At 39.8% G+C, this 57,447-nt stretch overlaps 1 protein-coding gene across 2 annotated transcripts; it reads right to left on the bottom strand.

The window, feature by feature from the left end:
* Window positions 1–700: 700 nt before the first annotated feature.
* Window positions 701–53,515, bottom strand: nup107 (nucleoporin 107). 2 transcript variants are annotated; one of them, XM_060839786.1, is made up of 28 exons: window positions 53,399–53,515; window positions 52,016–52,110; window positions 47,161–47,244; window positions 46,595–46,692; window positions 45,386–45,536; window positions 42,140–42,243; window positions 40,418–40,545; window positions 37,001–37,049; window positions 33,986–34,057; window positions 30,920–31,008; window positions 30,156–30,231; window positions 29,746–29,859; window positions 29,552–29,642; window positions 29,380–29,456; window positions 26,673–26,732; window positions 26,391–26,536; window positions 26,236–26,284; window positions 22,849–22,918; window positions 22,585–22,703; window positions 22,059–22,097; window positions 20,487–20,637; window positions 17,998–18,110; window positions 17,518–17,620; window positions 14,831–14,991; window positions 14,285–14,410; window positions 14,093–14,206; window positions 10,915–11,082; window positions 701–1,130 (listed from the first exon to the last, which is right to left on the bottom strand). In XM_060839786.1, the coding sequence occupies exons 1-28, from the start codon at window positions 53,422–53,424 to the stop codon at window positions 1,023–1,025; spliced, it is 2,781 nt and encodes a 926-aa protein (XP_060695769.1). In that variant the 5' UTR covers window positions 53,425–53,515; the 3' UTR covers window positions 701–1,022. The 2 variants fall into 2 exon arrangements, with proteins under 2 accessions (XP_060695769.1, XP_060695770.1); XM_060839787.1 differs by having other exon boundaries at window positions 47,161–47,241.
* Window positions 53,516–57,447: the final 3,932 nt, after the last annotated feature.

The raw sequence follows: 57,447 nt of genomic DNA, 5'->3' as shown, positions 1-57,447 counted from the left end.
GACATATGGTCACTGGTCTTGAAAGGCTAACTGTGCTTCTCTAACCACAAATGCTGTTGAACCTGTTGAGCTTCTCCAGCACTTAGTTTCTGTTGCTAAATACTGAGTTCACTTATTTGTTATCTTGAGTTTAGTACCAAAAGGCCACCCAGATTTTGATGCAATGGCACACAAAAAGTTGGGAAGGCTGGGATGCCTATGAGTAAATCAAGGAAAGTCTAAATAATCTAAACACATGGATAAAAATTAAAACATAAGATCAAAGGGCAGACAACAGAACAGCTACAAATGGATTTTTTTTTTTAATTTGTGCAGTTGTTATCTTTTCACTTAGGCTATGAGGTTGCTGCATTCTCCAATCAGAAGCTGGTATTTATTAGTACAGAACAGATTGTGACGTCAATCTCAAGTAGAACTGCTGTTGAGTTCAGGAGTCTGCAGGCCTGGTTAATGACTACTACTACTTAAACACTACATATCACGACTAAAAACAAATGGTGGAAACCATAACACAAATTTTGTTGTTCAGAAACCAAAGTGCTACCACACATCATGTGCTTCATCAGAAAGTGTTTGGACAATGACATTAATTTAAAATTTAGATAATCAGAAAGCAGAGTAATGGTGCACTTAATAGAATGACCAAATTGTTCCTTGCTGATTTGTCAGCATGTTCAATGCAAGGGATGCATGTGGTCTGTAGTATTCATGGAATAATTTTAATGACAGAAGAATAGTAGGGTTAATTTCATTAGCACAACATTTAGAAACTTTTCAACTTATTGGCATGTAACAATTATAAAATAGAAGCAATCAGACGACAATACTTCGAATAAGGTGGAAAAAGATTTTCGTATGAAATATTACATACATTTTCAACAAGATTGAATATCTAAATATTATCAATTGTCTGATCATTGAACTTTAATCTTCCAAAAGAGGAAGGAGTGTAAAAGAATCTGCAAATTGCTAATACTTATTTTTGGACAGAATCAAAGTCTCTTGCAACCCTTGAATATTCACTAGGATTGTAATTCATATCCTAAGGGATCAAGATTCTGATCCAACAGCATGAGTGAAGACTCTCTCAGCAAATGCAAGAAGTTTGCAAGTTCCTCTTTCGAAAATACCTGTTATATAGAAAAACAAAAGAAAGCTTAAATTAAAACTCTATAGCAGTTTTATACAATACTTGATATATCGCATTTCACCCTTCAACATTTGCAGCAGGAGCAGTGACAGCCAGGACCAGTGAGCTGCCAAGAAGGTAAATTTCCCTTTTCAAGACTTACCTCATGAATAGGCAGAGCGAAGGCTCAACAGGAGTACACGTGGACACGGGGATGGCTAAGAACTGATATATTATAGGGAGGTAATCACACCTAAGCTACAGAATAAAAGTAGCTGGATGACAGAAGAGGGAAAGGGAACAGACGACAGTGCAGGGACCCTGTGACCATTCCTCTCAACAAGCATACTGTTTTGATACTGTTGTCGGGGGAACAACTATAGGGGAAAGCCACAGCAGCCAGGTTTCTAGAACGGAACCTGGATCTGTGGCTCAGAAGGGAAGGTGGGGTGAAGAATAGGAGAGCGATAATGATAGGAGATTCAATCATGAGAGGAACAGACACGAGACTCTGGATGATGTATTGTCTCCCGGGTGCCAGGGTCAAGGATGTCCCGGATCGAGTGACGGGGGGGGGGGGGGAGGATATCAGCAACAGTGATATAGGCAGGGAAAGGAAGGAGGACCTGAAAAGAGAATATAGGGAGTTATGTTGAAGCTAGAAGGCAGGATGAGTAGAGTAGTAATCTCAGGATTGCTACTGGTGCCATGTGCTCTTGAGGCTAGGAATAGAAAGTGACTGTAGCTGCAGGGCTGGTGTAGGAGGGAGGACTTCAGATGTGAATCATTGGGATATCTTTTGGTGAAGGTGGGACCTGTATCAAAGGACAGGCTGGACCTCAACACCAATATCCAGGGTGGGAGGTTTGCTACAGCTCCTCAGGAGGGTTTAAATCAGAATGGCAAGGGAGCTATGAATCAAATGATGGAGTAGGTAGTGAACAGCCAGATACGGCATGCAGAGAATCTGTGAGGAGAGATGGGCACTAGATAGGGCAAAGGTACAGTCAGTATGATGGGCTGAACTGTGTTTATTTTAATGCAAGAAGTATCAGGAAGAAGGGTGACAAACTCAGAGCAAGGATCAGTACTTGGAACGATGATGTTGTGGCCATTAAGGAGACTTGGATATCTCAGGGGTAGGAATGGTTATTGGATACTGCAAAAGATTTTTTTTAAGATGGTGGGGGTGGAGGAATGACATTGCTAATCAGGAATAGTACCACAGCTGCTCTAAGAGAAATTGTCAAGGGGGGTTTGTCTACAGAATCAGTATGGGTGGACGTCAGAAACAGGAAAGGAGCAGTCACTTTATTGGGAATTTTCTGTAGATCCCCCAATAGCAACAGAGAGACAGAGCAACAAGTTGGGAGGCAGATTGTCAGAAGATGCAGAAGTAACAGGGTCGTTGTCATGGGTGACTTTAACTTCCCGAATATTGATTGGATGGAGCAGTTTTTGGCAGGTGTGTCCAGGAAGAGTTCCTGACACAATATGTAGATAGGGGCTAGATTAGAGTGGTGCTAGAAAAGACAGCAGGCCAAGCATAATCCAAGGAGCAGCCCTTTCCTGAAGAGCTTTTGCCCAAAACGTAACTCCTGCTCCTTGGATGCTGCCTGACCTGCTGTGTTTTTCCAGCACCACTCTAATCTGGACTCTGATTTCAGCATATGCAGTTCTCACTTTTGCCCACTACATGTAGATAGGCCAAGTAGAGGGGAAGTCATATTGGATTTGGTGCTTGGTAATGTATCAGGCCAGGTGTCAGATCTCTCAGTGGGAGAGCATTTTAACGTGAGTGATCACAACTCCATGACTTTTACTATATTCATTGAGAAGGATAGGAGCAGACGATATGAGAAAGTATTTAATTAGGGGAGGGGGAATTACAATACTATTAGGCAGGAACTGGGGTGCCTAAATTGGAAACAGATGTTCTCAGGTAAATGCACAACAGAAATGTGGAGGCTGTTTAGGAAGCACTTGATGATAATATTGGATAGATTTGCCCCACTGAGGTAAGAAAGGGATGGTAGGTTGAAAGAGTCTTGGGTGATAAGGGATGTGGAACATCTATTTAAGAGGAAAAAGGAAGCTTACTTAAGGTTGAGAAGACAAGGAATAGACAAGGCTCTAGAAGGTTACAAGGTAGCTGGGAAGGAACTGAAGTATGAACTTAGGCGAGCTAGAAGGAGACGTGAAAAAGCTTTAAGTGGGTAGGATTCAAGAAAACTCTAAGGTCTTCTATACTTAGATGAGGAAGATGAGGATGGCCAGAGTGAGGGATCGGTCAATCAGGGATAGTGGAGGGAACTTGCATCTGGAGTTTGAGGAAGTAGGGGAGGTCCTTAATGAATACTTTGCTTCAGTATTCACTACTGAGAGGGACCTTTCCGAGGACAGCGTAAAACAGACTAATATGCCAATATGACGTTAAGGAGAATGTGCTGAAACCTTTGAAAAGATGATCCATGGGACAGACGGGATATACCCTGGATTACTACAGGAAGCGAGGGAAGAGATTGGTGTGTTGTTGGTGGTGATCTTTGTGCCCTCACTGTCCAGATAATTGGAGGGTGACAAATTAGTGGGCGGCACGGTGGCACAGTGGTTAGCACTGCTGCCTCACAGAGCCAGAGACTAAGGTTCAATTCCCGCCTCAGGCGACTGACTGTGTGGAGTTTGCACATTCTCACAGTGTCTCTGTGGGTTTCCTCTGGGTGCTCCAGTTTCCTCCCACAGTCCAAAAATGTGCAGGTTAGGTGAACTGGCCATGCTAAATTGGCCGTAGTGTTAGGTGAAGGGATAAATATGGAGGAATGGGTCTGGGTGGGTTGCGCTTCGGCAGGTCGGTGTGAACTTGTTGGGTCGAAGGGCCTATTTCCACACTGTAAGTAATCTTATCTTAAAAAATGTTATTCCCTCTTTCAAGAAAGGGAATAGGGATAGTCCTGGGAATTACGTCAGTAGTGGGCAAACTATTGCAGAGGATTCTGAGACACAGAATTTATGATTACTTGGAAAACCATAGTTTGATCAGAGATAGTCTGAGGCAGGTCATGCCTCACAAACCTTATTGAATTCTTTGAGAATGTGACAAAACACGTTGATGAAGGTCGAGCAGTGATGTGCTATACGTGAATTTTAGCAAGGCATTTGATAAGGTTCCCCGTGGGAGGCTCATTCAGAAAGTAAGGAGGCATGGGATACAGGGAAATCTGTCTGTCTGGATACAGAATTGGCTGACCCATAGAAGACTCAGGCTGGTGGTTGATGAAAAGTATTCAGCCTGGAACTTGGTGTCCTGTGGTGTAACTCATGGAATGGTTCTGGGACCTCTGTTCTTTGTGATTTCTTTGAATGTAGCAAAAATAGCCTTTAGTAGGGTGATATGCTCTTCTGGTCAGATGTGGGAGTGAGAGAGAAAGAAAGAGAGAGAAAGAGAGAGGGGGAGAGCGAGGGGGGGAACGAGAGTGAGATATAGAGGCAATGAGAAATTTACAAGTACAAGGGGGTGTGACGGAGTTACAGAAAGGGAAAAAAGTCGCAGATACAGTCACATAGGTGGGTTAACTCCAGGAAAGGTAAAGGGTAGACAGGTAGTGCAGGAGTCTTCTGTGGCTATCCCCATGTCAAACAAGTATGCTGTTCTGGAAAATGTAGGGGTGATGAATTCTCAGGGGAATGTAGTGCAAACAGCCAAGTTTCAGGTATCAAGACTGGCTCTAGCGCAATGAGGGGAAAGGGACCAGCAGGTCATAGTGCAGATTGGAACCAATGACTTAGGAAGGGAAAAGGTTGAGATTCTGAAGGGAGAATATAGAAAGTTAGGTAGGAATTTAAAAAGGTGGTCCTCAAGAGTAGTAATATCTGGATTACTCCCAGTGCTACAAGCTACAGAGGGCAGGATGAGGAGGTTGGAGCAGATGAATGCATGGCTGAGGAGCTGGTGTATGGGAGAGGGATTCACATTTTTGGATCATTGCAAGTTCTTTAAGGGTAGAAGGACGGATTGCAGCTAAATTGGAAGGGGACTAATATGCTGGCAGGGAGATTCACGAGAGCTGCTTGGGAGGATTTAACCGAGGAGGGTGCGGTGTGGGTGGGAGGAATGGGGACCCAGGGAGATAGGGAGCAAAGAGATCAATCGAAGACTGGTATAGTTGAGTAAAGAAGCGAGTCAAACAGTCAGGGTAGGTAGGAACAAAGCAGGGAACAAGGTAGGACTGAAATTAAACTGCATTCATTTAAATGCAAGAGGCCTAACAGGGAAGGCAGATGAACTCAGGGTATGGTTAGGAACATGGGACTGGGATATCATGGCAATTATAGAAAAAAGGCTCAGGGATGGACAGGACTGGCAGTTTAATGTTCCAGGATACAAATGCTACATGAAGGAAAGAAAGGGAGGCAAGAGAAGAGGGGGAATGGCATTCTTGATAAGGGATAGCATTATAGTGTGCTGAGGGAGGACATTCACAGAAATTCGTCCAGGGAAGTTATTTGGGTGGAACTGAGAAATAAGAAAGGGATGATCTCCTTACTGAGATTGTATTACAGACCCCCTAATAGTCAGACGGAAATTGAGAAACAAATTTGTACGGAGATTTCAGTTATCTGTAAGAATAATAAGGTGATTATGGTATGGGATTTTAACTTTCCAAACATAAACTGGGACTGCCATAGTGTTAAGGGTTTAGATGGAGAGGAATTTGTTAAATGTGTACAAGAACATTTTCTGATTCAGTATGTGGATGTACCTACTACAGATGCAAAACTTGACCTACTCTTGGGAAGTAAGGCAGGGCAGGTGACTGAGGTGTCAATGGGGGAGCACTTTGGGGCCAGCGACCATAATTGTTTTAAAATAGTGATGGAAAAGGATAGCCCAGACCTAAAAGTTGAAGTTCTAAATTGGACAAAGGTCAATTTTGACAGTATTAGGCAAAAACTTCCAAAAGTTGACTGGGGGCAGATGTTCATAGGTAAAGAGACGGCTGGAAAATGGGAAGCCTTCAGAAATGAGAATCCAGAAACATATTCCTGTTAGGGTGACACAAAAAGCTGGTAGGTGTAGGGAATGCTGGATAACTAAAGAAATTGAGGGTTTGTGTAAGAAAAAGAAGGATGCATATCTCAGATATAGAAAGGATAGATCGAGTGAATCCTTAGAAGCATATAAAGGCAGTTGGAGTATACTTAAGAGCAAAATCAGGAGGGCAAAAAGGGGATATGAGATAGCTTTGGCAAATAGAATTAAGGGGAATCCAAACACTTTTTTATAAATACATTCATGAAAAAAAGGGTAACTAGGGAGAGAATATGGCCCTTCAAAGATCAGCAAGGCGGCCTTTGTGTGGAACCACAGGAGATGGGGGAAAATACTAAACGAGTATTTTGCATCAGTGTTTACTGTAGAAAAGGATATGGAGGATACAGAATGTAAGGAAATAGATGATGACATCTTGAAAAATGTCCATATTACAGAGGAGGAAGTGCTGGATGTCTTGAAACGCATAAAAGTGGATAAATCCCCAGAACCTGATCAGGTGTACCCAAGAACTCTGTGGGAAGCTAGAGAAGTGATTGCTGAGCCCCCTGCTGAAATATTTGTATCATCGATAGTCACAGGTGAGGTGCCGGAAGACTAGAGGTTGGCTAACTTGGTACCATTATTTAAGAAAGGTGTAAGGAGAAGCCAGGGAACTATAGACCGGTGAGTCTGATGTCGGTGGTGGGCAAGTTGTTGGAGGGAAAGGCAAGGACTGTTAGGGATAGTCAGCATGTCTTTGTGCATGGGAAATCATGTCCCACAAACTTGATTGAGTTTTCTGAAAAAGTAACAAAGATGATTGATGAGGGCAGAACAGTGGTTGTGATCTTTTTGGAGGCGTTCAACAAGGTTCCCCAAGGTCAGACCTCATGGAATACAGGGAGAACTAGCCATTTGGATACAGAACAGGCTCAAAGGTAGAAGACACAGGGTGGTGGAGGAGGATTTTCAGACTGGAGGCCTGTGACCAGTGGAGTGCCACAAGGATCAGTGCTGGGTCCATTACTTTTCATCATTTATATAAATAATTTGGCTGTGAGCATAAGAGGTATGGTTAGTAAGTTTGCAGATGACACCAAAATTGTAGGTACAGTGGACAGCGAAGGAGGTTACCTCAGATTACAACAGGATCTTGATCAGATGGGAAATGGGCTGAGGAGTGGCAGATGGAGTTTAATTCAGATAAATACGATGTGCTACATTTTGGGAAAGTAAATCTTACCATTACGTGTATACGTCCTGCTAAGATCCTGGGAGTGTTGCTGAACAAAGAGATCTTGGGGTGCAGGTTCGTAGCTCCTTGAACATAGAGTCGCAGATAGATAGGATACTGGAGGAGGAGTTTGGTGTGCTTTCCTTTTTGGTCAAAGTATTGAGTACAGGAGTTGAGAGGTCATGTTGTTGCTGTACGGGACATTGATTAGGCCACTTTTGGAATATTGTGTGTAATTCTGGCCTTCTTCCTCTCAGAAAGATGTGAAACTTTGAAGGGTTCAGAAAAGAATGTTGCCAGGGATGGAGGGTTTGAGCTATAGGGAGAGGCTGAACAGGCTGGGGTTGTTTTCCCTGGAGCATCGGAGGCTGAGGCTGACATTATAGAGATTTATAAAATCATGAGGGGCTTAGATAGGATAAATAGACAAAGTCTTTTCCCTGGGCTGGTAGGGGAGGGCGAGGAGGAGAGTCCAGAACCAGAGAGCATAGGTTTAGGGTGGGGGGGGTGGGAGCGGAGATATAAAAGAGACCTTAGGGCAACATTTTCACACAGAGGGTGGTACATGTATGGAATGAGCTGCCAGAGGAAGTGGTGGAGGCTAGTACAATTGCAACATTTAAAAGGCATCTGAATGTGTAAATGAATAGGAAGGGTTTGGAGGGATATGGGCCAGGTGGGACTAGACTAGATATCTGGTCGGCATAAACGAGTTAGACCAAAGGGTCTGTTTCCGTCCTGTATGTCTCTATGACTCTGATTTGGACGTGGAGATGGAAGGGTGGGTTAGTAAGTTTGCCAATGACAGGAAGGTTGGAGTAGTGGTTAGTGTGGAGGGCTGTTGTAGATTGCAACAGGACATTGACAGGATGCAGAACTGGGTTGATAAGTGGCAGACATAATAAAACCTGGAAAAGTGTGAAGTCACTTACTTTGGAAGGTGGAATTTGAATGCAGAACACAGGGTTAAAAACACGACTTCTCACAGTGTGGAGGAGCAGAGGAATCTTGGGGCCATGTTCACAGATCCCTCAAAGTTGCCACCCAGGTTCATAGGGTTGGTTAAGAAGGCGTATCGTGTGTTAGCTTTCATTAGCAGGGGGATTGAGTTTAGGAGCCGCAAAGTTACGCTGCATCTCGACAGAACCCTGGTTAGACCACACTTAAAATATTGTGTTCAGTTCTAGTCATATCATTATAGTAAAGATGCGCAAGTTTTAGAGAGGGTGCAGAGGAGATTTACAAGGATGCTGCCTGGACTGGAGGGCATGTCTTATGGAAAAAAGGTTGAGGGAGCTAGGGCTTTTCTCATTGGAGCAAAGAAGGATGAGAGGTGATTTGATAGAGATGTACAAAATGTTGAGAGGCATAGATAGGGTGGATAGCCAGAGACTTTTTCCCATGATGGAAATGTCTATCATGAGAAGGCTAATTTTAAGGTAACTGGAGGAAGGTTTAGGGGAGATGTCAGAGGTTCTTTACTCAGAGAATGGTGGGTGTGTGGAATGCACTGCCAGCAGTGGTTGTAGAGTCAGACACATTAGGGGCATTTAAGCGACTCATGGATATGCACATGGAAGATAGTACAATGAAGGAGATGTAGGTTAGTCTGATCTCAGAGTAGGATAAAAGGCTGGCACAACAACAAGGGCCAAAGGGCCTGAACTGATCCATGTTAACATAAAATCATTGCTTCATATTTTACAATCAATAGCAAGGATTCCTAAACTAACTCTTCGCAAGTTCACTTCCTTTGAACTAGTGATTGTGGAGTTATGTTACCCTTAAGAACTTACTTTTACATTTTTAGCTTCCCTCCTGACATTCATCATGATGGAGATAGGGGGAAATTGGATTAGTTCTTCATGGGAATTCTCCTGTGTTTCTCTTTTGTATACCTATGGAAAATGTTGTCCCAACAATGATTGGAATTTGTTGTCTGGGGAACTGTGAGCACAGGCCTTCATTATACTAGGTGGTGCCAATTTTACATACGCAAGAATGAATGATTTGCAGAGGAGTAAAATTTGCTCAGTACAGGTAGACAACTCTTCATCCAAAATCGCGAAATTCGAAAAGTTCCAAAATCCAAAGGTTTTTTTTGTCAAGTTTTTTTCTCATGAACAAGGTTATTTAGCATGCAAACAGTTAACCTAAGTCGACACCCACTTGATGCATGTCACTCAGATGTGACTTACTGGGGGGGGGGGGGGGCGTGGCCCAGCTATGGCAAGCCTCAATTCTGTCACAAGGCCCATTTTACTGACTGAGTCTGCTCCTTCAGTCAGATTTTTAAAAATTTCACCAAACTGTCACTTATTCTGAAATTCGAAAAATTCTGAATTCTGAAAATCTGCAGGTCCCGAGCATTTCAGATAAAGAATTGTGCACCTGTACCATAAAACAGTAACTTTATAGATTACATGCCGTATCATGCATCATAAATATTAATCTGTAGAAATTATTCTCGATAAATTATTTAAAACACTGACTCAGATTTAACTGGAATGTTGTGCCCAATTCTTGGTGTCAAGGTGTGATAACTTTTGAGGAAGGGCAGAAAGTATTTATAAGAATGGTTTCAGGGATGAGCAACTTAAATCATCATGTGGATGGACTGAAAAAGCTAGAGCTGTTTTCTCTGAAAGGAAGGTTGAAGGAAAGTTGGGTAGAGACGTTTTCAAAACTTTGACGATTCTGGACAAAGTCAAGCAAGATATATTTTTGATTGTCAGAAGAGTCAAGAACCAAGGAACACCAATTTAAGGAGAATTGCAAAGGTTTGGCAAGATGACAAAAAAAACTTGAATGTTGCAAATGGATAGGATCCTGAATATTTGGGAAGGCAAATTAATCATGGCTTTTAAAAGCAAGTTGGATAAATATATGAAGAGGATAAAAACTACATGGGGGGGTGGGGAGGAAAGAGACAATGGAGTGCAACTAGCTGAGTCCTTCTTAGACAAAGCTAGGATAAACACAAAAGAGAGATCTCCTTTTCCGTAAACATTCCACGATACTACAGCAACGGACTAGCTTAAGTGAAAAGCAGTTTCTGCAAAAATCAGCATTAGTTAACTCACAAAAATAGCAGTTTGACTTTTCCAAAAATCAGCAGCACAATAACTAGAAATTTGAGTCAATTCTTCACGTTACGATAATGATCACTTTTTTGACAAGAGTCTTTTCAAAAGCTTAGAGTGCAATTGTAAACACACATTTAAGCAGGTCTGCATATTCATCGAAGTCATGAATAGTAATGCATTAAATCCATTTGATCTCTGCAAGAAATATTTCAAAAGCTTTTAGGTCTCCTGAACATTTTTTTTTACATGTCATGGAGAAGCAATAGATCTTTACCTTGATCTGAATTGCATATTTAAATATCATGACCGATAGAAGTTTACTGAAGTCCTACTTTTAGAACACTCAAACAATTTAATAATTTATTATGGAATTTTATAAATAAAACTAAGCAAAAGGTACTAAATTGGTCACAATGTATAGTACCCAACTTACTTGATAAAGCTTATGTTGCTCTGATGCAACAATATCAGCCAATTTTAAGCAGTGCTGGTACTGTTTAGTGCTGTGTAGTACTGTGTGAAGCAAGAAACACATCATTGGTAGGCAGAGCTGGCGCAATAAATTCAACTGGTGACTGCGCTCAGCATCTTCTTCAGCATCCTAAGGAACATTAAATCCTTCAATTAACTTTAGAAATTTTGTTGCTCCAAATCGACTACATTTCATTAGAATACTGTGTGAAATGGAGCTGTTTTTGCTCCTTTTGTACTGAAAATTTTGCTAAATCATTAAAGCCAAGAATCAATTTTTAAAAAGTTGAAGGAAGTACAAACATTTCAATAAGTAAATGAAACATTACTATTTCACTTGCAATAAGAGCAGAGGAACAACATGTAGATGACCATTTAGTTCTTCAAGCATGCGCCACTATTCATTACAAACATGGCTGACCTTCACAGTCTGAATTCTACTTTGCTATTCACACCTGTATTCTTCAGAAATTGAAGACTTACCACAAACTTGACCATCCATAACCCTGTTAGTGACAATTCTAAACATCTTTATCCCTCAGAATTAATACATTTATGAACTCTATTTTAGATTCACCCACCAAAGGAAATAGCCTCTGTTTATCCTGTGAAGTCCCTTCACGATCTTTGTTTCAATTAGATCCTCTCTTACTCGTCTAAAATTTAGTCAGTACAGATATAATTTACTTATAATATCTTCAAGAGAAGCAATTACTTACTTTGAAACTATATGACAAATCTATGTATTTGTTTAGAATTAAGTATTATTGCAGTTCTGTAATCAGTCATTTTAACTACGTAGCTCTATTTTATGTATTTCACCACTTCAGCTTGAACAATGATTATGTTAAATTGCCCATAGTGTTAGGTCCATTAGTCAGAGGGAAATGGATCTGGATGGGTTACTCTTCAGAGGGTCAGTGTGGACTTGTTGGGCTGAAGGGCCCGTTTCCACACTGTAGGGAATCTAATCAACCTGGACATCAGGAGTCACATTATGAGGAGAAATTATACAAATTAGGCCTGTTTAGATGGTTAAGGGGTGATTTGATCAAAGTCTTCAAGATATTAACAGTGAAAGGCAGGGTAGATAAAGATAACTATTTCCATTTATTGGACATTTTATAACTAGGAGTCATAGTCTGAGAATTATGGCCAGACTGTTTGACATTAGAAAGCACTTCTACACACAAAGTGTGGTAAATGTTCACACCTCTCTTCCTCAAACAGCAGTGGATACTGGACAGTTCATTTTAAATCTGACACAGATAAATCTTTGATAAGTAACGGTATAGGGACATAGGCCAAATGCAGGTATTTGGAATTAGGCCACAGGTCAGCCATGATCTGATTGAATGGCTGAACAAGTTTGAGTGGGTGAATGGCCACTCCTGTTCCTACGATCCAGTGCAATCAGAGTGCCTAATATGTCAGTGCCTGAGACACTTGAGGACTTGTATAATAGTTTCATACTTAAAAATTTCAGGTAGCAGCCTGGTGTTCCTGAAATGAACTACAAAGCTGTTGATCCAGAGGACCACTCAGTTACTGCATCTGTAGTTCCCTATTTAATGATTCTTTTCTCCCACAAGCGTGGTGGTGACATATGTTGAGTTATTGTTGGGACACAATAACTCTGCTCTGCCATTCACAATGATCATAGCTGACGATCAGCTCAATACCTTGTTCCAACTTTCTCCCCATACCTTTCAACCCTTTAGCCCCAAGAATAAGATCAAACTCCTTGAAAACATGCATTATTTTGGCCTCATCCCCTTTCTGCGGCAGAGAATTCCATGGGCTCACCATTTTCTCAGTGAAGAAATTTCTTCTCAGACCTGAATAGCCTACCGTGAATCCCTAAATTGATCTGCCATCTTTGTTCCTAATTCTAACTTCCCTTGTTTCTAACTGCATTTGACTTCACTAATCTTTTTCTCTTCCCATACCTACAGAAACTTTTAGAATCACTTCTATGTTCCCTGCAAGCTTAGCAACTATGAATAGGAATTAAGTTTTATTGTCATGGGTACTCAAGTATTGGGATACAGCAATACAGTGAAAAATGTCTGAAGTCGCTACTTATTGGAAGAAATGTACAGCAGAAGTGCAAATACTTCAGAAGCATAACACTGCTGCCTCACAGCACCAGAGACCCGGGTTCAATTCCTACCTCAGGCGACTGACTGTGTGGAGTTTGCTCATTCTCCCCGTGTCTGCGTGGGTTTCCTCCGGGTGCTCCGATTTCCTCCCACAGTCCAAAAATGTGCAGGTTAGGTAAATTGGCCATGCTAAATTGCCCGTAGTGTTAGGTGAAGGGATAAATGTAGGGAAATGGGTCTGGGTGGGTTGTGCTTCGGCGGGTCGGTGTGGACTTGTTGGGTCGAAGGGCCTGTTTCCACACAGTCAGTAATCTAATCCAATCAAACACCTGATTCGCACCATTCTCTGAAGCGTGACTGTACTATCAAACTCTAAATATCATTTCTCAGGTTATTTCTGATGGAGACCTTTAAATTAACTGGCAGTTGAAACTTAGCATTTCCCCCTTCACTTCACTTGGGGAGTTCTGGTACGGAGTACTTCTGAATGGTGTGTTTCTCTCAAAACTGGATTCCATTATTTCGAAATCAGTCCTAGGTTAGGCTTCTACCAGTAATGCTACTACACAGAGAATGCGTAGGTAGCCAGAGAAAACATGCTTTCAAAATATTCTACCAAAGCCATATAACATTGTCAACTACAATGAAAACCAAACTTGCATACATTAATGACCGATATCGATTTCTGATTTGAAGTACAAAATAATAGCTCTATAGGGCAAGACAGGATTAAGTTGCAACCTGTCGATTTGACTGCTCCTTATTCTAACTCAATTAATTTTCATCTATTATTTGCATGTCAAAATTCAAAGTTATGCAGAAATCAGCTATTACAACCTAGAATTCTGGTGAATTACTGATTTGCTATATGCAAAATTAACTATGAAAAAAATGAATGTAATAAAAATCACTGATTATTAAATAGAACCTTAAAGACACCTGAAAGCTTAGATGAAAAAAAACCTTATTTCCTTTTGACTTCTACTAATTAAAAATATTCATAATTTTTGGTTAATAAACATTCCATTTCGAGTTTACCTCTCTGATGTCAATCAACCATCCTCCATTCACAAAAAGCAAGACATTACAGATCTTCTCTTTTACTTCTTTGGTGAGAATTTCCAATTCATCACTCCAGTTCTTATAATCACTCTGTTTGGAAAAGGAAATAATCAACACCAAATACAGGGAAAACACATTGCAACAGCTGAAATTGTATTTTTTTTTAACCTGAAATTGCTTCTGTTTGTGTTCATGAGCCACTGTCTCTGTGAAACTTGCACCTGCAGAAATGGTAGGTTCCTGAGGTGTTGACTGCATGCATTTAAACCACTTGTTGAACATCTCATGAGCTTCCTGGAGAAGAGCACAAGTTATAAAATTTAGCATGTTGAAACAGAATATAGAAAAGACTACACCCTCTTTAACATGGGTGAAAAAGATGAAACAGGAATTTTCACAGGTGAGAGACCATTGAAGCCTTACATTTGAAAAATAGCTGACATGTATTCATAAACTTCAATTACAGAAGAAAGTAGGAAGAAATTTTGATCAGAGTACAAAACCTCCCAGCAGATTCTATTTTGAAATCATAAATTTAATCTTTAATTAAATATTCATATAACTCCAATTTATGATCAAACTTTTCTCTGTTACAAACTGTAGCAACAATGCTACATTGAGAACATGAAACTGGGAGTCCATTAATCTAAATTATATACCTGTTCCAATTGCACTGACCAGCTTGAACTGTGAAATTTCCTATTGTAACCTTACCAGATAAGCCCTTATGCACAAATGTTCCCGGATAGCATTTTCTTCCTCTGCTGGAGGCATGAAATCCATTCCATATTCTTCCCAGCTCGCGTACACTTCAGCTATAGAGTCTTGTGGAATTTTACTGAACACTTCTTTTGCAGCTTCATGTTTTTTTGAAGCTGGAAATAAAATTAAAGCATGTAAGTTACAAAACACAGGTAGTATTCAAGAATTGCTTATTTCACTACAGATGAAAAGAATTAGTTGTGTCTCTCTGTATCCATATCTACAAGCTATGATAAGTAAGAGCTCCTCAGCCTCTACAACAATTTTCTCAGACTATTTTAAAAATATATTGCATATAAAATAGAATAATAGTGAACCCGAAACAATATTTTCAGTTATGAACAAATCATAGCAAACCTCACAAAGTATACTTTTACAGGTAACAAACAACAGCTGGAACGAGAACTAGAAAGGGTGGATATGGATTAATTTAAGGGACATCAGAGGCTGCAATAACCAGAAGACAATGCTTAATATTCTAAAGATATAAAATGAGCTGACAGAATTTACCATTCAAACCACTTATTGTTGTGAAGTTGAAGGTGTGTGTTGTACCTTTAAGAGAGAGTGAAAGCTGTTTTGCACTGAGTGCTTGCAGGCACCTGTCATGTGACTGACTAGCAGTCTCACAGTGTACTGGAAAATTGAAAATATGTCAGATTTGGCTGTGAAACAAATACCAGAGTTTTGGTAGGTGTTTTGACAACCACTCAACTTGAACCAATCAGTTTAAATTATGACCCAGGATACTAAAAATCAATCTATTTTGAACTTATTGTTTTGCCAACATCAAACCAATGAGACAATCAATGCTGGGGGTATAAAGAAGCAGACATTTTGACAATTAGACCGTGAAACCAACTGCAAATCGACAGAGTAACTGCCAGCAAAACACACTCTATCAAAGGTACCTTTTTTCATATGAAACATCTTTGCAGCAAAAGACCAAAGACAACCCAGATAAATCTTCAACCAGAGGGACACCGACACTAATGACAGCCACTGTTTGGTTTTGAAATTAAGTTGATGTAATTTGAATGAGGGCTTTTATTGGAACAGTATATTGTTGTAGAGTTGGAAGCAGATAACAAACATTTAAAAGAAAGGAGGCTTAAGAGTTGTAAATAGTTGTTGTTTGATGTTCATTTTTAGAGTTAAAGAATAAATTGATTTTTTTTCTCTGTCACTCATACTTTAACAGATTATGGGGTGAGGTGAGCTCTTCTGGATGTTTGGTTTAATTAGGAGAAGGGTTCACCGCTGTGTCATAACATTATGGAGAAACAATTCAAAAGTATTGAAAGGTGATTTTAGTAATATTAATACTTGGTCAATATTGCTGAAAAAGAAAGTGAGGCCTGCAGATGTTGCAGATCAGAGTTGAGAATGTGGTGCCCTTCATCAGGAATGATGCAAGGGCTTATGCCTGAAATGTCAATTTTACTGCTCTTCAGATGCTGCCTGATCTACTGTGTTTTTCCAGCACCACACACTCAATACTGCTGAAGTACTAACACTAACATTATGTATGCAGTTATATTTCAAGGTAGTTAACAATTTAATTAATCAAAGGATTGCTACCATCAAAAACAAAAGTGCAAATGTGGGATATAAAATATCCCACATCTATAATACAGAAACTGACAAGCATGAGAAAGTCATGGAGAAGAAACAAATCAAAAGCAAACTATAGTCAACAGTCAGTATTCTTGAGTAAAAAGTGAGGTCTGCAGATGCTGGAGATCACAGTTGAAAATGTGTTGCTGGTTAAAGCACAGCAGGTCAGGCAGCATCCAAGGAATAGGAAATTCGACGTTTCGGGCACAAGCCCTTCATCAGATAGGATACATATCATAACCAGAGAACAAGAAAAATCTTTCAACTATAGTAATGCACTAATTTTTTTTTCATCCATCTATATTTAACTTGTTCAACCCTACAATTGAAGAACACAGAATTTTACAAATAAGAAGGGGCTATACAGCAACCCCTTTCAATATAATTGAAAAGATGCACAGAATTCCTGCAGAAACATCACCAAAGATCAGGCCATTATTCAGCTTACAACTTTGGGAAAAGGAGAAAGGGTGAGAGATCAGAGTAGGTTTGATTCATTTTAATGAGGGTGAGCGAGAAGATTTTAGAAGGAACACGTTTGCTAATTCATGCTCCACATTTAGTATATTTAAGTACAGGGGTCTGACTGAATGCCAACACCAAGCTATGCTGTAATAATTCAGCCTGTGACTAATAAAGTCTAGTTGCATACCAATATCAAAAAAAATGGATCTTACAATTTAAATAACATTCTGGTGGGGTGTGTGTGACTTGTTACTGCATCTGCTTTCACTAATTTGGAAGGTAGCACACTATCAACTTGTGATAAGGTGAGTTCCTCTCATCAGCCATACTGGAAGGCTAGTTACTGCCTGCAAAATGGGTACGGCACAGCTGAACTTATAAGCCTGAGAATATGTATGGCTATTTATTATCAAGTTATGCCCATCTAATAAACCAGACAATAGAAATTGTCTCAATTGCATTTATCATGAAAACAAAATCCACAACTAAAGAAAATTAAATAATTACAATGTTTGAATTTTTAAAATCTGCATACAAGGAAAAATAAAACCACATACCCAAGAATTTCCTCATTATGGCATTGCTCTGTTTCAGTGCCTCTGCTCTTTGTGTAGGATCAAACACCAACCACTCGATTACATTAATCTTCATATGATCTTCCTGCAAAAGTTAATTTTTATTTGACTCAGCATGTACAATTCAAAATAATACAATTTGGTTCTGTTAAAATGTTTTCTTTAATGCTAATTTGCATTAAAATCAACCCAAAATCTCTAAAGCAACATATTTCAAAAATGAACATATCATCAACAGTGGGAATCCGCCACCAAATGAATCAATCGCAATAGTACAATGATACAAAATAGGAGACATTCGGAAAATTAATTAATACTTTTGCAAAGTAATGCAAGTACATGACTGCACAGTGGGGGTATATGGGCGTGCATGCATGTGCATGTGTGTCAATGAACAGAAGTGTCTTTTACCATTAATCATCATTTAAGGTCACAGCAGTTCTACACAAAAAAGATACTCACTTTTGTAGTTGCAGTATCCAGAGATGGTGATAGATCATGATGAGTAAATTCGTCGACATCCTTTTTCCGGATGTTTTCTACAACACACTTGGTCACAGCTGGTACATCAAGGCCTACAAGATATTTTAGAAAGACATTGCATTAAAAATAATCATAAAGGAAGGTGTTACAAACAAGATTACTTATTTCTTAAAACAAAAGCCATATTAGGGTCTGTACTGAGGTAACCTTCTTCACTGTCCACTACACCTCCACTTTTGGTGATATTCACATTTGCAGATTAACATGGTGGGCTAAATCATGGCCATTTTGAAAACAGCAATGCTTTGCATGTTTCAATTCAGAAACAAACTCTTGCTGATTCCCCAAAACACTCCCTTATTTAGTATTTTTATACTGATGAGGACTTTCTTGAAATGATGTAGTAAACCATGCCAAAATTTACAGCAACTATATTGAGTATTCTTGACAAGTCAAACTTGACATTAAACAGCATAGATAACAGACTCCAAGGGAAAGGCAAAGCTTACACCATATTCAGGTTTTATCCTTGACTTGCTGAGTCAGGTAGTCATTTATTCAAGCTATTATTCAGAATTCAAAACAATTTATGCTGAGACTTCATTGCTGTATTTCAGAAGTATCATGTTTCACAATAAACGTTAAAACAAAGTCCATTTTTGTGCCCTCAGGACAAATACGATCTGGAGAACAGTAGGGGTTCTCTTGTTATCCTGGACAACATCCATTCCTCAAATGCCACCAAAAACAGATTCATTTCATTCATCACATTACTGTTGGTGACATATTACTATACACAAATTGGTTACTAGATATTCCTAAATCACAGTCGAAAAGTGTGGTGCTGGAAAAGCACAACCAGTCAAGACAGCATTGGAGGAGCAGGATAGTCAACATTTCGAGTTTCTGGCGACTGACTCAACATGGACACCAACTCCCACAGCTACCTAGACTACACCTCCTCCCACCCTACCTCCTGTAAAAACACTATTCCTTAATCCCACCTTTTCCTGCTCTGCCGCATCTGCTCCAAGGAGGACCAATTCCACCATAGAACATCCCAGATGGTCTCCTTCTTCAAGAACCACAATTTCTTCTCCCAAGTGGTCAACAATGCCCCAGCGCATTTCCTCTACTTTCCGCACCTGCGCCCTTGAACCCGACCCCTCCATTCGCAACAAGTGTCTAATCTCCTGAAAACTCCGAGCCCCAGAGGAAATCAATTAACCAAATAGTCAATCATCCAAACAAAATAGTGCCACCCAACTGGTTCGGCTAATCAAGGTTCCTCTGTATTTCCCTCCTCACCCCTATCTGTGTCCCGCAGAGGCCATTCCCTCCGCGACTCCCTTATTAGGTCCACGCCCCCCCACGAAACCATCCTGCACTCCCGGCACCTTCCTCTGCTACCGTAGGAATTGCAAAACCTGCACCCACACCTCAGCCCTCAACTCTGTCCAAGGGCCCAAGCAACCTTCCATATCCAACAGAGATTTACCTGTACTTCCACATGTCATCTACTCTGTCCGTTGCTCTCGATGTGGTCGCTCTACATTAGGCAGACAGGACGCCAACTTGAGGAATGTTTCAGAGAACTCCCCTCCCACTCCACAAAGGACATGCAAGTCCTGGGCCTCCTCCACTGTCAACTCTAAACACCCGATGCCTGGAGGAAGGAGCCTCATCTTTCGCCATGGGAACCTCCAACCATAAAGGTTCAGTGCCAATTTCACTAGTTTCCCCTTTTCCCTCCACTAACCTTATCCCAGTTCCAACCTGGTACCGCCCTCTTGACCTGTCCTATCTGTCCATCTTCCTTCCCACCTATCTGCCTCACCCTCTTCTCTGGCCTATCACCATCACTCCCATCTTCATCTGCTTATTGAATTCTCAGCTACCTTCCACTCCAGCACACACACCCCCCCCCCCCCCCCCCCCCCCCCCCACCCCAAATCATTTAGCTACCCCCCCAAAACCTCCACTACTATTTGTCTCAGTCCCCTTGGGTCACTCCTAATTCCTGATGAAGAGCTCATGCTCGAAACATTAACTATCCTGCTCTTCAGATGCTGCCCGACCGGATGTGCATTTCCAGTGCCACACTTTTTGACTCTGATCTCCAGCATCTACAGTCCTTACTTTCTCCATTCCTAAATCACAGTACTGTCCATATTAAGTGAAGGTCTTAAGTAAATGAAAAGTGCTAGTTGATTTAAGCTGACATAAATGCAAAGAATGTTTAAGATTTTGTTAAAAGAGATTGATTTCTGAAGGTCAAACTCAACTCCTATGAATACATCGTACTGGGTCAGCTTCAGTTGGTAATGTACTTTGGGTATTAGATTTTCAAAAAGAAGAAAACAAAAAGAGTTCATTCAAAAGGCTCACTTGTTATTTTGGGATTCAGAAAGCATCCTTTTTAATGTGAAGCAAACATTATGGTATAACATATGAGTTTCTCTCCTTACCGGCTTCTCTTGCCAGATCTAGACAAAGTCTCCGTTGCGAAGTCTCTGTGACAGTTTCCAAAAATGTGGAATATTGAGTGACAGCCAGCTCCGGAGGCAAATGGCTGACATAAAATGCTATTAAATTCGTGTGGTTAGCTTGGATTAGAAGCTGGAAAAGATAACATTCAAAGCTAACAATGTTTGAGGGTACACTTCATTGAACTGCAATAAAAGAAAGTTAAATTATTTCTATGGTTTAAGAAGGCACATGATTGCATATACCGAGGCAGGAATCTGAACAATTGTATCAAATTAATCCTTGTAAATTACAACAGTGAAATAGTAATCCAGTAGAAATTCTTATACCTTTTATAAATTGAAAGAAAAAAAATTACACTTAAATTAAACTGCTAGGCCAAGCCATTTATGATATAAACATGTCTCAATCTATCAGTAAGACAAGATGGTATAGGAGCAGAATTAGGCTATTTTCCCATTCAAGTACACTCCACTATTCGATCATGACAGATATATTTCTCAACCCAAATCTCCAGCCTATGCCCAAGAACCTCAGTGTTAAAATACATTCAATGACTTGGCTTCCACAGCGTTCTGTAGGAATGAATCTTATAGAATCACCACCCTTTGGCTGAAGAAATTCGTCATCTCAGTTCCAGAAGGTTGCACCTTGGCTGCGCCCTCTGACTATTCTGGAAATTTCAATGAGATCTCTCTCATCCTTCTAAACCTATTGAGCACAGAACTAGAGTCCTCAACAACTCCTTGTATGACAAGTTCTTCATTCCTGGGAGCATTCTTGTAAGCCTCCTCTGCACTGGCTTGAACGTCAGCACATCTTTCCTTAAATATGAGCCCAAAGGTGCTCATCATATTCCAAATACAGTGACCAGAGCCTTATAAAGTCTCACCAGTACATCTCTGCTATTGCATTCTAGCTCTCTGAAAACAAATGCTAGCAGTGCATTTGTTTTCTTCACTGCCAACTCAACCTACATGTTAATTTTTAAGAGAATTCTGAAATCAACTCTCAACTTCCTTTGTGCTTCAGATTTCCAAAGCCTTTTACCATTTAGAAAGTGATCTATGCCTCTATTTTTCATACCAAAAAGCATAATCTCACACTTTCCTTCATTGTATTCATTTGTCACTGCGTTGCCAACTCTCCTAGCCTGTCCAAATCTTTCTACAGCTTCCCAGAGTCCTCAACACTACGTATCCTTCCATCTATCTTTGAGCCATGTGAAAAGTTAGCAAAAATGCCTTCAGTTTCTTTGTCCAGATAGTTAATGATTAATGAGAAGAATTCTAATCCCAAGAATGACCTCTGTGGAACTCCACTATTTACCAGCTGCCATTCTGAAAACAACCCCTTCTCACTAGTACCTGCCTTCCACCAGTCATCTAATCCTCTATCCACGCCAGTACCATACCCCTAACACCATGAGCCTTGATCTGATTTAGCAGCCTCCTCTGCAGTATTTCGTCAAAAAGCATCAATACAAAAACGTGATGTATTATTTTGTTTATTTAAAAAGATAATTTTTAGAAAATGAAAACGTATTATCTTACCTCTATATAAGTCTTTAGTATGTCAGTACAAACATCCTCCTGAAAAAAGTAAATCATCATTTAATAAATAATTTGTAGCAGATTTTAACTTGTCTGGTCGAAAAACAGACAGGTGAAAGGGGCAGTTTCCACTTCAATCTGGACTTTACAGAAGAAAAGTGCTTCTCTTTAATGTTGATCCAGATTTGTTTTAGGATAACAGCTACATTTACAGCTCTTTCACTCAAGTCAAGAAATGAGAAAGTCAATCGCAGTCCAGTCATTTTCTAGGAAGAAATTAATTCTCTCAGGAGCAATTTCATCCACTCTTGCGATAGGCTGTTTGATGAAAAACCAAGTAGTGGCATTTACTGTCTGTTTAGCAGACAATTAATCAGATGAAATTAATCTAAAATTTGGTTCTAATCTTCAAAGAATTTGTAATCCGAAGTAAACTGAAATGTTGTTTTAAGTTTATGAATGCACTGCACTCATGGATTTGAATTTTCTGCATATGGCAACATTCAGTTGCAATGAACAGGTTTACCTTTGTCTGTAGGCCCAAACTCCAGAAAAACAAGACAAGGTGGGTCATGAATCGAAGGAGGTGTGCTGGGAGGAGTGATCTGCATTTTTCTAGCCAATCCTGAAATTCATCCATTAAACCTATTATTCATAAACAAAAAAACTATTGCATCAGATAGACAAGACAGTTTTTTTTCCCCCAGAATTTACAGAAAATATGCCAGAATCTTGCAGTGCACATACTTGTTTACTTACATTCAATTTAATTAAAAGAAAAAAATCTTACCATCAATGTCTCCCAAGATTATGAATTTCTGAATTATATGATAATGAGCTTTATTCTCTTCCAACACTTGCTGCAAATATTAAACAAACAGTTTTAATGGCATAAATATTGAATAATGCCTAAATACCTCAATCAGGTCTCCTATCAGACTTCTCCCCTCCAAAAGAAAAGAGACCCAAGCTATTCAGTTTTTCTTCATAACTGAAATGCTCCAGCCCAGGCAATATCCTGGTGAATCTGGTCTGCCTTTCTGTAATGCAATTGTTCAGTTTTATAAACATGGTGACCAGAACTGCACATAGCAATCCACCTGTGGTTTATAGCATAACCTACCTGCTCTAATATTACATGCCTTGATTAATAAAGGCATGCACCCTATATGCCTGATCCGCCACCCTACTAACTGCCCTGTTGCTTTCAAGGATCTATAGACATGCACACCCAAGTCCCTCGGAGCCTCAGTACTCTTTTGCCGCATTAAATTACACTTCTTAAATTCCATCTGTGTCTGCTCTACCCAAATGAACATTCTGCTAATTTTGTCATGCAGTCAAAGGCTTTTCTCCTTGCTGTTTACCACACCATTCTTTGGTCATCTGTGAACTCACTGGTCAAACTTCCTGTATTCATGTCTATATTAACTGCAAAGAACCCAGCAGCAAATCATGAAGTGTTTCACTGGACACAGGTTTCCATTCACAAAATGCACCTTTGACCATAACAATTAGATCCAATCTGGCAAACTGCCTTGGATCTCATCGACTCTTACCTCTTTGCCCAGTCTCCCATGTGACTTCTTGTCAAAAGGCTTACTGAATTCCAAATAAACTGCATTAGCCTTATCTACACATCTTGTTCCTTCTTCAAAAATTCAATTAACGTGGTTAGACATGATCATCTCCTCATAGATTGTCAGATTGAGATAAAATATTTGAGGGAGATGTTACAGTTCTCCCTGGATTGATTTATTTATGTCAGTCAATAAGAGTTTCATGGGCATTAGTGCAACTGTCTAATGTCAAGCAATACATACATAATTATGTATGCATTGTTTGACCCTAGACATAAGACCAAAAGACACAGGAGTGGAAGTAAGGCCATTCGGCCCATCAAGTCCACTCCGCCACTCAATCATGGCTGATGGGCATTTCAACTCCACTTACCAGCATTCTCCCTGTAGCCCTTAATTCCTTGTGACATCAAGAATTTATCAATCTCTGCCTGGAAAACATTTAGCATCCCGGCCTCCACTGCACTCTGCGGCAATGCATTCCACAGGCCCACCAATCTCTGGCTGAAGAAATGTCTCCGCATTTCTGTTCTGAATTGACCCCCTCTAATTCTAAGGCTGTGTCCACGGGTCCTAATCTCCTCGCCTAACGGAAACAATTTCCTAGCGTCCACCCTTTCCAAGCCATGTATTATCTTGTAAGTTTCTATTAAATCTCCCCTTAATCTTCTAAACTCCAATGAATACAATCCCAGGATCCTCAGCCGTTCCTCGTATGTTAGACCAACCATTCCAGGGATCATCCGTGTGAATCTCCGCTGGACACGCTCCAGTGCTAGTATGTCCTTCCTGAGGTGTGGGGACCAAAACTGGACACAGTACTCCAAATGGGGCCTAGCCAGAGCTTTATAAAGTCTCAGTAGCACAACAGTGCTTTTATATTCCAACCCTCTTGAGATAAATGACAGTTGCACTATTGCCAGTAAATTCTTATTGACCAATAAAAATAAACCAATCCAGGGAGAACAACATCATCTCCCTCAAATATTCTATCTCAACCCAGTCTGGGAATAAGCAATAGTTTATTACAGGAGAAACAATTCCCAGTTATAACATTGAGACACTCCCTGGAGAAATAGCATGTAGATCTGGCCCTGATAAGAGTAGTTTGAGAGGCTTCTTGTACAATATCAGTATGAATGCCGATAGCATTATCCTCAGTGACGTTTTAAAAATTTGATCATGGCATGTGGACGCTGTTGACATCAACATTTCGTGGCGATTTGGAAGTGGCGTGTTGTTTCCATGCAACTGCTGCCTTTCTTCTAGATGGTAGAGGTCCTGAGTTTAGAAGGTACTGTTAGAGAACCTAAGAAAGTGGAAACCTAAAAATTCCCCTCCTATGAATATTAAAAAAGGAAACCTAAGTAAAAGATGAATACTTTGATGTGAGATGACACTATATGTTTTTCATTTGTATTTAACAAAGATATTAAGCCTTAGTGTATACCAATGCTTAAAACACACACACACCTGTTCACTCCATTTGTTTTTGCACAATCTTCCTTTTCTAACATTTTTTAAACTGCTTTCCTTTACAATTTTAGAAGTAGCCACAAACAACATCAGCTCCATCTTTATATTTACAAAATTGGGTTTTATGTTTCCTTTCAAAGACAGGTTTCTACTGTCAAAAGGCCATCACCAAAACATATGGTCTCATATAGAGCTAATAAAAATGTATTCAGCAGGATTACATTATGTTTAGATTGAGAGTCCTCAGACATGAATGAGCAAGCCCAACTATCACATTTTAAAAGATCACTGTCAAAGGAAATTGCAAGTGCTTTCTAATGATCCTAGTGAGGTTTCACTTCATAAGGTGGTTCAACTTATTTTTCCTTTAAGTCTTACTAAGCAATTCAAACCCACATAGGACCTTCTCTCCAACTTCTACTAACAATCAGCTGTTGGCAGCCACTAGGCCAATCTCTATTTTTCATTCGGGGTTTTGTTTGGAGAAACTGGAGAGCAAATGTATAGCCACTAGCCCACATTATGGCGCAACTGAAATAGCACCAACCATTGCTCAATGACTCAATACTCCATGTCATGTCATGTTACACCATCATGTAACCCTTGCTGTCTTCTAAATAAAGTCAAAATTTTGATCCTCATTCTCAAATTGTGACACACTTTATTACTGCAATCTTAACTTCAATATTCTGTAACACTACTCTTTACTTAAATCTGAATTACATTTGCCTGCTTTCATTTCAAGAGGTAGAAATACCTGCCGTAGTCCAACACTTTATAGTTTCTTTACCCGTCTCTCCACCTTTGTAAAAAGCCTCTTCTAAACCTTTCTTTTCAACAAGTTTTCAAACATCCCAAATTCCTCTTCTCAGTCAACTTTCTTATGATATTTTTCTTTAGATAGAAAAACTTTCAGATATTAAGTTGCACATAAACAAAGTAAAGGAAAACCTGAAGGGCACATTAACCTCAGACTTCACAAAGAAAAACAATTTGATTAAAATTTACCCGAACAGTGCATGGAAAATAAATACTTAGCTGCTGAAATTTCCAAACCAGAAGTAATATTTTAGAACATTTGATTCAGGAAAATAACATTTCATATCAATGTTTTCTCTTACTTTTTTGTCTGTTGCCTGCAGCTCTTCAAATATTGCCTCTAAAGTCCAACTGAAAACGTACAAGACAGGATTCACATTTATTTGATCTGAAGAAACTTCATTCAAAGCATTTCATTTGTTTTGCAAAGTCCAATAAAAAATGAGTTTAAACTTACTTTGCTTCAGTACATTCTTTAGGCAATTCTTCTAATTCACTAACAGGAGTACTCAACGCACGGATTTCTTGTTCGACAAGATTATCCACCATAACCCTGAAGTATGCCCAAACACAGTCTTCCCAAGTATCACACACCGAAAGGAGCTACAATATATAACAAAATCATTGCAACAGTGTAGAACAGACTATTTCGACATTTAAGGTAAGGATGTTACTCTGTAAGGATTCTTTTAAGAATTGGGATCGTAAGAAGGAGATGATGAAATTTTGCTTATGTTACCTGCTTAAGATTTCCACTTAAAGCTGCATAGATTGCTCGTTCATATCTGTTAAACTGCTCCTATAAAACCAAATTCAGAAATTGAAAGCTATATAGTAAAAACATTATGAGTGAATTGCTTAAACATTTATGGCCTTCATTAATATAGATTTTAATGCAAAAATCCCTTTTTATAAAATGATCCTCAAAAAGAAAAATTTTCAAAGCAACTAAAGTTAACATTATAAAGGAAGAAAAATATACATTAATTGAAATAAACAGAACAAAAAAATTACTGTCAAAATAAACAAACACTCTATTTTAAGGCTTCAAGAAGTTTGCTTCATCACCTTTAGTGGAATTGAAGGGGTGCATAGGAACATGGCAGCACGGGAGCAGGAGTAGCTATTCAGCCCATCAATCGTACCCCGCTGTTTATTGCGTAGATGGCTAATTGAACGGCTTTGTGTCTTTTACCCACGTTACCCCTGTGGACCTTTGCACCATTGATGGTTGGGAATTTGTTGACCTCTGTTTTAGATGTGCTCAGGAATTGGGCACACAATGCTCTCTGACATTGAGTGGAAGAATTTTCTCCTCATTTTGGCCCTAAATGAAGATCTTGCTATTTTTAAAATATAAGAGGAAGTGTTGGAGGCAGATACAATCACTACATTTAAAAGGCATCCAGACAGGTATATGAATAGGAAGAGTTTAGAGGCATATAGGCCAAATGCTGGCAAATGGGACTATACCAGTTTAGGATATTTGGTCAGCATGGACGAGTTGGATAGAAGGGTCTGTTTCCATGCTGTATAATTTTATGTCTATTCATTCAGGTTTGTATAACTACAGCAAGTTAGAGGCTACATTACACAGCTTGCTCATTTTTCTCCCATAAATTAATTAATACAGCTATTGGCTTATTATGGATAGAATGACTAACAAGCAAGTTGAATGGACAGAGATGAAAAATATTTCAGACACACAAAAACATGACCATAATACAATATATACTCATGGTTACTGCTGCACAATACCAACATGAGAGCATGCTGCTTGCAGCATATTGCAGGAGGGAACAATTATACTTCCCGTGTGACAATATGAATTACTGATCAACAGTACAGCCGTAGCACAACACACTTTCAAAAACAAACTATTTAACATTACCATTTAAATATGGTTACAACTGTTTTTGTTTGTAAATAATTACTAACACCTTAGTGTTTTGCAATAATTAACAAATCTGTCACAGTCAATACAGCACAATCCTCAGCTGAGATTATTCAAATTTGTCAGCAACCCCAACAAACCTTTTCTACAATTTTCACTAAATTTTCTCTATCACAGCTCACAATGTAGTCCTTTAGATTGGTGAATCCACACACAGACTGATTAACCGCTTTACAGAACACCAGCGCTGTCCATAAGAAAGACTCCGATGTTCCAGTTCTGTGGTACTTAGAGTCATAGAGTTCTCTATCACAGAAACAGACCCTTTGGTTCAATATGTCCATGCAAACTAGTTATTCTAAACTAATGTAGTCTGATTTGCCAGCATTTGGCCCACATTGCTTTAAATATTTCCTATTCATATACACATCCAGATGCTTTTTAAATGTTATAATCGCACTCGAATCCACCACCTCTTCTGGCAGCTCATTCCATATATGCACCACGCTGTGTGAAAAAGTTGCCCAAATCCCTTTTATAGCTTTCCTATCTTACCTTAAACCTTAGCCCTCTAATCTTGGACTCCCCTACCCTGAGAGAAAGACCATGGCGATTCACCCTGTCCAATTTAATTAAATCATCTTGCTCCCTTATCAACATTTACATTGCAAACCTGTTGCAGTGTTTCAGTGAAGCTCAGCACAAGCTTAGATTAGGCACTTTACAGCCCTCAGGATTCAACGATGAGTTGAACAACTTCAGATCATGAACACTCTCTATTTTGGTCTATCATGTTTAGTTTGTGTCCTATTGACTTTCAGCAAAGCTCATTTATTGTTTCCCAGTCAAGCCTACTATTAACACCTATTTTACATTTCAATCTCCCTTTTACCATGATTAGTACTCCCTTTGTCATTTACATTGAGTATCCTCATAATATATTCATTTTCTCCCCTTCCTGTTAGTCAACAGGATAAATCAAACACTATTTTCTAGCCCTTTTCTGTTCCAGAGTGTCTTTGGATACAAAATATTAACTCTTTCTCACTCTCCGCAGATGCTACGAGAATTGTTGGGCCTCTTCAGTATTTTTATTTCAGATGCTCAGCATCTGCACTACTGTGCTTTTAATTTTCTCTATTGATCTGTACAAGGAATTAGGAATTAAATTATAGAAGAGGAATTGGTCAGTTTAGATCAATTGGTTTCTGATGATCATAAGCTAGATTAATGTCATGTTAATGCTGAACAAAGCAGAGTGGGTCCAAAGATATAGAGTAGTTTTATGAGTTGCCCAATTAACATTTCATTTTTACAGAAAATTTCATTATTTCAAGTGGAAATGCTGTCCAATACCTTGTGTCTTATAATCTGCAAATCAAAATTAAACTTACTGCAAAGTTTTAAATTTCCATGCAGAAAAACCTTGATTATGTTACTGCATTTCTGAAAAGCAACTAAATGTTTTGTATACAGTTGGATGTTCAATGCTCATAAACAGATCGTAAAAGAGTTCTTTTACATCCATGTTTTTAATACTGTAGTAGCTTACATCTTCAGCCATCCTCCAGCAACAAGCCTTCCAAACACTTCTGTTTGGGTTCCCTTCTACAGGTTCAAGAACTGTTCCTGAAATCAGATCAAACAGGAATTTCAACAATTCAGACACCGTTTCTTATTGATTTGAATAGCTAATAGACATTAGTCCAGAATACTATACTCACCGCCATTAAGATTTGGGTCATGGTATAATTTCCAGCCTTCCAGAGTTGCAGCTCTCCAAGCCTGACCACAACGTTTGCACAATCTCTGAGCCTGAGGGATATTAAATAATATTTACTGAGTGCATAGATTTCTCATAATCACTGTATGTGTTTGTATTTAAGAAGTGTATGCCAAAATAAAAGAACTGTTTTACCTCATCAGTCATCCCAGCTCGTATAAGAGCAAAGAGATATTTCATAAATCTAGCATCATCTTCCCTATCCAAATCTGCAAGAGGCATTTTCTGTCTGATGGGAGCATCTGGATCCTTGGAGAAAGTGGGCAGAAAGGTTTAGTTAGAATTGTGCTTTTACATCCGTCACCATGAACTTCAAACACAGGTGCACTAGAGGTGATTAGTTTTAATATATTTCCCAATGCTTTGATCACCACAAAGCCAGAATGACTCAAAACTCATCAGAAAATTTTGTTCCGCTAATGATACAAGTCTATTTAACAAGATAAGCAAAGTGTTAATCAGAATTAAAATGTTAATCAGAATTAATTTTTTCCACTAAATACATTAGGGTCAATTTCAACTAAAACAGAACAAAACTGTATTACCAGCTCAGTCACAAGTTGCCTTGAAAATCCAGCAATGCCCGATCGCTGTTGTGTTAACACGTGTAGTGTATTTTCCCTACAAATGGGATTTAGGAAACATACAGTAAGCATTATGAGAATTCATGTATTTATCACCTTAAAAGCTTTTTAAGCATACACTGCTTTCCTTAATTGGAAGGCTCAAAACTGGTTATTCTCTAAGGTGATCCACATTCCCACAGCCACTGATGTCCATCGACCTATGAATAATCACTTCAGCCAAACACATCCTTCCCATCTATATAATCCAAGAAACAAAGATCTAGCCTGTCCAATGACTGGCATGTACTTGAACCAGAACATTATTGAAATAATCTTGAATCCATGTGACTAAACAGAGGAAAAAGAAACTAGTAAAACTTTAGACAAGGCAGATGCAGCTAAATCTTAGCAAGAAAGAGATTAACCTGCTGCTGAAAATGTTTCATTATACGATGTTCTCCTAGGCTTATGGGGAGCAAGAACATTGGCATGGACCTGACAGGCTAAATGGTCCACGTCTATGCTGTAAATATGATACAAGGTTCCGACTGCTAGCTATCATGGGAAACATGTTTGCAACTGTCAAACATCATAAGTTAATACTGAAATAACAAAAAGGAAGAGAGCTACACAAATCCAATTAACAATCAAAATGAAACAAAGATTTAAACTTTCTAACCATCTAACTTCCATCCTGTTCTTTAGGTCTCACCTACCCTCAAAATAAAACCTCTGGTTCTTACCAGTACACAGATTTTGCATAAAATTCAATGTTCTCTGCAAAATTTCCAGCTTCTTCTTTGGCAATACTCTCTAGCCAATCTACAACGATCTATGAAGTTAAAACAAAAAAATGTTACCGTGCTTTTTAATGAAAGTAAATTCTTCATTTGCTGGGTATTGGACAAACACCTGAACAAAACCTGATCAAAAATCATGATTAGTCACTTGGCAATACAGAACTTGCATATGGTGAACAAAGGGATATGCTGTCAAACCTTTTCATTTTGATTCACCACAGCAGACACATAAATACCAAACTTAAAGAGAACAACAAGTTATACTGCACAAGAGAAAGGATGCCAATTGGTTGGTCGTACTTGTTCCCATTGAAATTAGGTATACTAGCATTTGTCTTGGTAAGTGAAAGACTATCAATTGTTACATTCTTGGAAGGGGATAACATTCCCAATTTTACAAAAAGCCAAGAAACCGCTCATGCTTAAAATTAGAAAGAAAATCTGAAATTGCTGGAAAACCTCAGCAGGTCTGACAGCATCTGTGGAAAAAAAGCACAATTAAAGCTTCGGGTCCAGCAACCCTTCTTCCGAATTGATTGTAGTTAGCAACAAGTTGGTATATACACAGAGGATGGGGTGTGGGCAGTAAACGATAAGTAGGGATAGGTGTATCTCCAGCTACTGTTTACTCCTTCCCCCAACCACTGTCCTCAGCGTACATACTAACATTTTCCTAGCTACAAACAGTTCTGGAGAAGGATCACTGGATCTGAAACCAATAATAAAGAGAAGCAAATAAAACTGGAGTAATATGTTGATAAATGTTATGTATGCTAAGACAATGTGAATCTTCATTGGAATTTTACTACAGATAACTTGTAGATGGTTGTATTTTCCAATTCTCCACTGGAAAATCATAACATGCGACATGCTGATTTATAGCTAAGTGTTGAGTGGATAATTCATCTCAGCCTCCTCCAGAAGTTCCCAACATCATGGATGCTAGACTTTAGCTAATTCCATTCACTCTGTTATATCAAGAAAGAGTTAGATGCACTGGACACTGCAAAGGCAATGGGCCCTGACAACATTCCAGCAATAGTACTGAAGATGTGTTTCAGAAAGTGCTGCACACCTAACCACGCTGTTCCAGCAGTTATAATATTGACATCTATTAATATGGAATGTTGTCCATCTATGTCCTGTGCACAAAAAGCAACACAAACCCAACCAAGCCAATTACCATCAATGTGCTATCAAGCGGCATTTGTTTAGCAATAACCTGCGCACTGACACAGTTTGGGTTCTGCCAGGGCCACTCGGCTGTCAATCTCATTATAGCCTTGGTTCAAAGGGCTGAATTCAAACTGTGGGGGAAGAGCGCAATTGACCAGAGTATAGCATCAAGGTACCCTCGCAAAACTAGAGTCTGTGGTAATCAGGGCAAAGAAATCTCCACTGGTTGGAGTCTTAGCTAGCACAAGGATAAATGATTGAGCTTGTTGGAGGTCAGTCATCTCGGTTCTAGGACATCTCTGCAGGGGTTCCTCAGGATAGTGTCTTAGGTCAAAACATCTGCAGCTGCTTCATCAAAAACATTCCTTTTATCGTAAAGGCCAGAAGTGGGGAGTGTTCAGAACCATTCTTGACTTTTCAGGTACCGAGCAGTCCCTTCCAAATGCAGCAAAAATTGGACCTTATCCAGGTTAGGGCTGACATTCAGTAACACCTGTGTATCACCATGAATAAATGTTGGCCCAGCCAGCAAAACACACTCCAATGAATGAACTCTTTTTTTCCTAATAAAAGTCACAGAACCTCTCCATACACAGCTGTACGACTTAGTGACTTTAAGCAGGTGGCTTGCAACTATTGGTCAATGAATTCCTGACCACAGCTGGAATACTGCCGACAGTTTTGGCATCTTTATCTAAGGAAAGACATATTGGCATTGGATGCAGTCTAGAGAAGGTTCACTGAAGCTGATCATGGGTAAGGAGGGATTGCCTTATGAGGAAATGTTGAACAGGTTTGACCTGTATGGATTGGAATTTCAAAGAATAACAGGTGACCTTACTGAAACATACAATACGTTTTAAAGTGCCAGTTGCAAAAAATGTCATTGACTTTATAAAATGCTTAGCTCAGAAATAATATCAGGCAGATTCCAAAGTAAACAGACTAAGGGTGAAAACTGGATTGCCAATATTGTCTCAATAATGACTCCCACAATAATGAACTGGGAATCAAACTCATATCACGTAGATAGGAAATTGCCCATTTTGAGGGGTCTCTGGGGAAAGACTAAATCTTCAAGAAAATACTGCAGGTTTCTGTTCTTACCAATGGCTGTGCACTAGCCATCATTTTAGATCTGGAGGAACAGTGCAGCATAGACTTGTTCTCCAAAGCGTGCAACAAATCAGTCTTAAAAGGAAAACTGAAGCCATATACAGGACACTCGCTTATTAAAGAAAATCTTCGATAGATAGTCCAATTCTCAAGCGCACCAACACGGCAATCAAAGGAGGTTCCACAAGGCTCGGAGTCCTGGGAATAGCTTGTGTGGGAATGCTGTACCTATTGCAACCAAATAGAAAATGGTGCAGCATCTTTCAAAAGTAAGTATAAATCAGAGGCAGAGAGAAAACACATCGACAAAATTCAAGCCAGCAAGCAATGCAATTACCTGCATTATTCCCAGCTGATTTGCAGCAGAATATTCAGGACAATGACCAGCATTAGCAGTTGCTGTTTTCTTTAGCAAGAGATAATGTAGAAAGCGCACAGAAATCCCAGTATGTATAGTATGTATAATACAAAGGACTCATGCCATAGTTTCCTGTGACCTGGACATCACAGCTGCACCATTACTCACATGCAAGTATACAGACACATTTTACTTAGATTGATAACATACTCCAATCCCCAATCACTTCCTTAACTATTTTCATAATTTAATGCAAAATACTTTCATATCTTGCAAAAAAATCCCCAAATTATACCATAATCTTTTCAGATATACACAAGCCATACAACATTCCTGGTTTGTAAATAACACAGGAGTACCTGACATTGTCGTATCAGTGAGTCACGTTGGAAAAGCATTTCTACAATGGTCTTTTCAGTGGCATTTGGGGCCTGCAATAAAAAATGTTTTATGAAATGTAAATTAGTTCATTTTTTAAATATTCTGAACATTCTCCCTACTGGGTTATTCTACCTACAACACAACTGCATATTTCCCCAGGAGTCTCAATTACTACAGGATAAGACATTTGATTGCCTTCATATGAGGATTTAAAAGTAGTCAATGAAAAGATCATGCACCATTTATAAAACAACTGATGAATAAATCTTCCACTACTGAACATTTTCTTCATTCTGATAGAGCTTCCTTTAACTTTAACTTCCTGAGATGAAAAAAGTTTTATATAGTGAACTTGTATTTATTTAGTACCAGCAAATGTTAATACAGGAAGCTCATGTTTCAATTGAGTGTTTTTAAAGATTTTTCATAAATTAAGCTATGAGCAATAATCTGTAAATCTGCACAACTTAAAATATATTTCATAAAAAGTTTAACAATTTAGGATAAGTAGAAGTAAAGACTTCTAACCAGATGTAAACAATTATTTATTTGTAATAAATAGTCATTCTTAGTAAATACAGAAATCCACTCCACGCATCCTGTTAGACAGGATCTAAAAATACCGGTTATTGGAGAATTTTGTACCCTTTGATAAAATCTAAATTTGTGAGGACTCCAGAAATAGCAGAGCTGGATAGTATGCTGGAGCATACTACCCCAGCAAGGCATGTCAAACTGTATTCATTTTGCTGAATGAGATCCTGCACCTAGTCTGTATTGGTGAGATGGCTACTGTCATATCTGTACAATACTTTTAGGTATGTTTTGTGACTGCCTCAAATTAAAATTGGATTAAATTTCATAACATAAAGAAGGGTTCTCTTTCTGTGCATTTTAAATGGTACATCTCAGCAGCTCTTGGGCTGCCATGGTTCACAGCAAGGAACACGTTAAATAAAACTATCACTTCTCAAATGCCTCATTTTATGCCACTGTACAATAAAAGTTGCAAGTTGAAACTTACATGGGGCATAATCTTCTTAATTTCTCATGCATTTGCTAAGAATGAACCTGAAAGGAGCAGCTGAGAAAAGCCATCACACAGATATGGCCACGAAAATAATTTAAACAGGTGAGGTTCAGCAAGGGAAAACAAAAACTCAGGTGGATGTTGGTTGAAGGTCTCCAATAATGCCATCTCATCCTCTAATAAGCAGATCGCTCACAGAGATCATAAAGTCAAGCTCGTGAGTCTCAAGTTTTATGGTTTGCCTATGCTACCTTTTTTTAATATTAGTACAGTGGAACCGCTATTATCTAAACAAGATGGGCGGGCACTATTTCGGTCGGGTAATCGATTAAATGCCATTCCTCTGGGGCTCAGTTTTTTTTTTAAGTCTGCTCCCCATTCAGGAGGCGAGGCAGCAGCACACCACGCGCGAGCCCCCACCACTGCTGCCCCCTCCCGCCCAACATCGCCCCGATGCATCACCGCGCCCTCCCGCCCAACATCGCCCCGATGCATCACCGCGCCCTCCCGCCCAACATCGCCCCGATGCATCACCGCGCCCTCCCGCCCAACATCGCCCCGATGCATCACCGCGCCCTCCCGCCCAACATCGTCCAGATCCATCACCACTCCCCCGCCCAATATCGTCCAGATCCATCACCATGCCCCCCCCGCTCAACATTGCCCTGATCCAACACCTCGCCCCCACCCCGTCCACTGCCTGCCCCAACCCCATCCAATCCCGCACCCGCCTGCCCTCAACCCTATCCCTACCTGCCCCATGTTGGAAGGTTGGATCTGGGATAAGGTGGGGGAGGCGAAATGTGGAAACTGGTGAATCCACATTGATGCCATAGGGTTGGAGGGTCCCAAGGTGGAAGATGATGCATTCTTCCTCCAGGCATCAGGTGGTTAGGGAGTGGCGATGGAAGAGGCCCAGGACCTGCATGCCCTTGGCAGAGTGAGGGGGGCAGTTTAAGTGTTTGGCCATGGGATGGTGGGGTGGGTTGGTTGGTGCGGGTGTCCCAAAGATGTTATCTGAAGCAGTCTGCGAGTAGGTGTCGTGTCTCCCCAGTATAGAGGAGACCACTTTGGGAACAACAGATACATTAAATACAGTGGAAGTGCAGGTGAAACTTTGATAGATGTGGAAGGCACTTTTGGGGTCTTGGATGGAGGTGAGGGGGGAGGTGTGGGCACAGGTTTTGCAATTTCGGCGGTTGCAGGGGAAGATGTCGGGAGGGGAGGGTGGATTGGTGGGGGGCTTGGATCTGAAGAGGGAGTCGTAGAGGGAACAGTCTTTACAGAAGGTGGATAGGGGTGGAGAAGGAAATATATCTCGGGTAGTGGGGTCCGTTTGCAGGTGGCGGAAATGGTGGTGGAGGATGATGCGATGATGAACAATCTCTTTCAATTTTCTTCATTGTTTAAATGTCCAAGCCATGCACAAACAAGCCAAAGAACTACAGATGCTAGAAATCAATCGCAGAAATTGCTAAAAGGTATGACAATATTTCAGTTGGGGGTGGGGGGGGGGTGGGGGGGGGGTGGGGGGAAGCTGCTCATAAATTACCTTTACGGTAACTTCATCATTGCTACCTGATCAAGCATCCATACAGGTTAGGGGAAACCTGATTGATTGCAACCCAAACCTTCTCATGAAGGCAGAGCATTAGTTGGCTTGTTAAGTTACCATACAGGAATGGCTGTGCATAACCATTTTAAGAGCCTGGTTACTTAAATTAATAAGCCATGCAAACCAAAACAATATCAGAATTAAGAATCACCAGTAACCTGATCTCTGCGCAGGCAGAGATCAGAAGTCAAGTCTATAATTTTATCATTTCCTTGCGCTGTCCTTTTTGTAAGTTATTGCATGGAAGGAATGGGTAAACCAAAAAAATAACTGACTTCTTTACAATCAATATGTTTTGTTGGTCAATTATGAATATTTTCATTACATATTTCAACTAGTCATACTTACAGCTACTTCAAACATCATGCCTTCTTCCACACTGGATTCAATTCTGTCCCTGGAAACGATATAGCAAACAAAATCAGTTAGGGAAAATACAGCTCTTTTCTTTTTAAAAAGTGTAGCAACTTCTTACAAACACTATACATCATTGAACACTAAAATTACTTCCATGTATTGCTAATCTAGCCCAGAAGATAAAAGTAAAAGCAATCAAGAATGTGTGGACTTGAGTCATATTATTCCACCATTCCTTTTAGGATTTTCTTATCCTGTATGCTCACTGCTTATATTTTCTCTAACATCTTCTGCTCTCTTTACAGAAGTCAAAGTCTTCTTAGAGAATGGAAACAGATGTAGCCCATGAACTTGCCACTAAACTGCTCATCTTTAAGTATACTGCACTGCATTCATATACAGATTTTTTTTTTAAAAAATCAACCTGTTCAAATGTGTGATGACACACCTGAAGCTGATGGGATCTGAACCCAGCGCTTCCAGCTCAGAAGTAGGGACACTATCATTGTGCCATAAGAGCTGCCAATTTGCATTTATATAGTGCCTTACACAATCTTAATATCTCAGAGGCATTAACAGCCAGTTAAGTATTTTTGAAGTATACTTAGTGACTTGAAGCAGGAAACAAATCAGTCAATTTGCACATGACAAACAGCAATGAAAAATATCTGCTTTTTGTAACATTAATTTAAGGAGAAACACTGGTCAGGACAACAGGGATACTCCCCGACTCTTCTACAAAACAGTGTCATTGGATATTTTACATGCACCCAAAGTGAAAGACAAGTTTCTCAGTCAAATGTCTCAGCTATACCGTGGTAACCTAGATTATTATCCTCAATCCTGGAGTAGACCAGAATTCTCAATTACCGAGTCAGAGACAAGAGTACTACTAAATGAGCAACATCAGTAATAAAAATCTAAGACAACTCAAAAGTAAAAGGTAAAGTTGCCATAGTGTTACTAGACTATAGGACCGCTCTCTGATTAGAGAGAGATGGTGGTTTTAACCAGAGGGTCATCACGTCTCAAGTGGGGATAGATGACGAGAAGGAAAGTCATTCATGGTAACTCCAGTGGGAATTAAACCCAAACTGTTGGATCACAAACCAGTCGTTCAGCCAACTGAGCTAACTCACACCCTCCACAGCAAATGGCAGCAATCGTTTACTTTTACATTTTCCTCCATAATAATAATCACTATACTGCAGAAATATTCGCTGTAAAGACACTACACAATTTAAGTTTTCTTTTGTTATTTCATGAAAATATCTGCTTATAAATTATGTAGGTCAATGAAAACAGATTTTTGGTTCCATCAATGTTGTTCCAGTGAAATTTATAGGACAATTTTCCAATCAGTAGAAGCTGATAATGGGAAATGGGTCAGAGGAACATAACAGTAACTTTTAAAAAATATAATGGTTGCTCACAATTAAACACCAAAACGTTTGTCAATTTAAGTGCAGGCATGTAGTATAGCTCGGATATGGTAACATTTCATTCATCAGTCAAACTGCTTCTGCCAATTTATAAACTTGATGAAGCAATGTCAGTGTTGGACTGAGGTGGACAAAATCAGAAGTCACGTAATACCAGGTTATAATCCAACAGGCTTATTTTAAATCACAGTTTTTTGGAGCTATGCTCTTGAGTCAGGGGGAGAAGTGCAAGTGTTTTGCACTTCATCTGATGAAGGAGCAGTGCTCCAAAAGTTTGTGATTTAAAATAAACCATTGGACAATAGCCTAGGCTGTCGTGTGACTTGATTTTTTAAATGCACACAGATAGTAAGGCAGCCTTATAACGGAAGGTCAATCTGACTTTTTAAAATGGTGGGACCAGGTAAAAAGTTCTCCTTCTAGCTCGAAGATAGATAAAAACTGAAGCATGTAGAACTGACCCAGAGGCCTTGTCATTACGTACAAAATACATGGAATGTATAAATGTCATAGAAATACGCAGAAATAAAATCCATAAATCTATAATGTCATAAGTGATTATAAGACCATAAAACATAGGAGCAGAAATTAGGCCATTCGGATGATTCAGTCGGGTCCACCATTCCGTCGTGGACGATAAGTTTCTCAACCCCATTCTCCGGCTTTCTCCCCATAACCTTTAATACATTTAACAATCAAGAACTTATTTATCTCTGCTTTAAATGTATTCAATGACCTTGCCTCTGCAGCTTTCTGTGGCAACGAATTCCATAGATTCACCACTTTTTGGCTGAATAAGTTTCTTATCTCTGCTCTAAAGGGTCTTCCCTTGAAGGCTGTGCTCTCAGGTTCTAGTCTCTCCTGCTAATGGAAACATCTTCCCAACATCCACTCTATCCAGGCTGTGTAACTTATTATGTAAGTTTCAATTAGATCCTCCCTCATCCTTCTAAACTCTATCGAGTATAGACCCAGAGTCCTCAAACATTCCTCATACGTTAATACTTTCATTCCTGGGATCATTCTCCTGTGGACCTGCTCCAGGGTCAGGACACCCTTTCTGAGCTACAGGGCCCAAAAATTGCTTGTAATATTCTAAATATGATCTGACCAGAGTCTTGTAAAGCCTCAGAAGTACATTCCTGCTTTTATATTCTAGTCCTCTCGAAATAAATGCCAACATTGTATGTGCTTTCCTAACTACCAACTGAACCTGCAAGTTTACCTTCAAAGAATCCAGGACTAGGCCTCCCAAGTCCCTTTGTACTTCAGATTTCTGAATTTTTACCCCAAATAGAAAATAGTCTATGAACCTACTCTTCCTACCAAGTGGTTAACCTTGCACTTTCCTACAGTTCACATGATTATAATCGTACAATAGAACAAACAAGGCTGTTACTCTTCACTTTTGATGAAGCAAACTAAAGACCATCTGAATCTCAGTATGTGAAATTTCTACCATTGCATTTCTTTATCGTCTTGAAGTAGTTTGTTTTTGATTGTCATTGCACAACTTAAGTAGAGATCCAATATCATGGCAGAAATTCATCATTCAATACATCACTGAATACATGCACAAATTATAAAGATATCCATGATAGTTGAAGTAAAATGCATTAAATCAGTCGAAGTGCAATACTACAGCAAAATAAACAGTTTCTGCTTCTATTCCAAAATTCTTAAAAATTAGAATCCTAAATAAATGACTGCACGATCAGTTTTATCTTCATTGACAGACTCAGTTGGTTATTAGCATCCTGTGCAGCAACATAGAAATATACAAATTAATAACATCTGTAACATTTGAGCGAATTGCGTGCAACCAAGCAAGGCAAAAGGCTACAAATCCTAAGTGCAAGAGGGTAACATGAGCTTGAGTAGCCACCGAGAAATATGATGCAGCTATAATATGCAACTGCATTTTATTCCATTCCTAACAGTTTTGTATTAACATTGAATGTTGTACCTGTAAAGAGATCCAATTAAACGCCAGGTGACCATTTCTTGCTGAAGGAACCAGAGAACACTAGCTGTTTTTGAAAATTTCTGTTGCCCAGGGGTTGCACGGTTTACAATCTTCTGAAGTATATTTACCTGAAACAATTGAACAAATGCTTATTTCTTCTGTTTAAATGTGCATTGTTCATCTCTATCCAACTGCTTCAGTCGAAGTAAAATATACACAAAGTTACGCAAGGCTAGATTTCTCCTTACACATGTCACATTTTTTAGAAATATTTAGTTGGAACATTCAAATCAGTCACAATGTTGCAATTTATCTTTACCCAGTATCTATAGCTATGTATTCCTTGAATAATAATCACCAATTTACAACTGCTTTCTGGAGACCATAAAGAACAAAAATGATAACCATAGTATACTTGCCAATATTCTTAACTAAGAAATCAATTTCTCTTAAAATTACACCCAGGTATTTCATACCACACAGCAATATTGGTAAAATAAAAAGTATAAGAGGCAACTGGTCTTAAGTTACAAGAGCATACAATTTTCGTAACAGTTTGGAACACAAGACAAGCTTCAATAGCATATCAATATTTTTGATTTATATAATTCAATTGGAATTATTAGCAAAGACAAATATTGTAACTTTCTTAAATCTAGGATTTGTTAGCAGTAGCGATACTAGATGATGCACAAAAGCAAAATGTAAAATTAATGGACATATCATTTCTAGAAAACAGATGTCCCACATTTATGGGAAGGCAATTTGCCTCTACTCTTCCAGTTCATTTCACTTTGAGCCCTACATGTTGAGAATATTTCATTAAGTACTTCAGTTTTGTGAAATATTAATGCCAGTTTTTTTTACTTCAAAAGGGTACTGGATAATTAAGACCCTAATTACAAGAAGGAAAGCCCAATCCAATACCAATCCGCAAGTTGATAAAATTTGATCAGCAACCTGCATAGAGGTCTAAAATGAAAGTACTGCTATGACTGGGAAGACCCTTCAATGATCCTGCCTTATATGTTCGTTAAAGTGAGAAATTCATCTGAAAGGTAAGCCTCGATTGTTCACTTCACTCCACAGAATGATGAAAGATTCAGTTAAACGGTTATGAATTCACATATTTTGTCAAATTTGTTTTTAAAACAGCTTAAAAAGGTACCCAAATTCATTAATAATTGCTATTAATAAATTAATTTAATAATAACTACATTTTACTTGTTTGTTTATTCCGTATAAATCTATTTTGTAGTTGTAGCATGTATATGGCTTGAAGTATACTCTTAATTTATTTGCTGAAGAGCTAAGAACTGCGACACACTTTCGCGGAAAAAATTCAATGATGAGGTTTTTTTTTAGGCTCCATCACATAACGCACTAGCTTACCACTTTTTAAAACTGCAAGATGTCTCAAAAGAAGATATTAAATTTTAAATACACACAAATGACAAGCTCTAGAGCACGTGCACGCTTTGTTCCACTAATTATATTTAATCTGCCTATCAGTTAAATTCTTTGAAAAATTAGAAACAAGTATAATTCAGGCTCTTCATAAATTAACTTACTTGACAATAAACAGCATTACAGGTCATACGACTAATAGAGATACACAATATTCTCAGACACAAAAACGAATTAGGTTATTTGATATAATTTATACAGAAGCTTCTACTTTACCAAAAACTAGTTGCAGAAGCCGGGTTTTAAAAATCTTACCTGGTCCATGCAATTGGCTTCATAAGATTTGATCAAATCAAAGATAGCAGTAGATGAATGTGCCAAGAACGCTTCCAAAAACTTTGAAAACAGAACAGCTGAAGCTGTCAAAAAGAAAAGTATAAAACGTGGAATGGAGTTAATGGACTCTGAAATATAATACAATATACAAGCAAATTTAGGTGCAAATTGTATGGTTGCTATAATCAAGTATGTTCAGACTTGCATATTCAATTCTGCTGTCTCAATTTAGTTGCAAAATACTACTGGAGCTTCGAACATTCAATATGTGCCTTGTTTTATAAAAACTGAACTGCTTTTCATTACTTTCAAATGACACTAAGCTGGGTGGCACCATGTGCTGTGAGGAGGATGCTAAGAGGCTACAGGGTGACTTGGACAGGCTGGCAAATGTGGATAAATATGAAGGTATCCACTTTAGTCATAAAAACAGCAAGGCAGATTATTATTTGAATGTGGCAGTTGAGGAAAACTTGAGGTGCAACGAGACCTGGGTGTAATGATGGAACAGTCGCTGAAGGCTGGCATGCAGGTGCAGTAAGTGATGAGAAAAGCTAATTCAAAAAGCTCCCAGATCCCATAATATTAATTTTGTTAGGATTCTTGGTAAAACTGGAGATTATTGGTGAAAAAGTGCTCATAATACTGTCAATGACACTATCTACACTTTCCTAATGATCAAGTGTTGATTCATAAGCTGATTATTGGATCGGTCGGATTGGTCCTGCTACTAGTGTGCAACTGTTTTTAATGGACAGAACGTACTGGGCCAATTTCAAGCATGGTTTGGCAGGTTTGAATACAGTACAGTCTTATATACATCAACCAGGATATTAGCAGAGTCTAGTACATTTAATGCACACAAATTGTTTCTTGATATCTCATTGGAAGAACTGAAAACTAACATCTATGATGCCAGTGACTTCACGAGGAGACTGAGAGGCTCATTCATTCTTAATTTCTCACTGAGGATGTTCACAAACAATTCTGCCTTGTCTCATGCACCCAAATGCTGAGTTCCACCATTACTGAGGACAGTTAGTTAATTAATTGTTCACTACCATGCACAACCAGATTTGGCAGGACTGAAGTGTTTTTACATGATCAGCTTTCTGTGGCTTCACTTAGCTTTTTCATAGCATGTTGCATCTGCTGTTTAGTATGTATATAATCCTGTATTGTAACAGAACCAAATTAATATCTCATTGTTAGTTGCCTGCTACTGCACCTGGTACTCTCCAAATTAAATCATATGTGCTCCCCTAGCTTGACAGGAATGATAGTGAGGATATCCTGAGCAATGAGATTACAGAATAGAGTGGAATACAATTCTGCTGCTGATAAAAGATTGCACATCAATAACTCAGTTTTGAGTTCCTTGGAGATTTTTGAATATATCCCATTCAGCATGATGATACCATCACACTACAGTGTGAAGGGAGGACCTCATCTTGAAAAGGGCAGTGCAATGGCATTCATCCAACACAATCTTGGACGAATGCAGCCCTTCGATAAGGAGATGATGAGGTTAAGTCAGGTTTTCCCTCACCACCTGCCCCAGTCAACATAATAGATGTGTCCTACAGAACTCGAACAGTTCAAGTCAGCAGTGATATAACTGAACCAATCCCACTGATGTACACTAAAGTCCCACACAAGGTACACTGCATGCACTTGCTACCCTCTGCTCTTCCCTGTGGTTGTAACACTGTATTCTGCACACTGTTCTGCTACCCTGATGCATTTTGTATGGTACCATTTGCCTGTAGAGCAAGTAAAAATTTACCCTTCACTGTATCTCGGTACACATGACAACAATAAATCAACCTTGAACTCAAATCTCAAGTGGTGATCAGCATGGAGAAGCACTGATTCTACATTTGGGGGAAGGTGGTAGATGGCAATCAACAGGATTAACCAGTTTCCATGCTCGCTTTTGATGAGTTTTGATGGAGTCAATATTGGGGACTGCAATGGCCATGGCCTACATACAGCAATGTACTGCCACCTTTCCCAATTTTGCCACAAATTCCTAAATGTTGAAGAGGAATTCTGAGGGTTGGTTGAGCAAGGAGTGGCCTTGTCATATCTGGCACCTCGATCTGTGCCAGGTAGTTTGCCAATTTTATTCTGAATTTACCTAACTGGAGTGGTTTGAAGCAACATTGGCTAGCCAATTCAGAAAGCAGTAATGTGGTAATGACATTTCTGGTCTGGAGTCACATACAGGCCTTAAAGAGGTCATTAATAACCAAAATGAGTTTTTATTTAAAATATGGCAGTTTCTTGGTCATTATTATTAAGACTAGCAGTTTATTCCAGATTATTTTTAAAACAATCTACAATTTAAATTTTGCAGATACCATAGTGCAAGCTGAATTCATCTCTGGAGGATTAATTTAGACCTTTACACTTTTAGATTTCTCAGGTTTCAAAATTGTGAAGACTTAAGTTCATCAATGGAACCCACTAAAGACTATTTTCAATTTAATTAGTATCAAGTCAGCATTGTGACATTCCACTTTCCATATTTTTTAATATTGAACTGTTCTCATTGATCGATTCAAGATGGCCGACACGGGGCAACTCCTTGAGAGCTCCCTGCAGCAGACCAATTCTAATAGTTCTTATAACCATTAACAGATCAGCACTTTTTCCAGATAAAGATCTAATTGAAATATGAATGAGGCAGAGCCCAAATCTTTTGTAATAAAGAGGATTTTGAGGCTTTTGCTGCAAGTATACTAAACCTCATTACAAGGATAGCATGACTATTTAGGCTGTAATTTTCCATTGATCATGAAACAGCACCACATATACAGGGTAACTTGGCAAAACAGTAATAATGCATAATCCCAATTGAATTTTAGCAGAAACATTCTCAGAACCTGCCAAGAATCAAAGCATGTCAACTAAGTCACTGAAATGTATCGTACTTGATAAAATGCACAGCTATGATGAAAGTGCCTCGCAAGCATTTCACACTGAGGCACAGTGTGCACACGGTGATTTTGATACACTTATCTCCACTTCAGTAAGTTGAGATGTAATGTTCAAGGTAAGAAATATTGATTATATACTTCACCAATGGTGAACTGACACTGTGAATGTGATTCCACTCAAGACCTCTGCAAATAGATTGAAGATTTATATTACCTGGACCACCCAGCCCCACATGATGCATTAATGATTTCCTACAAGTTTATGATCAAGCCTTTTTCTTACCAGTTAATCCTGGATCATCCTCCCTTAACATAACTGCACTAACAGTCAAGTCTTCTGAAAAGCTTCTTGGTGAATCAGTTGTGACTTTCATGCTAGTCCTCTGCTGAGCGAAAAGAGATGTAGTGTCCTCGGCATCTTCTGCTATATTTTGCTATATAAAATGTTTAAAGAGTCAAAAGACAGAAAGCAATTTTAAAATTATCCTTTTTGGCCATTAATGATAATTCAGAACTTTAACTTCAAATAAAGACTAATTATTATTCCAGTTTCATTTAACAGACCGCAAAAAGGAAGTAAACAGTGTATTTTTCAGTATAGTGAAACCAAATTTAAGATGCCTTCTTTCTCCACTCCACTCTTCCTACAATAGGTTACTATATTGATGTTTTATGGTGATTTTGTATTTATTTTCTTTGCCTCACTTTCCAACATTTCCAATTCAACAAGTTTGGATACCACTTTGTTTAAAACAAAAAGGAAGTAGTATAACTGATATTGCCACAAATTACCGGAAGCATGTCAACATTCAGAGGATAAGCTAAAATAGGACTGATTTCTATCAGTTTGAGACTTACTTATGCCTGGGCTATTAACCAGTGACTTACGTTTCATGATTGATCGCAACCATGTTTATGATGTACCAAATATATCCAAAAACACTGGCTCAAAGTTATCTACAATAATAAGGTGGTTATTAGTGTTTGTCATTTTTCCAGGTTAAATCTGACAGCAGCTTCTGCAATCTGCACAAGTGCAGTTAAACATGGAAATTCATGCATTACTGCCATAGACACCATGATTCTTTACAGGCTATATAATTACAGTTCTTACCAATAAGCTTAACATTCAAATGACTGCCAAGACCTTAACTGGCCCACTAATTCTGGATTTTTAGGGAGGAAAGAGGATGAGATTTGTTCCTTTTCGGAATTACTGACAATGTTAGGACTCATGAATTCTGAGTCAGCTTATAACGACATATTAGTGATTGCTCTGGTCCTAAAACTGATGCTTCATGGGTCAAGGCTCAGTCTATCTCAAGAAAATTCAAGTTGACAATTTAAAAAGATATATATTTTTTGTCTTTTGCTTCTCTCTCTTTCAATGCCATCTGCATTTCCTAATCTTTTTTACTACAACCATTTACATTCTTGATTTATTTCAAAGAGAAACAACGAATAAATCTTGGAATTAATGTTTTATTCTTACCAAATGTGTATCTGGTACAAGGAGAGCTGGTCTAATTGATCCTAAAATTGATGACCCGTCCGACTGCTTTAAAGGACAGATTCGAGTCTGTGGTGTATCTGTAATACAAACCAGAAGTTAACTTCAATAACTAGCATGAATATCAGCTTAATTTGAGAATATCCAAACTTAAGTCAGATCATGATGTGCAACCCTGATTTTATTTGCTCCAAGAGATCAGAATTGAAGGAGGTTGCAAAGATTGGGAGGGGCTGAGGAATAAAAGAATTTGAAAAGAAAGGAAAATCTTTGAAATTTAAGATTTTTTTGAACTGTTATCAAATGTTGTTTAGTGAGTACAGGGCTAATGTATGAAGAGAGCTTAGAGAAAAGTACAACAGTTAGCAAGCTTTGTATGAGCTCAGGTTAACAGACTCTATATTGGGGGAAGCCGAGCACAGTCAGGTCAAGAGGCATATCAAGGTTTCAGCAGATGTGCTGAGACAAGGTTAGAGATAAGTGATGTTACAGAGTGGCAATAAGCAGTTTTACTGGCTCAAAAGTCAGTTATCCTAATTAATACTTACAGAAGTCTTGGAATATAAGAGCTGTAGCTCGAGTAGCTGTTACAAGCTGGAAGCTGGAACTGTCTTTACTGTGCAACAATACTTCTAGAGAATGAGTTAAGCAAAGTTGGATCTGAAAGTTCACAAACAGTCATCACTTCTTTCCAGTAAATCTTTATTGGTACTTGCTCTACATTAGTACAGAACCCCCAAATTAAAATACAGATGATATTTGAACTGTCACTCTTCAAAACTGCTCCATTACCCTTGCTTTGATTCTTCCAAAAGTCGTTGACCATGATGTAATTATTCATTACCTCAAAGGATTCCTTGAGTCTACAGCATAGAAACAAGCCCTCAAATAAAAGCAAAGTGCTACAGATGCTGAAATCTGAAACAAACAGAAAATGGAGAAACTCAGCAGATCTGGCAACATCTGAGGAGAGAAAATTAGTGTTAATATTTGAATCCGACATGAATCCTACTCAGTGTTTCCTGACTTACAGCCATCTTGCTATCTATTTTGCCAACGACATCAATTTCAAAGACTCATGACAAAGATCAGAAAATATCATATAGTATCTTACCCAAGGTCTGTTACAAATCTAATATATTCACTAAATTACCTGATGCTACTCCTTCAAAGGATTCAATTAATTTTCCAAAATGCTGTAATTCTTCTCTTTCTAGGTTGCACACAAATTGCGTCTAAGTAAAAAGTCCATTATTTTTCCGACAAATGTTAACTTTTTTGGTTCCCTTGACTTGCTCCTTTTTTCCTTAACTATGAAAACAGCATGCTCATTACACTGGCAACCTTGTCCACATTTAAACATGTCCTCTTCAACTTTATAAATCATATGTCATTCAATCATACAGATGAGGAGTAGATGTAATGTCATTTCAACAAACTCTCTAAGTCCAACATTCTCTCTTAAAAGTCACTCTCCAGCACTGTGTTCATAGAAATACAGGTCTTTTTATGCAGTTTCTTATGCCATTAACAAAAGAATGCTCTGTTTCTGCAATATTAATAGCTTTATTCATCCTCCAGCCTTTCCCTTTCAAGCTCCTCAAAGCTCTATCCGCTTTCCCACTTTTTTCTTCGATACAAAATTATTTTGTTCATCTTTCATTCAACTTCCTTCAGATCACATGTTCAACATTTAAATCTCCTGTTTTAGTCATAGATACATACAGCATGGAAACAGACCCTTCGATCCAACCTGCCCATGCCGACCAGATATCCCAACCCAATCTAGTCCCATCTGCCAGCACCCGGCCCATATCCCTCCAAACTCTTCCTATTCATATACCCATCCAAATGCCTTTTAAATGTTGCAATTGTACCAGCTTCCTCTGGCAGCTCATTCCATACACGTACCACCTTCTGTGTGAAAATGTTGCCCCTTAAGTCGCTTTTATATCTTTCCCCTCTCACCTTAAACCTATGCCCTCTAGTTCTGGATTCCACGACCCCAGGGAAAAGACTTCGCCTATTTACCTGATCCATGCCCCTAATAATTTTGTGAACCTCTATAAGATCAGCCCTCAGCCTCCAACGCTCCAGGGAAAACAGCCACAGCCTGTTCAGCCTCTTCCTATAGACCCTGGCAACATCCTTGTAAATCTTTTCTGAATGCTTTCAAGTTTCACAATGCAAGAATTGCAAGCAATATTCCAACTGTGGCCTAACCAATGTCCTGTACAACTGTAACATGACCTCCCAACTCCTGTACTCAATACTCTGACCAATAAATGAAAGCATACCAAACGCCTTCTTTACTATCCTATCTACCTGCGACTCCATTTTCAAGGACCTATGAACATGCACTCCAAGGTCTCTTTGCTCAGCAACACTCCATAGGACCTTACCATTAAGTGTATACATCCTGCGAAGATTTGTTTTCCCAAAGTGCAGTACCTTGCATTTATCTGAATTAAACTCCGTCTGCCACTTCTCAGCCCATTGGCCCATCTGGTCAAGATCCTGTTGTAATCAGAGGTAACCCTTTTCTCTGTCCACTGCACCTCCAATTGTGGTGTCATCTGCAAACTTACTAACTGTACCATTTATACTCGCATCCAAATCATTTATGTAAGTGACAAAAGGTAAAGGGCCCAGCGCCGATCCTTGTGGCACTCCACTGGTCACAGGCCTCCAGTCTGAAAAACAACCCTCCACCACCACCCTCTGTCTTCTACCTTTGAGCCAATTCTGTGTCCAAATGGCTCGTTCTCCCTGTATTCCGTGAGATCTAACCTTGCTACTCAATCTCCCATGGGGAACCTTGTCGAACAGCTTACTGAAGTCCATATGGATCACATCTACCGCTCTGCCCTCATCTTTGTTACTTCCTCAAAAAACTCAATCAAGTTTGTGAGACATGATTTCCCATGCATAAAACCATGTTAACTATCCCTCATCAGTCCTTGCCTTTCCAAATACATGTACATCCTCTCCCTCAGGATTCCCTCCAACAACTTGCCCACCACCGACGTCAGGCTCACTAGTCTATAGTTGCTTGGCTTGTCCTTACCATCCTTCTTAAACAGTGGCACCACATTAGCCAACCTACAGTCTTCCAGCACCTCACCTGTGACTATCAATGATACAAATATCTCAGCAACAGGCCCAGCAATCACTTCTCTAGCTTCCCACAGAGTTCTCGGGTACACCAGATCAGGTCCTGGGGATTTATCCACCTTTACCCATTTCAAGACATCCAGCACTTCCTCCTCTGTAATATGGACATTTTGTAAGATGTCACCATCTATTTTGCTACTTTCTATATCTTCCATTTCCTTTTCCACATTAAATACTGATGCAAAATATTCATTTAGTATCTCCTCCATTTTCTGTGGCTCCACACAAAGGCCACCTTGCTGATCTTTGAGAGGCCCTATATTCTCCCTGGTTACCCTTAACGTTTTTCTAAAAACCCTTTGGATTCTCCTTAATTCTATTTGCCAAAGCTATCTCATGTCCCCTTTTTGCCCTCCTGATTTCCCTCTTAAGTATACTCCTACTTCCTTTATACTCTTCAAAGGATTCACTCGATCTATCCTGTCTATACCTTACATCTGCTTCCTTCTTTTCCTTAACAAAACCCTCAATGTCTTTAGTCATCCAGCATTCCCTATACCTACCAGTCTTTCCTTTCACCCTAACAAGAATGTACTTTCACTGGATTCTCATTATCTCATTTCTGAAGGCTTCCCATTTTCCAGCCGTACCTTTACCTGAAAACATCTGCCCCCAATCAGCTTTTGAAAGTTCTTGCCTAATACCATCAAAATGAGCCTTTCTCCAATTTAGAACTTCAACTTTTAGATCTGGTCTACCCTTTTCCATCACTATTTTAAATCTAACAGAATTATGGTCGCTGGCCCAAAAGTACTCCCCACTGACACCTCAGTCATCTGTCCTACCTTATTTCCCCAAGTGTAGGTCAAGTTTTGCACCTTCTCTAGTTGGTAGACATATTGAATCAGAAAATTTTCTTGTACACACTTAATAAATTCCTCTCCATCCAAACCCTTAACACTATGGCAGCCCCAGTCTATGTTTGGAAAGTTAAATTCCCCTATCGTAATCACCCTATTATTCTTATAGATAGTTGAGACCTCCTTACAAATTTGTTTCTCAATTTCCCTCTCACTATTAGGAGGTCTCTAATACGACGGGTTGGACCGAAGGGTCTGTTTCCATGCTGTATATCTCTATGACACTATGACAATCCCAATAAGGTGATCATCCCTTTCCTATTTCTCAGTTCCACCCAAATAACACCCCTGGATGTATTTCCAGGAATATCCTCCCTCAGCACATGGATCAATCCACGTCCACCATCACACTTAAGTAAGCAAATACTTGTTGTTTCTTCTGATTCCTGAAAAACAGCTTCATTTTGAATCTTTCGTGTGGTTACACAACCAGAGGATTTTACCTCCATGAGCCAGAACCTCTCTGTCATGGAGCCAAGAATGTCTTCAAATTTAGTTATGAATTTTCATTGTTGCTGAGTGTATCCAAGAAACTGTCTATTAATTTTTCCTCTTTAATCTCTCCACACAGAACTTGAATATTACCTGCACAAATTTAGTCAAAGTTTTTACCTTGAACTCAGCAGATAAATTTGGGGGGGGGGGGAGGGGAGAGAGAGAGAGAGAGAGAGAGAGAGAGAGAGAGAGAGAGAGAGAGAGAGAGAGAGAGAGAGAAAACACAACAAAGAGAAAACAACTTTCATACTATATTGAGGAGAATGCGAATTGATTGGGAAGTGGACTGTAATTGGTAGAGATATTGCTATGAAGAGTATGCCAGTGGACAAACAGATTTATGAAAGCCCTGATACAAACTACAAATTATAATCAAGCATACTTTGCCACAAGTAAAATCAGACAGATGAAAATTGTGCATTTTAATAACCTTTGCAAAGGTTTGGAAATAAATGTCTAGAATACTGGAAAAGAAAGGTCTTTCAATTCACAGCATGTAAGAGAGGATCGCTCCTGCCCTTGATCATTCCTCTGCCAACTTTTCAAAAAATCCTTTGAACGAGATATTGCCAAGCTCCATGTTCTAAAGGCTTATTCTTGGTGGGTTTCTTTTTGAAATATTGACAATTATCTTCAAGTCCTTCCCTAATAAATGACCCAGGCCATATGCTCTCGTCCTTACAATCTAGATGATAATAATAGTTTCCATACTTCATTTCTTAAAAATGACTATTCCTGAGTCACAAAGATAACTGAGAAAATGTCCAAAAGAATTAAGAAAATAAAAGGAACACAACATTTCACATAGAAAATATAGGTTAAATGTTTCCATTAGAGACCTTTTGGTCAGAATGGTATTAAGCGAAAAGGATACTGTCAATATGTTTTTTTGTAGCATTTCGCCTCAGAGAAGTTCTACTAGTCTCGGAGCTCCGGACTATAGGAGATGGGAAGTCTCCACTTATTTGTCTGAAATAAGATGATCCATAGCTTCAGAAAACAATGCTAAGATATTAAAGATAGCTACAAAACTTCATACTGCTACACAATTCAAACTTATGTTATTGTTCAATAATTGCGTTCTAAAAATAAACTATTGATGTTACCCGCCTTTAAACAGGAAAATGAAGATCAAATTCTAAAGTTCAAAATTTTTTAAAAATCCAAAGCAAATATATTGCACCTCCACTAAAACATTCTTTGGTTTTCAAAAGACCCCAAATGAAACCTTGCTGCTACCTTGTATCTGCTCCCCACCACCATCTCTCCCATTTACCAGGGCAGACACAGATTTTACTCAGTTGCTCAAGAAACACCGTCCATCACCTTCTTTATCCCTTCCCACCACCTGCATCCTATTCCATCTCCGCCTTCCAGCTGCAACCCCTTCACTGCCCCTTCCATCCACGGCACCTCCCGATTCCTGCTCTCTCCCGCAACTCTCCACCTCCTGTTCTCCTCCCCCTCCTCTCCCTCTCCCACTCACCCTCCCCCTCACCCTCCCCCTCCCCTCCCCTCCTCCTCTCCCACTCACCCACCCACCCACCCCCTCCACTCCCACTCACCCTCCCCCTCCACTCCCACCCTCACCCTCCCCCTCTCCCACTCCCCCTCCACTCCCACTCCACTCCCACTCACCCTCACCCTCCACTCCCACTCACCCTCACCCTCCACTCCCCCTCACCCTCCACTCCCACTCACCCTCCACTCCCACTCACCCTCCACTCCCACTCACCCTCCACTCCCACTCACCCTCCACTCCCACTCACCCTCCACTCCCACTCACCCTCCACTCCCACTCACCCTCCACTCCCACTCACTCCCCCTCCCCTCTCCCACTCACCCTCCTCTCCCACTCCCACTCCACCTCTCCCACTCCCCCTCCCCCTCCTCTCCCACTCCCCCTCCCCCTCCTCTCCCACTCACCCTCCTCTCCCACTCACCCTCCTCTCCCACTCACCCTCCTCTCCCACTCACCCTCCTCTCCCACACCCTCCCCCTCCCCCTCCATTCCCCCAACCCCCACTGCCCTTTCTTCTTCTCCTCCCACCATGCTCCTTCCCTGTTTCTTTTTCTCAGTCCATCCCCTTTCCCCATCGTCTCCCATCCTTGTCCCCACTCCTCTTCCTCATCCTCATCTCTCCCCATTCCACACTCTCTCCCTCCCTCTGTTTCTCTCTCTCGCACCGGGCCATGGACATCATTCTGGTTTAACCACATCTCACGTCGACGCTGAAGAAAAAGTCGCTCTCCCTACCGTTCCAATAATTGCATTTTTGACATGGTGAATACAGACAAACTACTGCCTGTTGATCCCTAAAAGCAGCAAAACTAAACCGCCATCTCCATCTGTTCACAGCGCAACCGCCGCCTCCTTCAGCATCAAGAGGCAACGCATTCCCTCCGGAGCTCAGCGCCAAACTGAGCGCCCCCTGTGCCTGGCGACCAAATTGACGTTGACTCCTCAACAAGCATTTCAATGCATGGACCAAGTTGAAAATTACACCTTGACCTCAAGGTTGGAATACAGAGAAGACTCTAACCTCACACATTTAGTGCATTGTCTGAGCTGAGATATCACCTTTCTTTTTATAAAGCCTGAAGTTATCCAGGAATGTGACTTGAAAGAAATCCTCGGATGTAAGTATCAATGAATCGAAACCTGCAACCCATTCTAACCGATTAAAGACTTCACAGCAATCTAGCTTTGTTCAGTACATTGCATCAGTTGTATGGCACTTTAATCTTTTCTTATAAATTTTATGTCCTATGATCCTGCTCCACTAGCTACCTGACGAAGGAGCAGTGCTCTGAAAGCTTGTACTTTCAAATAAATCTGTTGGAATATAACTGAGTGTCTGAGTTTTAACTTTGTCCACCCCACTCCAACACCGGCACTTCCACATCATTCCATAGACCACAAGACCTATGACCATAAGATATAGGAGCAGAAATTAGGCCACTCAGCCCATCAAATCTGCTCAGCCATTCAATCATGGCTGATACGTTTCTTATCCTCATTTCCTGCCTTCTCCAATAACCCTTGATTCTCTTGACAATCAAGAAGCTATCTATCTTTGTATTAAATATACTCAATGATCTGGCCTCCAAAGCCTTCTGTGGCAGTGAATTCTGTAGATTTACCAATCTCTGGCTGAACAAGTTTCTTACGTTCTCCATTCTAAAGGGTCTTCCCTTTACTCTAAGGCTGTGCCCTCGGGTCCTAGTCTCTCCTGTTAATGGAAACATCTTCCAAACTTCCACTCTGTCTAGACTGTTCACTATTCTGAAAGTATCAATTAGGTCCCTCCCTCACCCTTCTAAACTGCATTGAGTATTGATCCAGAGTTCTTGAATATTCCTCATATGTTAAGTCTTTCATTCCTGCGATTATTCTTGTGAACCTCGTCTGGACCTGGTCCAGGACCGATACATCCTTCTTGAGGTATGGGGCCCAAAATTGCTCACAATTCTCTAAGTGTGGTCTGACCAGAGCTTTATAAAGCTTTGATATCCTCATCCTCTTGAAATAAATTCCAAAATTAACCACACCAATACTCAAACCTCTTATTAAAGAAGGCAGGTATTGTTTGGAGGATTGTATAAATGAGTTTATTTGGAAAGTTTGTGTGCTGTGCTCTCTCTGAGACCTCAACTTTGGGTCTGTGTTCCCAATAAAGTCTATTGATGCACATTGTGCCTTCCAAAAACTTTTCCATGTTGGTCAATGACAAGTCAGGGACTCACAAGAGACAGCAGATGTTTTGACCTCTTCAGGGATGCTCTGAGGATATCTCTAAAGAAGAGAGAAATTCCATTTCCATCCTGAGATTCTCATGTCATAATCATGTTACAACTAGAGCAGTTGCTTTGAGAACCTCATGTCAGTCATACAATGATTTCTGCTGCTCAGCCAAGCTGTTTTTGAATTATTAACACCACAGTTCTGGGCATCTTAGCTTGGGAGAGGATGCCACCTGATTTGGAGAATCTTGTGAAGGTACTGCTGGTGGTACTTCTCCAGAGTAAGCAAGAGTGAACACAAACAAACCAATAGAGACTGTGGTTCATCCCAACAATGACAACCAAATGTTGGATGATGACCAATGTCTAATTTACAATAAATGATGGTTTTCTGCATTTAGCTCTTATCTCTTCAAACTGAAGTCAAAGGCTCTGTGGGACTTGTAGCACTTGACATGCCCAGCTATGTCATGGACAATGACAGTTTTCTTCTCTCTACTGTCCTAATCTTTCTTCTTGTAAGAACTGGATCCATTCTTCCAGTTCCTCAGCATCTATCACATCATGTAATTGTCTGCTCCAGTTGTGCAGAACACAGCACATCTGGGTGATGCGGCACACTCTATTAGGACTATTCTGCAGGGTTCTACCCCATTCCTCCCAAGACCAGTCCAAGCAGCGGAATCCCATCTTGAACAACCCTATCAACAGTTCCACTATGGCCACGATTGAAGTTTTGAACCTGTGCTCCACATCAGTCAGGAGTTTAGGTAAAGGTGCCATAAGCAAAAGTCACAGTGGTTATCACTATCCCCCAGTAATCAACCTTGTAATGTACCTGGAATTCAAACATACCAAGTTCATGAGAGTGCTCCAGGATGTAAGAATGATGGCACCTACCAAAGTAGGGGATAAGTACCTGTAGAAGTGGTAACAATAATCAGAAATAACCTGAACGTTAACCGAGTGGAAGTCCTTCTTGTTGATGAATTCCAAAATATTGTGACATGACCCTCTAAGTGCCATGTGTGTGTAGTCACAGACACACATGGGAAAGCTGCTGTGTTCCCATATTGTACTGTCAAGGCTGCAGCGCCAATCTCATCACAGGGGGAAAAAAGTGAACCAAATGAATTGGCATCAGTCAATGTTGTGAAGTATTTGTGGCTGCATGACTGAGAGATCTCACACAGGTCACACAGAAATTCAATTTGACTGTCACTTTCACAGCCACCAGGAGAAGATGGCCTTCTGCAGCCCTCAGGTCTCACTATCAGTGAATCCAGAACATACCAAGCCTCACTCATCCACATGAAAAGATGTTGAGGCCTAGAAAAGATGCATCCTAATGGGGTTCTGTTTCTACAACCTCTCACTGAGTTGGATGCTGCAGGGGTCTGCTACTGTTTCTGGATTTGCTGTTGGTCCTAGTCCTTGTGCATCCTGCTTCAATTTCTTAGGAACATAGCCACAGTGACCAAACTCTACTAGCAACACAGCCCAGGACCACTCAGTGGAAATGACCTAGGTTGAGAACACAAGATCCATTTATGACATACTCTGCAAATAAAAACTGAACACACTTCCTCACCTGGTGAGACATGCTGCATCCCAATTATTTGTTCAGCTTCAGCCTCAACTTGGTGAAAGATGGCTCGGTGACCACATTACATGAAAAGGGACCACCTGGTGTGCTCCGACACTCTTCCTACCCAGATCCACGTTGTCTATTCAACTTTTCATTGTACTCAATACAGACAATTATTAAACTTATATGATAAATGTTGGGCCTGCACCTCCCACAAGACTTTTGGAAAATACATTCGCTGTAATACTTCTGTTCGCTGAACAAACCTCCAAGGTCTGTGAGTGGCAGCGACTTCCAAAACCAGAAGTGAGTATGTCTCCAGAAATGAGTGTTTCAGCACAGTAATCTGCATGCACTGACCCTGTACATGGTAGCCTGGTCACACAACTTAGTAGGAAAGTTGCTTGGAAGTTGCACAATTAATGGTTCACCTTGGGCAACGTTGAACTCTATTTCAAGTCATTACTGCTGATTTCTGCATCACTGGGATGTCAAGATTCCATTTGCAAGGACCAATGGCAAGGTGCAAATCACTTTTCACCAGCATTTGAAGCCCAAGCATGTTCATTTCTCAGATGTTGCATTAGTCAAAGAAGCAATTGCAAATTAAATGCAGCTGGAGTTTGTAATCACCACCTTTATGTATTTGTCATTTTCAGTACTGGTGTCCAGGAGACATGAACTCTGTTCTTTCATCCATCAAACTGACATTACTCCACCCATCTTGCACCATGTCCCAGTCACTTTGCAGCTTCATTTCACATCTAGAAAATGGCAAGTGGATAGCAGGAACTGCAGCTCATCACCATCAGCACCCAGCTTTGCCTGTCTGCCAGGTACCCATCTTACCATACCCCCAGAGCTCCCATTGTCTCCTTTAACATCACACTACCCCAACAAGTTACCACCAATCGTCAACACCTTCCCCCCAACCCCCCACCAATCTGGAGATCCAAAACATTGAATTTCAACTC

This window comes from Hemiscyllium ocellatum, chromosome 19, assembly GCF_020745735.1.
Source record: "Hemiscyllium ocellatum isolate sHemOce1 chromosome 19, sHemOce1.pat.X.cur, whole genome shotgun sequence".
NCBI classification, from domain to species: Eukaryota; Metazoa; Chordata; class Chondrichthyes; order Orectolobiformes; family Hemiscylliidae; genus Hemiscyllium; species Hemiscyllium ocellatum.
Note: the sequence above shows the minus strand (reverse complement) of the source record. Positions and strands in the feature narration are given on the sequence as shown.

Bases quoted from the DNA above. Each gene is read 5' to 3' on its own strand.
- nup107 (XM_060839786.1), bottom strand. From the start codon at position 53,424: ATGTCAAAAATGCAATTATTGGAACG. The intron at 29,643-29,745 runs GTAAAACAGTTC...AATATCCCTCAG, and splicing joins GAGCTGGGATGACTGATGAG to GCTCAGAGATTGTGCAAACG. The intron at 22,704-22,848 runs GTAAGATTTTTT...TATGAATAATAG, and splicing joins AATCTTGGGAGACATTGATG to GTTTAATGGATGAATTTCAG.